This window comes from Chiloscyllium plagiosum, unplaced genomic scaffold, assembly GCF_037043375.1.
Source record: "Chiloscyllium plagiosum isolate Xiang-an unplaced genomic scaffold, Cpla_swu_hap1 HiC_scaffold_37, whole genome shotgun sequence".
Lineage (NCBI taxonomy): Eukaryota > Metazoa > Chordata > Chondrichthyes > Orectolobiformes > Hemiscylliidae > Chiloscyllium > Chiloscyllium plagiosum.
Genome location: NW_028270175.1, coordinates 70,137,474 through 70,209,562, shown reverse-complemented (window position 1 = coordinate 70,209,562; position 72,089 = coordinate 70,137,474). Strand labels below are relative to the sequence as shown.

General features: G+C 44.7%; 1 long non-coding RNA gene across 4 annotated transcripts; it reads right to left on the bottom strand.

The window, feature by feature from the left end:
• Positions 1-29,442: 29,442 nt before the first annotated feature.
• Positions 29,443-56,998, bottom strand: LOC148139839 (uncharacterized). 4 transcript variants are annotated; one of them, XR_015753387.1, is made up of 5 exons: positions 56,891-56,998; positions 51,879-51,985; positions 44,080-44,188; positions 38,694-38,800; positions 29,443-29,547 (listed from the first exon to the last, which is right to left on the bottom strand). It is a non-coding gene; the product is annotated as an uncharacterized LOC148139839 (long non-coding RNA). The 4 variants fall into 4 exon arrangements; XR_015753389.1 differs by lacking the exon at positions 51,879-51,985; XR_015753388.1 differs by lacking the exons at positions 51,879-51,985; positions 56,891-56,998 and adding an exon at positions 47,284-47,392.
• Between the last annotated feature and the right edge of the window lie 15,091 nt (positions 56,999-72,089).

Below are 72,089 nucleotides of genomic sequence, written 5' to 3'. Positions count from 1 at the left end.
CCTCACACAAGGAAGTAACCAGTGCTGCTGACGGTCATATAATCCCAGTTCCAACTCCCGGGATCAGAGATACTCAGTGTCCTGCATATCGATATGAGGAACAGCTGTCCGTGGCATTTACGGGCTAGATGAACTTTATGAATGCAGCTTGCACGTTGTCAGCCTATTTCTCCTATATATTGTTTCTTGCAGTCCCTTGGTGGAATCTCGTCAAATACTTTGTCCTGCACTTGATGTGTATCGGGTCTTGTGTTCTCAAACCCCAACAATCGGAAGCGGAAACTATTGATTGAAACTAATTCAATTCATAACACTCACAGGACCACAGCGTTTCACAGGAGCTTCAGCAGCGCTGAGAATGTCATCGACAAAGGGAAGGAAAAGGCTGGAAACCTTCTTCACAGCTCCGCTGAAAATTCCTACAACAACTCCGAGGACCGGAGCTTTACATCTTTCTGCTCAAAAACTCTATGGTTTTCTGCCGCAGAGAATTGCACCCTCAACTCCCGCGTGCAAGGTGAGGATACCAAACCCTACACTATCAAGGATGGTAGTTAGAGCGAGGGCAACACCGGTCACTGTCATATGGACAGCCACAAACACACACTTTTCATATGGAAGTCTCGGCAGCCGCAGTTAAGGGGACCCAAGCAGCCTGTGCTGGGTGCTCATATTCCAGACTATTTGTGTTGTACACCGTTTTGTATGAAGGTGAATGGAGATCGTTTTTTCACCGCGATTGTGAAGCCAGATGCTGCGTTGAATCTGCTCGCTGTTTTTTGTTGCTGTGGCGAAACGGTGGGCGATCGCCTTCCTCAGCAACGGCTCTTCCCGTGTGAAAGGAGCAAACAATCCAGTCTAGTTTGTAAACAGCTTCAGAAAATAGGAAGTTTGCTCCTGTTCGTGGAAAGGTTTTTAATCCAAACTTCTGTCTTGGAAATTACAAATGGTAAAAGTTGTAGGCAGGAAAAACAAAGAAAGTATTGATTTGGAGGACTGTGTCTCGACAGGCAGACTGGGTGTCCGACATTCTAGTCAGAAATGATTGCGTGCTCTTCGGTAATTTTCTGATTGATTTGTCATCTGCGAGAGTGACGGAATCACATCTCCGACCTAAACATGAGGGTAAAAAAAAAATAATGTATCAATATTGAATAGTAAATACCGCTACAAGTGCTAAATAAATTGTAATTTTCTGAAGGAATAACAGTGAGAAGCGAAAGGTGTGAATGATGTTATGTGTGATTGGGAGAAATGAAGGAATCCTTGCAAATTGCATTGCCACGTGAATTATGCTCTGTATGAAATGGCAAACTAAGCCACTGTGACTCTGGGTTGGCTCCAGGGTCGCGGGGTCATGCCCCACGGTGGGCACTTTTCCTCGTTAATACAATCCTTGCTCTCAATTCCACTTGCAGTATGACAACAGAGTGCTATTTATGTTGCTACGTCGGTTCCCCTGTTTTTGATCACACTTCGCTTTCTGAGTGAAATCTATTACCAATTTACTGGAAGTACCAGAGATAAGTCTATCAGTGACCCTTTCCGAACATGATGTTCCACTCCAGCCGTACAACACCCAATGTGCTCAGAGAGCACTGAATGGGAATGGCCACTTGTTTGGGGGACTGACAGTGAGGGTTCCATGTCAGATGGTCCTGAACCAAAATTATCTCATTCAGGATGTTCTGATGGAAAGCAAAGGGAACTCTTCCTAGAATTTTCCCAATGCACACGGAAAATGGTTTTGTTGTGGTGCCAATGTGGGTTTGGGTAATGAACAGTTTATTGTCAGGAACGGGAGTTGTGGTGGGGCAGGATTGTGAGGTTTCACTGTGGGACAGAAGTGATCTGTTTGAACATGTAAGTCAAATATCCACAGAGCAGAGTGAGTGGATCAGTCCAGGATCACTCTCCCATCTTCTCTTTATGTACCAACAAAAGACATTGCTGTAAAATCTCAGCAGGTCTGGGAGTATATTGGAAAGCAAAACAGAGTTAAGACCTCGGGACCAGTGACACTCCTTGTTCGATGTCCATCTCCCTGTGCCGATCTGCACACTTCTTTTTATTGAATATTTCCTGACTTCCAACTTGTAATCAGCTTCTCTTTTGTTACTTCCTCTCCAAACATTTTCTATCATGCTAATAACCCCGGACAACGTCGATCTACTCGAAAGAGCAAGGTAGTGCATTGAGCGGCTGCCAGTTTCAGGCTGCCAATGTCAGCAGTGTGAGAATCAAAGCTCACACACTTCAATAATTGCAGTCTGAGACAAAATCTGAATCAGTAGTGTTCTTTATTTTACACTTGCAAGAGGGTGTGATGTCCAGTGTCTATATGGCAAGGGACATACACACCCCAAATTCAATTAATACACAACATTTATATAATTTGGTTTCTTTTGTTTTTCATTGCTCCTCCCCTGTTTACATCTTCCACTTCCCTAAGACCGGCACTCATTCCTCCTGTTTATCTCTTGCCTTATCCGGCCTTGTCTGTGACAAAATGCTTATATCTGGCCTCACAAGGCCGTTTGACCTCATCCCGTTGTAAGTCATTGTTTGGCATATTCTTTCTTCATCATTGTCTACTCCCTGCATCTGTACCTTCCCCTGATCCTTATGACCCTTTTAATTGGGGTTTGTTCCTGTGTTTCTGTAAAAGTGGGAAACAGATATTTATACCTACTGTTTGTACAGGCGTATCTAGCTTAACTTCCTCCCCTCACAGCATCTTACCTATTCGCCTGTAATATCTACCATTGTTTTTCAGTCACGTTTTATTCTGGCATACAATTTTAGCGAATACAAAAACAATTATGTATTTCCTCCACATAGTTTCCATTCTTATTGACTCAGCTCGTGGCTGAAACAATTACACACTGGTGTGAGTTCATTTACTTTGTATAAGTAAATGGAATTGCAGAAATAACACTATTTATGCGACATCCCGCAGTTCTGAGGGAGGGCCGCATGGTCAGGAGGTTTGTTCTGAGGGAGGGCCGCACTGTCAGGAGTTTAGTTCTGAGGGAGGGTCGCACTATCAGGAGTTTAGTTCTGAGGGACGGCCGCACTGTCAGGACTTCAGTACTGAGGGAGGGCCGCCCTGACAGGAGTTTAGTACTGAGGGAGGGCCGCACTGTCAGGAGTTTAGTTCTGATGGACGGCCGCACTGTCAGGAGTTGAGTACTGAGGCAGGGCCGCACTATCAGGAGTTTCGTTCTAAGGGAGGGCCGCACTGTCAGGAGTTTAGTTCTAAGGGAGGGCCGCACTGTCAGGTGTTCATTACTGAGGGAGGGCCGCCCTGTCAGGTGTTTAGTTCTGAGGGAGGGCCGCCCTGTCAGGAGTTTAGTACTGAGGGCGGGCCGCACTGTCAGGAGTTTAGTTCTGAGGGAGGGCCGCACTGTCAGGAGTTTAGTACTGAGGGAGGGCCGCACTGTCAGGAGTTTAGTTCTAAGGGAGGGCCGCACTGTCAGCTGTTTAGTTCTAAGGGAGGGCCGCACTGTCAGGAGTTTAGTTTTGTGGGAGGGCCGCATGGTCAGGAGTTTAGTTCTGAGGGAGGGCCGCACTATCAGGAGTTTAGTTTTGAGGGAGGGCCGCACGGTCAGGAGTTTAGTACTGAGGGAGGGTCGCACTGTCAGAAGTTTAGTTCTAAGGGAGGGCCGCACTGTCAGGAGTTTAGTTCTAAGGGAGGGCCGCACGGTCAGGAGTTTAGTTCTGAGGGAGGGCCGCACTGTCAGGTGTTTAGTTCTGATGGAGGGCCGCACTGTCAGGAGTTTGTTCTGAGGGAGGGCCACACTGTCAGGAGTTTAGCTCTGAGGGAGGGCCGCCCTGTCAGGAGTTTAGTTCTGAGGGAGGGCCGCACTGTCAAGAGTTTAGTTCTGAGGGAGGGCCGCACTGTCAGGAATTTAGTACTAAGGGAGGGCCGCACTGTCAGGAGTTTAGTTCTAAGGGAGGGCCGCACGGTCAGGAGTTTAGTTCTGAGGGAGGGCCGCACTGTCAGGTGTTTAGTTCTGATGGAGGGCCGCACTGTCAGGAGTTTGTTCTGAGGGAGGGCCACACTGTCAGGAGTTTAGCTCTGAGGGAGGGCCGCCCTGTCAGGAGTTTAGTTCTGAGGGAGGGCCGCACTGTCAGGAGTGTAGTTCTGAGGGAGGGCCGCACTGTCAGCTGTTTAGTTCTAAGGGAGGGCCGCACTGTCAGGAGTTTAGTTTTGTGGGAGGGCCGCATGGTCAGGAGTTTAGTTCAGAGGGAGGGCCGCACTATCAGGAGTTTAGTTTTGAGGGAGGGCCGCACGGTCAGGAGTTTAGTACTGAGGGAGGGCCGCACTGTCAACAGTTTAGTTCTGAGGGAGGGTCGCAATGTCAGGACTTTAGTTCTGAGGGAGGGCCGCGCTGTCAGGGGTTTAGTACTGAGGGAGGGCCGCACTGTCATAAGGACATGACTAGGGTAATACTGCACTATCTGAGGGTCAGTACTCAAGGTCTGCTGCACTATCAGCAGTTTATTCCTGATGGAGTTCCACACTGTCAGAGGATCAAGTTTGTCTGAGCTACGCACTGTCATTTGGTCAGTACTGAGGGAGTGCTGCACTATCAGAGGGTCAGTACTGAGGGAGGGACGCACTGTCAGAGGGTCAGTACTGAGGGATCACAGCACTGTCCGAGGGTCAGTACTGAGGGATCACTGCACTGTCAGAGGGTCAGTACTGACGGATCACTGCACTGTCAGAAGGTCAGTACTAACGGATCACTGCACTGTCAGTGGGTCGTACTGTGGTAGTGCTGCACAGTCAGTGGGTCAGTACTGAGGGAGTGCCACACTCTCAGAGAGTCAGTACTGAGGGAGTGCCACACTGTCAGTGGGACAGTACTGAGGGAGTGTCACACTGTCAGTGGGTCAGTAGTGAGGGAGTGCCACACTATCTGAGGATCAGTACTGAGGGAGTGCCACACTATCAGAGGGTCAGTACTAAGGGAGTACTGCACTGTCAGAGGGTCAGTACTGAGTGAGTGCTGCACAGTCAGTGGGTCAGTACTGAGGGAGTGCCGCACTGTCAGAGGGTAAGTAGTGAGGGCGTGCCACACTGTCAGAGGGTCAGTACTGAGGGAGTGCCACACTCTCAGAGGGTCAGTACTGAGGGAGTGCTGCACTGCAGAGGGTCAGTACTGAGGGAGTGCTGCACTGTCAGTTGGTCAGTACTGTGGGAATGCTGCACTGTCAGAGGGTCAGTACTGAGGGAATGCTGCACTGTCAGAGGGTCAGTACTGATGGAATGCTGCACTGTCAGAGGGTCAGTACTGTGTGAGTGCTGCACTGTCAGAGGGTCAGTACTGTGTGAGTGCTGCACAGTCAGTAGGTCAGTACTGAGGGAGTGCCACACTGTCAGTGGGTCAGTACTGAGGGAGTGCTGCACTGTCAGTGGGTCAGTACTGAGTGAGTGCTGCACAGTCAGTGGGTCAGCACTGAGTGAGACGGCACTGTCAGTGGGTCAGTGCTGAGGGAGTGCCACACTGTCAAAGGGTCAGTACTGAGGGAGTGCTGCACTGTCAGAGGGTCAGTACGGAGGGAGTGCTGCACTGTCAGTGGGTCAGTACTGTGGGAATGCTGCACTGTCAGAGGGTCAGTACTGAGGGAATGCTGCACTGTCAGAGGGTCAGTACTGAGGCAATGCTGCACTGTCAGAGGGTCAGTACTGAGGGAGTGCTGCATTGTCTGAGGCTCACAACTGAGGGAGGACTGCACTGTCAGAGGGTCAGTACTGATTCAGCACTACTGTTTGAATTAGTCAGTACTGCGAGAGTGTCAGTAATGAGGGAGTGTCTCACTGTTGGAGAGTCGGTACTGCTGGAGCGCTGCACTGTCAGAAGGTCCGGACTGAATGTGCGCTCCATTGTCAGAGGATCAGTATTGATGGAGCGCTGCACTGTCAGAGGTTAGGACTGACAGAGTGCACCAATGCCAGAAGGTCAGTACTGAGGGAACGCAGCAATGTCAGACAGTCAGTACTGAGGGAGTGCTGTGGTCGAAGAGGATTATCTAGAATTTCAGAACATAGAAAAGTACAGCACAGAAAGGCCCTTCAGCTTATGATGTTGTGCCAAGGATTAGAACACAGAACATTACAGTGCAGTACATGCCCTTCGGCCCACGATGTTGCGCCGACCTGTCATACCAATCTGAAGCCCATCTCACCGACACTATTCCATGAACGTCCATATGCTTGTCCAATGACGACTTAAATGTACTTAAAGTTGGCGAATCTACTACCGTTGCAGGCAAAGCATTCCATACCCTTACTGCTCTCTGAGTAAAGGAACTACCTCTGACATCTGTCCTGTATCTATCACCCCTCAATTTAAAGCTATGCCCCCCTCGTGCTTGCCGTCACCATACTTGGAAAAAGGCTCTCTAACCCTCTGATTATCTTATATGTCTTTATTAAGTCACCTCTCAACGTTCTTCTCTCTAACGAAAACAGCCTCAAGTCCCTCAGACGTTCCTCGTAAGACCTTCCCTCCATACCAGGCAACATCCTAGTAAATCTCCTCTGCACCCTTTCTAAAGCTTCCACATCCTTCTTATAATTCGGTGACCAGAACTGTACACAATACAGTACACAAATGTGGCCGCACCAGAATTTTGTACAGCTGTAGCATAACCTCATGGTTCCATGATCCCTCTATTAATAAAACCTAAAACACTGTTTGCCTTCTTAACAACACTGTCAACCTGGGTGGCAACATTCAAGGATCTGTGTACCTGGACACCGAGATCTCTCTGCTCATCTACACCACCACGAATCTTACCATTAACCCAGCACTTTGCATTCCGGTTACTCTGACCAAAGTGAATCACCTCACACTTGTCCGCATTAAACTCCATTGTAACACCTCAGCCCAGCTTTGCAGCTTATTTATGTAACTCTGTAACCTACAACATCCTTCCTCACTATCCACAACTCCACCGACCTTGGTGTCGTCTGCAAATTTACTAACCCACCCTTCTACACTCTCATCCAGGTCGTTTATAAAACTGATGAACAGCAGTGGGCCCAACACCGACCCTGGCGGTACACCAGTACGAACTGGACTCCAGGATGAACAGTTCCCATCAACCACCACCCTCTGTCTTCTTTCAGCAAGTCAATTACTGATCCAAACTGCCATATCTCCCACAATCCCATTCCTCCGCATTTTGTACAATAGCCTACTGTGGGGAACCTTATCAAACGCCTTGCTGAAATCCATATACACCACATCAACTGGTTTACTCTCATCTACCAGTTTGGTCACCTTCTCAAAGAACTCAATAAGGTTTGTGAGGCACGGCCTACCCTTCACAAAACCGTGCTGACTATCCCTAATCAAATTATTCTTTTCTAGATGATTATAAATGCTATCTCTTCTAACCTTTTCCAACACTTTACCAACAACTGAAGTAAGCCTCACTGGTCTATAATTACCAGGATTGTCTCTACTTCCCTTCTTGAAAACGGGAACCACATTTCCCATCCTGCACTCTTCGGGTACTATTCCTGTAGACAATGATGATTTAAAGATCAATGCCAAAGGCTCGGAAATCTCCTCCCTGGCTTCCCAGAGGATCCTCAGATAAATCCCAGCCGACACAGTGGACTTATCTATTTTGACACTGTGCAGGATTTCTAATACCTCCACCTTGTGAACCTCAATCACACCCAGTCTAGTAGCCTGTATCTCAGTAATCTCCTCGACAACTAAATATTCATTTAGTGCTTACCCTATCTCCTCTGACTCCACACACAATTTCCCACTACTATCCTTGATTGTCCCTAATCTTACTCTCGTCATTCTTTTATTCCTTAAATACCTATAGAAAGCCTTAGGTTTTACCCTGATCCTATCCGCCAACAACTTCTCATGTCTCCTCCTGGCTCTTCTGAGCTCTCTCTTTAGGTCTTTCCTGGCTGCCTTGTCACCCTCAAGTGCCCTAACTGAGCCTTCACATCTCATCCGAACATAAGCCTTCTTCTTCCGCTTGACCAGAGATACCATTTCCTTCATAAACCACGGCTCCCGCGCTCTACAGCTTCCTCCCTGCCTGACAGGTACATATTTATCTAGGACACACAGGAGCTTTTCCTTGAATAAGCTCCACATTTCTACTGTGCCCATCCCCTGCAGTTTTCTTCCCCAACCTAATCTTCCTAAATCTTACCTAATCGCATCGAAATTGCCTTTCCCACAGCTATAACTCTTACCCAGTGGTATACACCTATCCCTTTCTATCACTAAAGTAAACATAACAGAATTGTGATCGCTATCACCAAAGTGCTTACCTCCTTCCAAGTCTAACACCTGGCCAGGTTCGTTACCCAGTACCAAATCTAATGTGGCTTCGCCCCTTATTGGCCTGTCTACATACTGTGTCAGGATGCCCTCCTGCACACACTGGACAAAAAATGACCCATCTATAGTAGTCGTACCATAGTGTTCCCAGTTAATATTTGGAAAGTTGAAGTCCCCCATGACAACTACCCTGCCTCTCTCACTCCTATCGAGAATCATCTTTGCTATCCTTTCCTCTACATCTCTGGAACTATTCGGAGGGATGGGCTATCAATGCTGGCCAAGCCCGTGACACTCACATCACACAAAATGAATATTATAAAAAAGAATGCCTGCAAGATTAAAACGGCTCCACACTGTCCGAACTGCCATCTTTCCCTCTTCTTATCGAGGAAGACAAAAGAATCTCACCTTACCTTTCTCATGTTCACCTTTCTCACCAAAGCCCAGTATTCACCCCGGCCCTTACTTATACCAACCAGCAGCACTGCCAGCACCAACACAGCAGCCCCTCTCAAAATCTCTTGAAAGTATTATTTTATTAGCTGGTTACTTCAATTACAATGCAACCTCTACAATCAGACTAAGTGTCATTTAGGCGACAACCAATTTTCTAACAGATTTTCTCGATTTGTCTCCTTTTTTGGTTCGAGTGAGGGAGGGAGGTGGAAACATAACATAACATTTCAACCCCACTCACACCTGGCGTGACAGAAAATAAATGCAAATCGGTTAGACAGATTGGGTTTGTTTCAGCTGGAGTTTGGGAGAGTGAGGCGTGACATCACTGAAGTGTCGAAGATCCTGAATGATTTGATGAGGAGGATGGGGAAAGGGAGTTTCCTCTTATGGGCCATTCCTGAACGAGAGGGAACTGCTTTAAAATTGTGTTCACCCTTTCAGGACAGATATGAGGAGATTTGATTCCAATCAGAGGGCAGTGCAACTTTGGAACTCTCTGCCCCAGAAGGTGGGCTCACTGAGTATTTTAAGACACAGATTGATAGATTCTTGTTAAGGGACTTTAGCGGGAGATGGAACACAATCACAAACAGATCAGGCCTGGTCTTATTGAATGGTGGAGCCGAATGGTTACCTTCTGCTTCTTTCTCACATGATCCCAGGACTGAGGGCTTTGTTTAAAATTCATTCACTGGATGTAGGTGCCACTGGCTATGGCCAAAATTATTACCCAGAGGGCAGGTAAGAGCCAACCACATTGCTGTGGGTCAGGAGACACATGTAGACCAGATTAGGTCAAGATGGCAGCTTCCTTCCCTAAAGGACATCAGTGACCCAGATGGGGTTTTCTTGACAATCCAGAATAATTTTATCAATAGACTCATAATTCTAGATGAGTCTCTGGATTAACAGTTCAGCAATGGTGCCATGAGGCTGTTACCGAACTACAAAGGGAGAGTTTTAAAGGTGTAAACCAAATTCTTGATCAAACAGGTAGAAATTAAGGAGAGCCGATAGAATGGAGGAGAGTTGAAGGGAATGGGGTAAGAGAATTACCAAGTTTAGGTTCAAGGCAGCTGAATCTAAAGCCACAAACAGAGGGGAGAATAAAATAAGAAACTGTCATGCAGCTAGAATTGGATAAGTGCAGATACCCCAGGGAGGTGTGGAATTACGCAGGGAGGACAGGGTGAAGGCACGGGTAGGTTTAAAAGCAGTGAACCAAATTTTAAAATGATATTGATCAGGTTAAGGCTGAGGTCGATGTCTTATGGGACTTGCTGCAAGGACACAGACAGTAGAATCTGAGGTGATCATGAGTATATGGAGGTAGAATGTGGGAGACAAGCTGGGACTGCATTGGAGTAGTCATGGTGAGAGGGAACAAATGCTGGACGGACGGTTTCAGAAGCTGACGGCCTGACACTGAGGTGAGCCATCGGAAACTGAGCAAGTGACCACCATCTAATAGGACAGAGAAACTGATCCATCAGCCTGAAACTGACTGACGACGTGGCTGTCAGTGACTCCAACACAAGTTAATGGAAACATTGCCCAGAGCCTGCTTCTGTAACATTCAACACAACCGGGAAATGGAAAGTGAATAATGAGCTGAAAACAAGGCCATTGCTCGGTTAGAGTCAAAATCATTTAACATTAAGTTAGTGAAGATTATTGATTTTCAGAGTATTGGAATCTGCAGAAAGCAATCTCCCAGAATCACAGTAAAAGGGGAAAGTAAATAACATTCTTGGCAAAGACATAATGAACCAACTGCTTGTATAAAAACAGCTCAGAACAAAGGGGCTGAATCCTCCACAAACTGACAAACACAGATACCATCAGATTTGTAGACAGAGATTGGAACTGTGTAGAAAAACCCTTCCCTGCTGATGGTGTGTGCTTGCAACCATTTACAATGTGATCTCTGTTTCCACAAAGAAAAGCAGGTGTGTCCCTCATTGGCCGCCTGATTCACAGACAAAGGAAACCTGGTCGGGGTCTCTCAGATAAATTAGGTTACTAGCGATATTGCACATAACAAGAGCTTAGAACACAACAGGTTCTAGTGAAACCAACAATGCAATGAAAAAGGTGAATTAGTCTTTATAATCGTGCATACTCTCTCATTCAAATAATTCGGTCAACTGCTAAACATTTTTAAACTATTAATGCCAATGTATGAATATTAATTTCCTTTCCTAATTTCCTCCAAAAAATGTATCTGATTATTCACTTGAAAATATATTTTAAATGGTCAATTCATAATCACAGTTCACTTCAAACTATTCTTAGTGCAGAACATCTTGCAAACTAAAACATGTTTCCTATCAATGATGACACTATATATCAAACAGTTTCCAGTTCAACCATCTGTCCAGATCTTGCTTTCGTTCATTATTGCATGAAAACTCCAGTTTTTGTTTCAGATCTTTCCATTATTTTCTTCCCAATAACAATGGCCCTGGTGCAATAGGTGACAAGCATTAAAATAACGTTGAATCTTCAATGCAAGAAATGCTACAAATAATCACATATCATTCAGTTCATTCATTTTCATTGATTTCCAGAGTTATTTTCAGTGTATTATCAAGTTAAATTCACTTAAATAATCACAGTAGAATTTTCACCTCTATAGTTATGTGAAGTGAATGTTAAATTATTCTTATTTCAAGTAAAACCAAATTCACATTCTGTTCTGCTTTATTCCAGGAATGACGGAATGTGTTACATTATTATGGGAAACAGGAACAAGTGAAGGTGGTGCCTCTCAGACGTGAGGCCTTAAAGCCAAAGGGCCAGGTGGTAGTGACAGTGGGGGAAGTACCTAGTGCCCCGCTCTCCTCAGAAAGCAGTGAGGATGGTGACAGTGACTGGAACGGGTTAGATAGCGAAGCGCCCACTATGGACAGAGGGACGGCAATGGGTGAGATGACCCACTGCCCTGTAAGGCCCAGAAGGCCGTGTCTATGTCACCACTGGGCATCAAAGCTCAACTTGGACAGCCAATAGGGAGCAACAAAGGGAACTGACAGAAACTAAACCTGAACCGTTCACCCGCTGAACGGCAGATGTTGGTGATAAACACCCAGCCTGATAGAGAAATGGCAATAATGGGCCTTATTGGGTGAATATGGATGAATTAGTTGAGGTACTCAGTCTCACTGATGTTGATGTACATATCCTCCCACAGGCCAGGATGCCCTGATGTGTACAGCAGAACCTGTCCCTGCAATGAGAGGGTGGGGGTGTGAGCCGGTTCCCCCCAGTGCACAGCCGATCAGTGGCTCCAGGCATTTACAGATATTACAGGGACCCACTGGGGAGGGGACAGACTGAATGGGCTAAAATAACCTTGGTGACTCAGGGACCAAATGGTAGTATCGCGGATCATACAGAGAGGAAGCCTGAGGTGTGTAACGACCCCAGGGGATTACCAAACCCCAACCTGTGATGATGAAATCGGTTTGATGTATTTAAAAGATGACATCGGACCCTATTTAACTGTAATTATAAACATGGGACTCCCAGTGGGAAATAATTCTAACCACATTCTGAATTGGGCCATGTGAGCTCACGCAAACTCAGAAACACAGGGGAATAGCTGCAGTACAGGGAAGATAATCAGACCCACGATGTTACAAGGGAAGCAGGAAAGGGCACATAGACAAGGAACGTCGGCAGAGAGAGGGAGATAGGTGTTCACACTGTGCGTCGCCTGTGTTCAAGTAGGTATATGCATAGCCCATGAATATTTATTGACGCGCTGTTCAGGGGCCAACACTGCATGATGCTAACACCGGAGCATCTTTGTCAGTTACTGATAAGATTGACCCCTCACCCCTTCAATTACTAAAATGAGAGCAGTCGGAGAGGGAACCTAGGAAGTTGGATGAAGCAAACCTGTCCCGATGAAGACCGGGAGTATGACCAAATATATTCAGATCTGGAGGTGTGAAACTCAAGACGGGACCATTCTCGTATTTATTCTAAAACTATTGATGTCAACACCCGAATTTAAACATGGGTATGCTCCGAGGAGAAAGTGAGGACTGCAGATGCTGGAGATCAGAGCTGAAACTGTGTTGCTGGAAAAGCACAGCAGGTCAGGCAGCATCCAAGGAGCAGGAGAATCGACGTTTCGGGGCCTGACCTGCTGTGCTTTTCCAGCAACACATTTTCAGCTTGATATTCTCCGGCCAGGACTGGGACAGAAAGAAAAGGAGAGGCAACCTCTCCGGAGTAGCTACATTGTAGGGAGACTGGGACAGTCAGAGAAGGTTTTTATCTATCGACCCTGTATCGATTGAGGGCCCTCTCATTCCCCACACAAACAGGATCTCATCAAAGCTGGGGCTGAGGAGGCAGTAATTGTGAGAGTGACAGATTGACAGAAGCTGGAAATAGTCTGGGTCCATACCTGTGGACATTGAATGGCAGAAGAAAGTGGTGTTTACTGACTGAGGAGAACAGGCCACCAGGATACTATTACCTCAGGGATCCCGCAATATTCAAGTGTATCCCACTGATGTGTGTTTGATGCATTTAGTCACATTGATCTTACCAACACCTCATCACCACAGTCGGTGAGAAAGAACATATCCAGATATTAAACAGAGTATTGGGTCAGGTTAGCCAGGCCAGGCTTAAAATTAACGCACAGAGAGTGCAACTGGGAAGGTAGGGAGAGATGGAACTGGGACATCATATTGGGGAGATCAAATCAGGAAGGGAGAGGGGACAGTCCCAGCGGGATCAAAAACTATGATTATAAAACCATCCACCGTAAAGGCGTCAGACAAACTTTAGGATTGTTTAATTATTGTGGGAATTTTGTGGGGAATTATCCAGAAATAGAGAACCATCACGAGCACTGACAGAAGCGCGGATATTAGCCAGGGGTCAGGGAGGCAAAATGTACACAGACCGTCAGCATGCCTTTGGTATAGTTCATGACTGGGCTTGGTGAAGGTACATCACCCTGTCTGGGGGCCACATAGAACATGACGAACAGATCAGAGAGTTAGTGGATGCAGCTAACTTTCCCAGTGAAGCAGCAATAAAGAAGATTAGAGCTCACAGGAAAGTCGAAACCCACACCAAAGGGGCAGTGTGTATGTAGGTAAGGCAGATAAAATACTGACTGAAACAGTGCAGACATTTGGGGAAGTGACAGTGCAGTAGCTGCAGAAGCGAGAAAGGAAAGTTTTAAGACCTTCCCAGTTGCAGCCCCACAACAGGAGAGACAGGAATGGGAAAAAGGGTGGGCAGTAATAGGACACGACATAGTCTGGGTGATCCAGCAGTGCCACTACACTGTATAAGGCAAACACTATTAAAAATATATCATGGGTCAGCCCATATTGGGCAGGATACAATGCAATATCAGATGACCCACTACAGGGGTGGCCTGGAACAGGGAGAGATACAGCAAGGTTTTGTTGAAGGTGTGTAGTCTGTACACAATGTGAGCCAGGTAATGCGATCAGGATAAAATGGAGGCAGCAGCAGAGGATCAGGGGCCCATGGGAAGAATTAAGGATGGATTTTACACACACCCCCATCCCAATCCCAGGGAAGGAAGTCCTGCTGGGTCTTAATAAACAGGTTTACTCAGTGAGTGGAAGCAATCCCCTGACAATTCTGACAAAAGGACATATATTCCATGGAACATAGTTAAACAGCTATGTGCCCTGTTTGGTACTGAACAGAAATCCCATTCCCCATACCATCCCCAGAGCTCAGGGACAGTTGAAGGAATGAAGCAGACATTGAAAGCTAGTCTGACTAAGGCTGTGACAGAGACAGGCAGGGACGGGTTGGCGTAATCCCCTCCATCCGAATGAACCTGAGGTCAACCCCAGCAAAGGGGACGGGGCTGTCCCTTTGAATCAGTGACTGGATGGACTATGCAACTGCAGAGGGTGTGGTAGTGGGAGGGCTGGAGATGTGAAATGGCAAGGATAAGGTTAACCAATTTGTGATAGAAATGGCAAAGCAACAGCATGAGCTGAGAGGGGAAGTTGCAGAAGGATAGAGAATCAGAAACTGAAAGACGGAGCACAGAAACTTCCCAGCTGACATCCCGAACCCAGGAGATCGGGTCAGGGGGGATATATTACTGGAACGTTTGCAGGAAACACATCAAAATGCTGTACTTGTCTGGAGGAGCCACAGAATTCCAGAGAGGAACCTCTCCCATCATGCACTAGTAAGGAGCTCTGAATAAACATTATTTGGAGATGCCGGTGTTGGACTGGAGTGCGCAAAGTTAAAAAATTACACAACACCAGGTTATAGTCCAACAGGTTTAATTGGAAGCACACTAGCTTTCGGAGCGGCGCTCCTTCATCAGGTGATAGCTAGACAATATGTTGAAGGTGTTGGCCCCCTGTGTTCTCTGTATATGACCTGAGGTTTAGATTGATTCTATTCTAAAAAAAACGAGATAACAGAGTTTTACATAAATTCATGCAGTTTCTGAGCTCAGAGTTCGACATGAACACCATTGTTAACAGCTAACCCGAGAATGTAACTTTTTTAAAAAGGGTTTTGTGATTTACACATGAAAGAAGCGAAACTATCACTGTTATCCAACAGATGAGAGGCTTTACAGACAATCAATTTTTCAATGTATAATTTCAGTTACATCGCACTGCAAATGTTTGCTATAAATTCTGTCTTACGATCGAGCCCTGCACAATCACCTGATGAAGGAGCGTCGCTCCGAAAGCTAGTGTGCTTCCAATTAAACCTGTTGGACTTTCACCTGGTGTTGTGTGATTTTTAACTGAATAAACGTTGGTCGTGCTCTAAACACAGAACTCAAGGCTCCTCTTTGATATTTCTCCCAGCAACAGTTGTGCAGGGGCAAGTTGCTGGCTGGAGGTCTGTGGCCAGTGCTGTTCCACACGAGTCAGAACTGGGACATATGTTGCTTGTAATACAAATAAATGATTAGCTTGAAAATGTAAATGTTTTAATTAGCAATTTGTAGATTGTACAAACTCACGAAGTTGTGAATCATGAAGAATGTTGTCAAAGGATACAGCAAGGAAGAGGGCAGTTAGAAAGTTATGCGGAGAAATTGCAGATAGATTTTAATTCAGACAAGTGTGAGGTGATGCGTTTTGGGAGGCTCATAGTAAGAGGAATGTATACACTAAACAGAAGGGCCCTTAGCAGCTTTGATATACAGAGGGATCTTCAGGTGCAACGTCACAGCTCCCTGAATGTGGTGAAGGAGCTGGATGGCAGGCTTGCCTTCTTCTGTCTGGGGAGTGAATATAAAACTGTAATTAGACCACCTTTGGAGTATTTTGTGCTGTTTAGATCACCACATTATAAGGAGGATGTGGAGGCTTTGGAGAGGATGGAAACATGTTTACTAGGATGTTGCCTGGATTGGGAGAGGTTGGAAAACCTTGAATTGTTGTCTTTGGAAAGTCAGTGGCTGCGGAGAGATTCGAGAGGCACAAACAGAGTGAATAATCTGAATCTTTTTCCAAGGTAGAAATGACAAATTCTAGAGGCCGTAGATTAAAGGGGAGAGGGGACAAATTTAAAGGAAATGAAGACCGAAAGAACAGCAGATGCTGTAAACTAGAAATAAAAACAGAAGTTTCTGGAAAAGCTCAGCAGTTCTAGCAGCATCTGTGAAGAGAAATTAGTTAACGTTTCTGAGGAAGGGGGACTGGACCCGAAACATTAACTGATTATTCTTCACAGATGCTGCATGACCTGCTGAGCATTTCCAACAACATCTGTGCAAGTTTAAAGGAAGTTGTGTCAGGCAAGTTTCTTATGCAGAAGGTGGTCAGTGAGTAAATTGTACTTGCCTGATAGATGGCAAAAGCAGAAAAATTCACAATATTTAAGAGATATTTGGAAAGACAGGTAAGCAGGCATGGATTGGCAGGGATATGGATCATATACAGGCAGATGTAATTAGTTTGGAATGGCATCATGATCCTCACAGACATGGTGGGCCGATTATTCCGGTGCTGTACTGTTCTGTTTTCCAGCGCGTAGAATGTGTGGAGTGAGAGATAATATTTTGAGTATAATATGTCTCTTTTTTAGAACACAGAGTAAGTTGATGCATTTTGAGAGAAGCAATGTAGAAAGCGAATGTATATTTGAATGGCACAGACACAGGGAGCAGGACAGCAGGAATGCGGGACAATGTGTACAAATCCTTAAAGGAGAGAGAACATAAAGTGTTTTGAGTAAATGTATAGGATGCTGGGCTTCATTAATAGTGGGAATGATAACATACTCATGGAAAAGATGCTGACCGTTGACAAAGCTCAAGTTAGGTCACAGTCAATCATTGCATCCAATTGTGGTCAACAGATTCGTGGTCAGGATGAGGAAGTTAAAATACCACAGAGGGGCCAATTCCATACTTTGCTTCTCTTTCACGATGCATTGGCGACTCAAGACTTAAATATTCTCCTGCCAAAGGTCTTACTGCCGTATTGTAAGTGTACAAGACCTGCACTCTTCCAATACAGACAGAACACCTTAGGAGGAGTGAGGCGGACTATATCTTCGAAATAGAACCTCTTGGACCCACACATGTGGATTCCACGATAACCCCAGACAGATGAATTTGCCCTTTCCAGACAAGACTGAGAGCCCTGGGCACAACCCTGTTAAACTGCCTCCTGCTCCCATTGTCTTACTTCCCCTCCATATTAGCATGGGTAAGTGAATCCCCATTTGCTGAAGGAATAACCTTTCTACTTTAATCTCTTTCCATCAACACATAATCATGAACAATACGATAATCAGTTTCTGTAATCCATCACACGTTATCACAGGACATCGTCATTCATCAAGCTTTGTAAGGTCATAATTACCCTGCTTTAAACTACGTAATGACAGTCGCCCATGTGACTGATATGCCTTTGTCTAATTCTTATTAAATATACTATCTCTGTGGGTAAGGCACAGATTTGTGAAGAAGAGTCTGTACAAGTAGACACTCAGCTACTTTAGAGATGCTTTGAAACTCTCGCCGGCTGTCCGATAATAAAGCTACTGCTGTTGTACAGAAAACTTGCGTCGTCTGGATTTGTGGAACAAAATAGACATCAACGAGGAAGGATATGAGTGATTTTCAGAGTGTGGGGTATAGACTTACTGGAGTGGTTCACTGATGAAGAACCTGCAGTCACTGGATTGATTTGAAGAAATTGCCATTTTCTTTGAAGTAAACAAGTTAAATATATTTTTGATAGAGCTGTATAAGATTATAACACACCTAGATATAGCAGACAAAAAATATATGTATTCGATAGGTGATGGCACAAGAATTAAGATCAGATGTAAGGTTTTGAGACAGTGGGAGATGAGCAAGTGTTTGTGCTGACTGTATTGGCTGGGAATATGCAGAGCATGCTGCCTATTATGGTGGTGTAGGCAGAGAAGATGAATGATTGATAAAAACAATTATATCAGATCTGAGGGAAATAAACTTGCAGAGTTTGGGGGACGGATGGGGAATGAAAATGTGGGATTCTGCTACAGAGAACCAGCTTGGATTTCATGGGCCTCTTTCTGTGGTACAATGCATTTTATTCAGACTTGCTTAACTTGCTCTGGTCACTTGCCTTCAGGGGTTAAATTATCATTGAGGTAAATCTGCTCAATTTTCATACTCAGACCAATACAGACTGTCCTTCCACAGCAGGAGGTAATGTTTACTGCTTTATACTGGGTCCTGGGGGTGCTAACACTGTGTGTAACAGTCTGCCAGCATTTATCTGAAATTGGTAAACACCAGTGCAGCCACATTAGGGACTGACTCTGGAAATGTGGGAATGCAGAAGGGAATTATTTACCCATTCCACCTGGAATCTGGCCAAACCAGTCACTGGAGAGGAGCTGTTGTGTGTGTGTGTGTGTGTGTGTGAGTGTGTGTTTGGGGGGGGGGGGGGGGGGTGGTGGTGGGGTGAAGGGCTTCACTCAGGCATCCATCCTGCTGAGACACCAGTGAATTTACTCATAACCACAGTTGAAGGATTTTTTTTCTCTCTCTTGTTCACACCAAATAATGTACAATGGTTTTGGCAGTTCATAAGGTTTTGCATATAGAGAACTTCGTTTTGGAAATGTTCACAACATTATTGAACATGTACAGATTCACATTGTGTAGAGACTTTTATTTTCCTTTGTTCATTCACAGGATGAGGGTGTCGCTGGCCCGGCAGCATTTACTGCCCATCCCTAATTGCCCAGGGGGCAGGTAAGAGTCGACCACATTGCTGTGGGTCTGAAGTCACAGTGTAGGCCAGACCAGGTAAGGATGGCAGCTTCCTTCCTGAAAGGGCATTACTGAACTAGATGGGTTTTTCTGACAATCGATCAATGGTCATCATTAGATTCTTAAATTCCAGAGTTTTTCTTTAATTGAATTCACATTCCCCCATCTGCTGCAGCAGGCTTTGAACCCAGGTCTCCAGAACGTTATCTGGGGCTTTGGACTAACTGTCTAGTGACAATACCACTCGGCCAATACCTCCCCACATCACTGTCCATCTGCACAGCGTCAACAGTGATTTTCTGGGTCACCAAGACGTTTGCTGAATGATTGCAGGAGTTGGATGTTGATTGGCTATTGACATCCATCTCGGAAACATGTATTCTGGGGTTTGTTTCTGGTGATGATTGGAAACACCATCAGTCTTGTTATCTTTTGGGGATAAAAACAATTTCAGTTAGCTTTCTGTTAAATGCATGGCAATCGAGTCGATCTCATAACTCTCAGGCAGATTAGTTTCTGTAGAAGTACTCTCTATCTCCCCAACCTCCTCCATCCTCACTCCAACAGTACAATAATCTCACTGTCTCATTCATAGTGGCAAAGAGACTCAATCTGATCAGCTGCTTCTTTCCCTACTCCTATGTCAATTTGGCTCTTAATCTCCCCTTGCTGCAGTTATGATCCTGCATCATTGTACAGTGTTGCTCGCATTTCCTGTCTTGGTCTATCAGTGTTCATAATACTGCATGTAGCTTCTTGTATATGGGGCCGACAGTGTAAGGGTTTAGCTCTTTCCTTCCGACAAAAGCAATAGAATTGTACTCCAACAAAACTTACAGAATCACTGCCCAGCATATTCCTCAACTTACCTCTTACCATCAAACCAGAGGATCAATCCTTGTTCAACTGAGAGAATTCAGGAGGGTATGCCAGTAACAGCAGCATGAATACCTAAAAATGAGGTGTTAACTTGATGAAGTTACCAAAGACGACGAATTGTATGCCAAACAGCATAAGCAGCAAGTGATAGACAGAGAAAATCAATCTGGGAAAAAACAGAGCAGACCTAAGATCTGCAGTCCAGCCACATCATGAGATAGCTTTGGCAAACAGAATTAAGGAGAATTCAATGGGTTTTTACAAATATATTAAGGACAAAAGGGTAATTAGGGAGAGAATAGGGATCCTGAAGAAGGGCTTATGCCCGAAACGTCGATTCTCCTGTTCCTTGAATGCTGTCTGACTTGCTGCGCTTTTCCAGCAAACATTTTCAGCCCCTCAAAGATTAGCAAGGCGGCCTTTGTCTGGAGCCACAGAAAATGGGGGAGATACTAAATGAATATTTTGCATCTGTATTTACTGTGGAAAAGGATATTAAAGATATAGACTATAGGGAAATAGATGATGACATCTTGCAAAATGTACAGATTACAGAGGAGGAAGTACTGGATTTCTTGAATTGGTTAAAGGTAGATAAATCCCCAGGATCTGATCAGGTGCACCCGAGTACTCTGTGGGAAGCTGGAGAAGTCTTTGCTGTGCCTCTTGCTGAGGTATTTGTATCATCGATAGTCCCAGGTGTGGTGCCTGAAGACTGGAGGTTGGCAAACGTGGTGCCACTGTTTAAGAAGGGCGGAAAAGACAAGCCAGGGAACTATAGACCGGTGAGCCTGACCTTGGCGGTGGGTAAGTTGTTGGAGGGAATCCTGAGGGACAGGATGTACATGTATTTGGAAAGGCAAGGGCTGATTAGGGATAGTCAGTGTGGCTTTGTGTGTGGGATATCATGTCTCACAAACTTGATTGAGTTTTTTTGAAGAAGTAACAAAGAAGATTGATGAGGGCAGAGCAGGAGATGTGATCCATATCGACTCCAGTAAGGCGTTCGACAAGGTTTCACATGGGAGACTGATTAGCAAGGTTAGATCTCATGGAATACAGGATGAACTAGCCATTTGGATACAGAACTGACTCAAAGGTAAAAGACAGATGGTATTGGTGGAGGGTTGTGATCAGTGGAGTGCCACAAGGATCGGTGCTGGGCCCTCTACTTTTTTGTCATTTACATAAATTATTTGGATATGAGCATAAGAGGTACAGTTAGTAAGTTTTCAGATGACACCAAAGGTGTAGTTGACAGCGAAGAGGATTACCTCAGATTACAACAGGATCTTGACCAGATGGGCCAATGGGCTGAGAAGTGGCAAATGGAAGTTTAATTCAGATCAATGTGAGATGCTGCATTTTGTGAAAACAAATCTGAGCAGGACTTATATACTAAATGGTAAGGTCCCAGGGAGTGTTGCTGAACAAAGAGACCTTGGAGTGCAAGGTCCTTGAAAGTTAGTCGCAGGTCGATAGGATAGTGAAGAAGGTGTTTGATATGCTTTCCTTTATTGGTCAGAGTATTGAGTACAGGGTTGGGAGGTCATATTGTGGCAGTACAGGACATTGGTTAGGCCACTGCTGGAATATTGCGTGCGATTCTGGTCTCCCTCCTATCGGAAAGATGTTGTGAAACTTGAAAGGGTTCAGGAAAGATTTACAAGGATGTTGCCAGAGTTGGAGGATCTGAGCTACAGGGAGAGGTTGAACAGGCTGGGGCTGTTTTCACTGGAGCGTCAGAGGTTGAGGGGTGACCTTCTCGAGGTTTACAAAATTATGAGGGGTATGAATAGGATAAATAGACAAAGTCTTTTTCCCTGGGGTTGGGGAGTCCAGAACTAGAGGGCATAGGTTTAGGGTGAGAGGGGAAAGATATAAAAGGGGCAACGCTTTCACACAGAGGGTGGTACGTGTATGGAATGAGCTGCCAGAGAATGTAGCGGAGGCTGGTACAATTGCAACATTTAAGAGGCATTTTGATGGGTTTATGAATAGGAAGGGTTTGGAGCGATATGGGCCGGGTGTTGGCAGGTGGGACTAGACTAGGTTGGGATATATTTCCGACGCCCCTCCCCCAAGTCCCTCCTCCCTATCTTTTACCTTAGCCTGCTATACCAACTTTCCTCATTCCTGAAGAAGGGCTAATGCCCGAAACGTCGATTCTCCTGTTCCCTAGATGCTGCCTGACCTGCTGAGCTTTTCCAGCAACACATTTCCATCTCTAGGTTGGGATATCTGGTCGGCATGGACAGGTTGGACCGAAGGGTCTGTTTCCATGCAGCACATCTCTATGACATTCAGTTGTGAATGAAGTCAGAGCACAGCTGGAGTTCTGAGGATTGTTCTCTTCAAGATATTAATCAACAAGAGTGTCAGATTGGATTAATTATCATAAAACACAAGTCCATTTGGTATTCAACTAGGAGAAAGTGAGGACTGCAGATGCTGGAGATTAGATCTGAAAATGTGTTGCTGGAGAAGCGCAGCAGGTCAGGCTGCATCCAAGGAGTAGGAGAATCGACCTTTCGGGACTGAAGAAGGGCTCATGCCCAAAACGTCGATTCTCCTGCCCCTTGGATGCTGCCTGACCTGCTGCGCTTTTCCAGCAACATAATTTCAGCTCCATTTGGTATTCATATATTTACAATCAGTGTTCAATTCACCAGATGTAGCTGAAGGTAAAGATAATCTTCAAGTGTTTGTAACAGTGAAGACATCTGAATACTTGTTCAGCAAATTAAAGCCTGTTGTGTTTAGATAGTAATAAATTTAAAGAGATTTTAAAAAGTAAGTTGACTTGAGTATAATGGAAGAAATTGATTGGTGGGTAGCTGATAATCTTGTTTTAATCTGAAGTTAATTTAGGATTGGTTACCAAATAAACACATGATAGGGAATCCCAGCCCCATGGAGTGCACATCCAGTTCCATGTGGGAAAACCAGGACACTTCTTGTGTCAGCGACAACCACAAGAACACGGAGGTGACATTGCATCGGTCTGGAACACGAGTCTGACCACGGCTCAAGTCCTGAACTCACTCCTCGTCCCCACATTCCAGGATTGATGTGTTCTCACCAGAGAGGGTACAGAGGAGATTGATCAGAATGTTTCTCCGATTGGAGAATTTCTGCTCTGACGAAAGGCTGGATAGGCTGGGGATGATTTCCGAGGAGGATGAGCTGAGATTTAATTGAAGTGATAAAATGCTGCGGAGTCCAGATCGAGTGGATAGAAAGGAGCTAATCGTTAACAGAGAGGTCAGTAACTGGAGAATTTAGACTGAAACTAATTCTCAGAGAGATGGAGAGGGGAGAATTCATTTCACTCAGAGATGTTGGCGAGCAGAAACTCACTGACGGGGTGGTAGATGCAGTAACCAGTATCACATTAAAATAAAAGGACGTGGATGTAACTGAAATGCTGGAACATGTCGGGCGATGGACTAAAGTCTGCAGAATGGGATTAATGTGATTTATTTGACATTTCTCCAGAATATTAAACTCCAGACCAATTTGAGAAGTTAAACATCATTAGACTTGAGCTCCAAATTCAGAATAAAATTATCAGAATGTTACAGCACAGCTCGAAGCCACTTGGCCTATCCTGTATGTGTTGGCTGTGATGGAACGAACCGGCTTTATACCGTTCTGTACTCACCAATGAGATCAACAATTTCAGACTGTGAACTCTGCCCTCTATGTTGTTATAATCTATTTTCTCAAAGTATTTCTTTGGCAGCTGCACACCTTCTTTCTTTGTTCCTTTCCCAGCCCTAACTCCATTCCCTGTGGTCTTGAGGGACTATCATTTCTGTTGTTTAATCTCTCCTGCCTTCACCCATGTGACAGACTGTCTTTATGTCCTTGTCTCCCCCCCCCCCCCCCTTACATTCAACCTGTTACATTTCTGATGGTTCCCAGGCTGCTGTAAGTTTCACTGCGCCCCCCTGGGTCAATGGCACGAGTTTTAAATTCTCTTCCTCCAGAGATAATTGGAAATCTTTCTGGCTGCAGTTTCCCCCAGATTTTATTTTGGAAACAGAGAATTTGTGTCAGTCAAGTATTTGTGAGCCTTCATCCACATTTCCGAGCATTTGGATAATCTGTGACCCTCTGACAGATGTACAGGTTTGCTCTCTTGGCCGTGTGAGCATGCCCTGTCGTGTGCAGGTTAGGAGGGTTGAGTTAGCCATGGTAAATGTGGGGTTATGGGGGTAGGGTGGAAGAGCAGGTAATTGCAGAATTGGATGGCTGAATAGCCTCTTTCTGCACCTGCGGGCTTCTGTGATTATAAATGGTTGAGATTGTCGCCACATTTTCCTAATGCCCGGTTCGTTCAGCTCAGGTCCTCATGCTGCCTGTGTGTTTCTGTGGGTTCTCACACTCTCCTTTCCTTCTGTTTTACAGCAATTTCACACCATATGTGAGGGTGGGAATGAATTTGTAAATATAAATATTCCAACTGAAATTCCTCACAGGTCAGGACCTGTTTCCGCTGCTGGCATCACAAATAAGGAACAGGAAAATAATAAAGGTTTAATGACAAATCATACAGGAAAATAGAGGTTATAATTACAAGGAAAGGCTGAAGAGCTCAAAACGTTTTTCTCAAGAAAGGAGGAGGCTGGGAGACAGCCTGGTACAAATAGGAAGCTGTGTGTCTGTGTTTTCAGAGATTTGAGGTTGAAATCATCAGGTCGGAAGCATGTTTCATTGCCCCAGGTCATCAAAGGTGCTACTTAAATGTGCATCTTTCTTTCTGTCTATCTGTCTGAGTTAACAATCAGATGGGCAGGGCAGTGTCTGAGTGTTTTCCCAAATCCCCAATTGAATCTTCCTCCCCCACAATCTCAGGTGCCTCACCACTCACTGGGTCATGGAGAAACTCTGCCGTTACAATGAGAACTGTCTTTGCTGTCGCCTCTCCTCGTGTTTCCGCGGGTACGTTGAAGAACATGACGGAGAATGGATTGAAACCGAGAGGTCAATAGCCAGAATGAAAGAGGAAGAATGAAATTAACGGGGTTTATGGATCCCAGGGGACTCCTTTGTGGGCATTCCCGCAGTAATAGGAGACAGCGTTCCATGATGAGAGTTAAACCCGGGTGGCAGGAGCGGGAGCCACTGAAATTTAGCAGGTTTAGTTCAAACACAGGAGGTTTGTTTAGTCAGTAACACTGTGTTAGACATGGAGGTGAAGTGAACAGTCAGTGGAAATGTTGCCACGAGCTGCAGATGGACAACTTTAATTGGAACAGGAAGAGGCCATTCAGCCCCTCAATCCTGCTCTGCCATTCAATAGATCATGGCTGATTTGTGGCCTAACTTGTAATTTTCAAAGCTCTCCAAACTCATCAATAATCTCCTCTGCAACAGACAAGATCAATATTGAAAAACTAAACATCTGCAAATGCTGCGAAATCAGGAACAAAAACAGACATTGCTGGAAAAATGCAGCAGATCTGCCAGCATCTGTGGAGAGTGAACCTTTGGGTCCAGTGACCAGTCAGGTGACCAGCTGCAGCTGACCATTCTGCCTTTTCTGTAACACTCTCTGGAACAGGTTCTAGTACGATGGGAATGAGATTGTCAAAAACAACTGAGAAAACAGGACGGACTCAATCAGAATAAACCCCATTTTGGCCTTTCAGTTTTAAATCAACAGCAAACATTATTCATTATGTTTTCAGAAATAAGATAATAGGCCAGAAATCAACTCTTCATGTCATTTGGTCTGGGAAACTGTATTAATTCTGACCTGGTCCAGCCTACATGTGAATCCAGACACTGAATAATGGGGTTGACTGTGAACCATCTCCTGGGCAGTTAGAATGGATGACAAATGCTGCCCCAGCAAGTGATGCCGTGATCCCATAAACAAACAAAACAAATCCAATCGCTGTGGTTACTTGTGAACTCGCCGGTGTTATTGGAAGAGGACGAATGGGAAGGTTTATGGGGTAAAGGGAAAAGAATGGCATTCGGTGAGGTGATCCTTTGGAGAGCTGATCAGCCAATCAGCTTCCTTTCGTGCAGTAACAATTCTGTGAATGTTTCATTCTGAGCCCTCTAAGGAAATATCAGTCCAGGATTTGTAAAGAGGTCAGATTGAATGAATGTCTCGGTGAACACAAGTGAGACACAGGTACAGAGAGGTTTTGGGATGGATTAAATTAAATTTTATACACTTGCATAGTCATCAACTTTACAGCAGTTAAAAGTGGGAGTGATCAAGAGAGTATAATTGTCGCAGCAAATAAATCTTAAACATTTATGCAGCTAAAGGGGATGCTGGGTAAAGGTACCGTAGTTAGTGCTGATTTCATTCCAGATACACCAGCCAGGGAGCACATCCTTCCTCTATCTGTCCTCTCGAGCTCTTGAAGAGTTTTGTTCATTTGAAGTGTTTCATGTTTAGATACTCCAGAGAAGACAGCTTCAAGCTCCTCAATCTCTCCTGCCAGGGCAATGCTGCTGTTAGAATTCAATTCACTGATGCATGTTACTGGCTGCTTCATGGACTGGAACTGGCAATTGAAACTGAAAGGTTACTGTATAAAATACCTTCAATGGTATTGCCAGACGTGAGTGGTTTTAGGAAAATGATTTTGACTTACCGGCATTGAGTGTCAGAGCACTTTCTGTTGTGGGGCATCCTGTTTAGATTCAATCTATTGATAACTATTAGAACTGACTAGCACTGGCTCCGTCAAAGTGGTCAGAGCATTATGGCTGTCATCGAAGCTGGTAACAAACTTCCCATGGCCTAAAAATCGTAAATGATAGAGTACGTACGAGGTCTGATGGCACTATTGGAGTATTTATGTTGTTGTTAGTCACATTAACTCGGCTGGAGTTGACTGAATTTATATTGTCACTTTCTGAATCTCAGGATGTCTCTCTGGATAATAAGTCTCCAATAAACAGCAATGTGACAGTGAGCAGGGATCATCTGTTTTGATTTAAATTGGGATTATAGCACTGCTGCTTCACAGCACCAGGTACAAGGTTGGAGTCCAGCCTTGGTCAACAGCCTGTGTGGTGTTTGCACATTCCCCTATGATTGTGTGGGCCCCCTCCAGGTGCTCCGGTTTCCTCCCACAATTCAAAGATTTGTGGGTTAGGTGGATCAGTTGTGCGAAATTGTCCACAGTGTCCAGGATTGTGCAGACTCGGTGGATCAGCCATGGGGAAATGCAGTGTCACAGGGATGGAGTGCTCCAGGTGGGATGCTCTTTAGATGGTTGGTGGGGTTTGATGGGCCAATTCTCTCATGCCACACTATTGGGATTCTATTCTATGATTGAGGATAACGGCTATTCTATGATTAAGGATAAAGCAGGGTGCCCTTTGAGAAGGAGCATGTGGTATGTATCAATGCTCTCGATGCCTTTAGATAGACGTGGGCATCGCAGGGGATACAGTGCTTTATCTCCACTGCTGCCCCCTCACCCCTAACCCTACTTTGATTTGATTAGATTAGATTACTTCCAGTGTGGAAACAGGCCCTTCGGCCCAACAAGTCCACACCGCCCCGCCGAAGCGCAACCCACCCATACATTTACCCCTTACCTAACACTACGGGCAATTTAGCATGGCCAATTCACCTGACCTGCACATCTTTGGACTGTGGGAGGAAACCGGAGCACCCGGAGGAAACCCACGCAGACACGGGGAGAACGTGCAAACTCCACACAGTCAATCGCCTGAGGCGGGAATTGAACCCGGGTCTCTGGCGCTGTGAGGCAGCAGTGCTAACCACTGTGCCACCGTGCCGCCCACAAATTTGGTCCATTCCCACTCTGTCATTTGTAATGGGTTGCTTTGCCCGTAATGGGCTTTGTTTGTAAATATTCAATTGGTTACACGGGTGGATTACTGTTGGTAATTATATATTAACAAAACCCAAAATGGTGTAATGATGAACGTGGGTATGTTGCTCAGCTGTGTGAGATAACACTTCTGGGTAGGAGAAATGGGGGGAAAAAGAACACTTCACAGCTCACAGAAGGAGAACTGAAAAGCAGTTAAATCAAACCAAAGTTTCAGATGGGGAGGGAATACTTCCCTGGAGTTTAAGTAACTGGAAAGTGATGGTGCCCGTGAATAGACAGGATTTTGTTTTACAGTGCGTTTGAAATTTTTACAAACTGTTATATTCAGATAGTTTCATTTCCTTTCTTTTAGTTTTATTTATTTTGGAATAAATAGCTACAATATTTTAAAACCAAATTCACAAATCTTGTGTTAAAGACAAATGTTAAATAAAATCCATCAAACCATCCCTCACTGAAAACTGATGTGGAGGTGCAATCTCCTGGAGAATCCCTGCCCTGCCGACTTCTTTCTACCCGGACTCCTTAGCTTTATACCTACCTGGGAGATAGCAGCAGGAGGCCATTCAGCCTTTCAATCCTGCTCCACCATTCAAAGGGAAACAGCTAGCCATGAAGCTCAGTCTCCTGATCCTGCTGTGTTCCAATCTCCTTTCATAACTTTAACTCGAAGAACTATATCTAAGTCCTTCTTTGGCTTCACTGCCTTTTGTTCCAGTGGCGTTGTTGTGTTACTGTGTGGGTGTAGGCAGGGGTAATGTGATGGTGCTGCCTCCTGGAGGATGCACTCAGCGTCCCTCTTCATCCTGCAGTAACATCAATTGGGTTTCAGCAACTAGAGATAGAAACCGTTTCCAGGATATGGGCATTACTGGCTCAGCCAGCATTTATTCCCCATCTCTCGTTATCCTTGAGAAGATGGTTGTGAGCTGCTGTCTTGTACCATTCACAGTCCATTTGGCGCAGATAGACCGACAATGCCGTGAGGAGAGTGTTGCAGGATTTTGGCCGAGTGATTCTCCATCTTTGGTTCTTCAAATTCTGGTTAACTTTATCACGATCTGCACATGATTTTGAGATTTCAGTCTGCAAATCTTCACTATCTAACACCCTGTATAAAGGAATATGTACAGATTAGAAATTCAGAGCAGACAATTCTAGTTTCTCTGGAATATCTTTTTCCACTTTCTACGCCAAAAGCTGTAACCCTCCAGCCCACTTACTCTCTCCCACCATTCTGACTCTACTATCCCCTAATGTACACCCTCCCCATTCTCATGGAGTTGTTGGTAAACAGGTCTATGCCACCACTTCCCTTCCTGGTTAGACTCTGCACCCTTTCTGGGTTCACTTCCTTTCCCTCAGTTGGTGCAAGTCAATAATGTAACAGCAGAATGAAACAAAAGGAAACAGAAAGGGAGATGGCAGATCTTGGACAGAACAGGAACCTGCAGTCTGGGAGAATGGTTCACATCCTTTGCTTCTCATTGGTTGATTCCAGTGTTATGACAAGTTGGGAATGTAACTTGGTCCCATGTAGGTGTGGTGACACTTTGATCCTCCAACAGATCAATACTACAAGCAAATACGTTCCTCCTCCAGACAATCACAGTGTGAAATACTTTCCACTAGTTACCCCAAAGCACATGCTCCAAAACTCACCCACATTCTGTACGTGTGCAGTGCCAGGTTTCCCCACAGACGTGTGGTCCCTGCCTCGGAATTTGGGAGTTGCAGTCCTCATGCAGGCACTGGAGCCCTGTCTCTGGAACATGAATGAAAAGTGTGGGATGGAGGATGTTGTGCATCGGATTCCCATTCAGACACATGGGACATGTGGACTGTCACTTGGATTTACTGTGACATCCGCTTAGACAACCTGATTTCTGACGTAAGGAACATAGATTCAGCCAATTGGGGGATAGGGAGGTTATTAAGGTGCAGTAGGCTTTCAGAAGAGGTGGCTCAGTGGCTAGCACTGCTGCCTCACAGCGTCAGGAACCTTAGGCGACTGTGTGGAGTTTACACATTCTCCCCATGTTTGCATGGTTTCGTGCAATTCTCCAGTTTCCTCACACAGTCCAAGGATACGCAGGTTAGGTGGATTTCCCATGCTAAATTGCTCACAGTGTCCATGCACGTGCCAGTTAGAGAATTAGCCATGGGAAATGCAATGTTACAGGGAACGAGTGGGTCTGAATGCGATTTTCATCATAGGGTTGGTGTGGACTCGATGATTACTCTGTTTCTGCACTATACAGACTCTATTCCTGCACTATAGAGACTCTATTCCTGCACTATAGAGACTCTATTCTATTCCTATGAGGAAGAATGTACTTGTCTCGATGTGTTGCGAATCTGTGGAATTCCCTATTCAAAATGCAGTGAATGCCAGGAAAATGGGCCAATTTAATGAAGAGATACAGATGTTGAATTTGCAATGAGATGAAGGGTGAGAGAGAGCAGGCGGGAAAATCCAGCTGAGACCGATGTGAGCTCAATCATCACCATATTAAATAGTGGGGCTGGTTCTCCTGTGCCCAGTGCTTATCTTCTTACAGTAATAACTGGAATGCTGAATCCAAAAATCACCACCTTCACCAAAGGAGATTTTCGGAAAATGACAGATAGTCAGGTGGATTAGCATTCCAAGCTTAGATAGTGAGGAATTTTAAACTGAGGGAAGACAGTGATTTATGGTTTTAGATTGCGTTGTACATTGGCAGCGTCCAGAGTACGCTGTTGTGAATATATATCCTGTACTTTATTACAAAGCCAAGGTCACTGACAATGAAAACCAAAACACCCAGGAAACATCGCCTCCCCTCGTAATCTGATAAAAGACTTCAGATAAGTCTGATTGAACTTAGAACACAGATGGAAAGCTGGAAGAATAGATTCACTCCCAAGATCCAGTGCTTAAACTACAATAAGACTACAATAGGATGAGGCAGGAGTTGGCTAATGGAGACTGGAAACAAAGACTTTACGGTGGGAAAGTTGACGGACTGTGGGGTAATATCAAAGCAATTTTTTGAAGTGCTCAGCAAAAGTATATATCAGGGAAAAAGAAGGACTGTAGGAAAAGGAATAATCTGCCATAGGTGGCTCAGGAAATAAGAGAAGCTTCAGCAAAATCGATTCCTGATGAAGGGCTTTTGCCCGAAACGTCGATTTTGCTGAAGCTCCTCGATGCTGCCTGAATTGCTTTGCTCTTCCAGCACGATTGATCCAAAATTTGGTTTCCAGCATCTGCAGTCATTGGTTTTACCCAGGAAATAAGAGAGTCTATCAAACTGAAATAAAATGCATACAAATTGCCAAAGACCAAGGAGATTAGAAAAACTTTAAAGATCAACAGAAAGCGAGATGGGATTGGGGGAGAAAAGTGATTAATACCTATCCCCAGGGCCAGAATAGCAGTTTACACTGCTAGAGGGGAACCTATTGTGTGGGGAACATATGGCCTCTGTAATTGTTGAAGCACTTAACTGTTACCATAGAGATAATCCTGATCAAGTTACAAATCACAGCACACCCCAAAAGCTTGTTCTTCCAAATAAACCTGTTGGATTATAACCTGGTATTGTGTGATTTATAAGTTTGTTCACCGCACCCCAACACCGGCTCCTCCACATCAGAATCCTGATAGATACCCCACTGAAACTGAAGCACCTGTCAGATACTTGAGGGAGCCACGGGGGCGTGGGGGAGGGGTGTGTGGTTTAACCACAAAGTGCTGAACTGAACTAGACTTTCTAACTGCCGTTGCCATGGAGAGAATACTGAGAGACAGCGTCCATTCAAAACCACAAACCACAAAGGTATAAGAATGGGAGCGGCACATCGGACAGGCGTGGAGTTACCTGATGCTGCCTGGAGGTGTTCTGCATGTACACTATCCAGGTAACTGCCATGTCTCATCAATAAAGACTCAAAGAAGACCAATCAGAGTTCTGTGCCTAGTTATTCCTATCCAGCAGGGTTCAGGAATATGAGAACACAGCAGTCAGTCTTCACAGTGGAGGATACGAAGAACATGCCAGTAATTGATAAGGAGACTGAGGAAGGTGAGGACCTAGATAATAACCATTATCGTGAAAGAGTTAGAGCTGGGCAAGCTAATGGAGCTAAAGGTAGACAAGTCTCGATGCCCAAATGGAATACATCCCAGGAAACCAACAGAGTTAATGGGAGAAATAGCAAATGCACTTAGAGTCACAGAAGCCTACAGCAGAGACAGGCCCTTTCGCCCAAACTGGCCCATGCCGACCAGACTGTCCTTCCACACTAACCCCATTTCCTGGCACTTGGCCCATTTGCTTCTAAGAGAAAATGAGGTCTGCAGATGCTGGAGTCAGAGATGGAAATGTGTTGCTGAGCTTCTCCAGCAACACATTTCCACCATTTGCTTCTAACCCTTTGCTATCCATGTATTTCTCCAAATGTCTTTTACCTGTTGTGAGTGTTCCTGCCTGAACCACTTCCACTGGCAGCTCATTCCGTATACATACCACCCTCTGTGTAAAACAGTTGCCCCTCAGCTTCCCTTTTATTCTTTCTCCTCTAACCTTAAACTGATCCAATCAAGCCGTCCAATCCTTGAGTTCCTGGGAAAAAGACTGAGTGCATTCACCTTATCCATGCCTCTCATGGTCTTATACACTTCTAGAAAAGAGCCCCCTCAGTTTCCTCTGCTCTAAACATAAAATCCTCACTTGTCCAACCTCTCCCTATAACTCAGACCCCTGAGCCCTGGCAACATCCTTGTAAATTGTTCTGCAATTTTTACAGTTTAATAACTGAAACCTACATTACATTCATCATATTTCAAGTATTTCCCCACGGCACTGGAAACGACGTGACAACGCCAATGGATTACAATCCATGATCGAGAATGAACTCCTTTACAACAATCCCGTTTTCATAGTGTTTCCCATGGTGCAGGTAGCCTTGTCTCTTTCTGGTTGCATGGTTAATCCTTCTACAAAGCAAAGTTGTGTCTTAATTGTTCCTGGGAAATGTGCCATGATTTTTCAGACTTTCAAAAACAAATGAAATCTCTCTCCACACTCACCATGCTGACATGGACTTGGCTGTGTCTCAGTACTTTTGCAGTCACACTGAGATTTGAAATATTCGCCCACGGACAGAATACACACCTCTCCTTCCAGATGAAAAGGCCAATGATATTCAGATCGGCACGGCTCAAGTAACGATCAGATCTGAACATGAAGTTCAATTTGTATTTCTCATCCGCAAATCCACCCTTTCAGTACCATACAACAGAGCACCCAAGTTACCACTGTTAATACAGGATGGAAATTCATAAGACAATTGTAGATTAAACTGTAGTTTCCTTGTTCCCCCAAAGCTTTAAACCTCAGTCTCACAATTTCTCTCTTCTATGAACTGAAATCCAAACCAATTCCCCCACTCCTTTCCTCCACACCCAGTTCTCACACACTCTCTCTTCGAATTTAGTTTCCTAACTCCTGATGAGAACCATCCTGCAGACACTGCTTCCTGCACACTCTGGCCAAGACCCATCTTACTAAAATGAGCCAAATTAGAATTCTAATTGCAGACCCATCCTTGTCCCTTTCCATAACAACCCTGAATCTTCACAAAAGAGTTCTGATAACTTTCTGCAAAACGCTGCACCACTGATAGTCTGATCACATGTCAGGGTAGCAAGAAAAGGACCATTCCTCTGGGTCCTGCTCCCAGAGGGATGAAGCTGCTAATGATAGATTAATCCCTCACACCCACAGCCTCCTTCCCAGGCACTGACCTATACTGCGCATGCTCCCACAGTTGCCAGCACTGCACCCATGCAAAGGTCTGCCCTCCTACAGCACGTGATCCCGATCATACAGGAGTCCGGGTGATTGACAGCAGCTGCTGCCCAATATATCAGAATCCCTACAGTATGGAAACAGGTCCTTCGGCCAAACAAGTCCAGACCGACCCATTCCCCCTAACTAATGTAACTAATACTATGGGCAATTTAGAATGGCCAATTCACCTGACTTGGGCATCTTTGGATTGTGGGAGGAAACCGGAGCACCCGAAGGAAACCCGCTCAGACACGGGGAGAATGCGCAAACTCCACACAGTCACCGTGGCTGGAATCGAACCCGGGTACCTGCTGTGAGGCAGCAGTGCTAACCACGGAGCCGTCTCTATCGACGGGAAGGGGGCGGGGCTGGAGGACTGGGTCAATGGGATTGTTAACAATGAATGAATGCGGAGGACACTGAGGGATGGACAGGTCAGTGAGGGACAGGATCAGTGCAGCAGCAGGAGGGGATACTGGACAAATTAAGCAATGGGAGAGTCTGACAGGAGAGAAACTACAGGAAGGTTCTGTTTGGAGGCTCAGGCAGGGACAGGTGGGAGATAGAATGGCCTGGTGGCTTGGGCAGGTTTACTAATCAGCCTCTTCAAAGATGCTGTTACTCAACTCTGAGCCTGATCCTCGTAGTCCAGAAGTAACGACACTTACATTATTTCCAGGTGGACAAGGGATACAGGCACTGCCTTTCAAAAGGAACTCACCTGTATTGGTGACATTAACAAGACTCAATACAGAGTCACTGACAAAATGCTGGTGTACTTGAATTTCATCAAGAATATTAACACCTATAACTGGGCAACGCAGACCCCAATGTACAGAGTTAAATCCTGGATACTAATAACAGCTTTGTGCATGGGAAATCATATCTCATGAATTTGACTCAGTTTTTTTGAAGGAGTAACAAAGAGGATTGCTGAGGTCAGAGCATGGATATGGTCTACGTAGACTTCAGTAACGTGTTTGACAAGGTTCCCCATGGGAGACTGGTCAGCAAGGTTAGATCGCATGGAGTACAGAACTGGCCCGAAGGTAGAAGGCAGAGGGTGCTTTTCAGGCTGGAGGCCTGTGACCAGTGGAGTGTCACAAGGATCGGTGCTGGATCCACAAAATTTCGCCATTTATATCCATGATTTGGATGTGAACATAAGAGGTATTGTAAGTACGTTTGCAGGTGACACCAAAATGGGAGGTGTAGTAGACAGTGAAAAGATTACCTCAGAGTACAAGAGGATCTGGATCAGATGGGTGAATGGACTGAGGAGTTCAGTTTAGAAAAATGCGAGCTGCTGCATTTTGGAAAAGCAAACTTTAGCAGGATTTATACAGTTAATAGCAAGTTCCTGGGGAGTGCTGCTAAATAAAGAGTGCAGGTTCATAGTTCATTGACAGTAGAGTAGCAAGTAGATAGGATAGTGAAGACGGCAGTTGGTCTGCTTGTCTTTCTTGGTCAGAGCATTGAGTATAGGGGTTGGAAGGTCATATTGCGGCTGTACAGGACATTACAAAAGTTGCTGAATCAATATTCCATATCATTCTGTTCTCCTTCCTATCAGATGGATGTTCTTAAACTTTAAAGAGATCAGAAAAGAATTATAGCATGTTGCCAGGGTTGGATAGGTTGTTTTCCCTGGAGCGTCAGAGGCTGAATGGTGACCTGAAAGAGATTTATAAAATCAGGCTGGGCATGGATACGGTAAATAGACAAGATATTTGCCCTGCAGTGGGGGGAGTACAGAACTAGGGGACTGGGAGGGAGGGTAGGCAGACAGGGGGTGTGTGGATCGAGAGGGGTGAGACAGAAATGGCTGGGGAGAGGGGTGAGACAGAAATGGCTGGGGAGAGGGGTGAGACAGAAATGGCTGGGGAAAGAGGGGGGTGACAGGGAGGGCGGCACAGAGACGGGAGGGGACATAAAGTGGGATTAGAGAGGAGGGGAACAGACAGGGGGAACGGGGGGAGGCTGACAGAAAGGGGGAACAGGCCGACGGGGGGGGGGTGGTAAAACAGGCAGACAGAGGGGAGGGATGGGCAGAGTGGGGGGAGACGGAGGGGGGGAGCAGACAGAGCGGGAGAGACGGGGGGAACAGAGGGGGAAGGTGGAGAGTTATTTTATAGATCTAAAACTCAACCCTGTTCCTGTTTTCTCCTCCTCACCTTAATTCCCTCTGGAGGGCTCAGAACAACTGTATAGTTCTTGGAAAGTAGAGTTTCAGGGAGATCAGGTGCTGAAAGTGGCATTTGGGACACTAACATTGAATGGAATGTGCTGGTTCGATTCGAGTCCACTCTCTGTGTGGTGTTTGCACATTCTCCCTGTGTGTCTGCGTGGGCTTCCTCTGGGTGCTCTTAATTTCCGCCCACAAATCCAAAGACATGCAGGTTAGCTGGATTAGCTTTGGGTAATGGTAGGTTACAGAGTTAGGGTGGAATGCTGTTCCGATCGCTGGTATGGTCTCATGGGCCGAAAGGCCTGCTTCCACACTGTAGGGATCCTGTCACTGAGTATAGGGATTAGGAGGTCATGTTGTGGCTGAGTAGGGCATTGGTGAGGCCAGTTTTAGAATACTGCATTCAATTGTGCTCTCCCTGATTTCAGAAAGATGTTACAAGAATAGGACTCAACCTCTTAATGACAAGTTCCTGGGAAGTGTTGACAGACAAACAGACCATACAGTGTGGGTTGATAGTTCCTTGAAAGTGTGGTTGAAGGTAGACAGGTCAGTGAAGGTGGTGTGCGGTATGCTAGCTGTTATTGGGCAGTGTATTGAGGATAGGAGTTGGGAGATCATGTTTCGGTTGTATAGTTTATTGGCTCGGCCACTTTTGGAGTCCCATACTGCTTTCAATTCCAGTCTGCCTGCTATAGGAAAGATGTTGGGAAACTTGCAAGAGTTCAGAAAAGTTTTACTAGGGTGTTGCCAGTATTGGAACATCTGAACTATAGGGAGAGGCTGAATAGGCTGAGCCTATTTCCCTGCAGCACTGGACACTTTAGGTGGTTTTATCGATCTTTATAAAATTATGAGGAGCAATGATAGGGTGACTAGTCATGGTTTCGTTTTTCCCAGGTAGGGGAGACCAAACATATATGAATCTTTTTTCCAAGGTGGAAATGACAAATTCTAGAGGAGAGATGGTAAGTTTAAAGGATATGAAAACCGAAACAACTGAAGATGCTGTAAACCAGGAAGAGAAACAGAAGTTTCTGGAAAAGCTCAGCAGGTCTAGCAGCATCTGTGAAAAGAAATTAGAGTTAATGTATCTGAGGAAGGGTGACCAGACCCGAAACTTTAACTGATTTTTCTTCACAGATGTTGCATGACCTGCTGAGCATTTCCAACAACATCTTTGCAAGTTTAAACGGAGTTGTTTGGAGTATATACCTGAGAGTAACTTTATAAAGTGCGAGTGAGACCACATCTGGAGTAATGACAGAAGTTTTGGTCCCTTTATTTAAGGAAATGTGTCATTTCATCAGAGGCATTTCACAGAAAATTGACTGGGATAAACCCTGGATTGCAGGGATTATCTTTTAAGAAAAGGCTGAAGAAATTGGGTCTCTACTTACTGGATTTGGGAAGAATGAGAGGTGGTCGCATTGTAACATGTAGGATTCTTAAGGAGTTTGACAGGGTAAATACTGAGCGGATGTTTCCCATCATGAGGGAGTCTGGAACCAGATTCTGGGACACTCACGGAATCACGGGTTATGTTTTGGATTCGTCAAGTTTAAGGCAACACTGACACAGGTCAGGGGTTTCAGTAGCAATGGAGCTGGGGTGAGGTAGAGATAAGCAACATTTTGAGAGATTGAAATTCCTGGTGTTTGTGATTGTGTAGATGTCTGATCAGAAGGTCATCTTGGGATCAGATATGAGAGCAATATTGTGAAGGGTGCGGTTCTGTCTCAGATAGTTCCCAGTGGGAGGGAGGGGCTCAGCAATAAGGGAAAGTAATTTGTAATAGCAACTGAAGACAATGGCTTTAACCATTGCAACGTTCCGTTGCAGGAAATTGCAGCCAATCGCGTAGTGGGAGCGTGATGAGCAGTTTGATAACTGAGTAATGGAGAGCGATGATGGTGAGGGAGAGCTGGGCAGTGTCAAAGTACATGTGAAACCTAACACGGTGCTTTTGGGCGATATCACCTCCTGGCAGTGTGTAGATGAGAAACAGGAGGGACCGAGGAGAGATCCTTAAGGGACACCAAATACAAGGAATTAAGAAAGGAAAGGGAGAGTTGGGATGGAGCAGGTCTTTCCAACAACGGTGGGGTCAAATATTAGTTTGCAGCAGAATGGGAGAGAAGGACATAACCAGAAAAGACAGACAGATAGAACAAGGAACAATATCTGTGAATTGGCGAGGGGGAGTGATGAAGAGGAGGAGCAGCCAAACTCCAAAAGCACTATTCCTACATTAGTGACATCACCCAACTCCACCCTAGTCTCAGCTCATTTACTGAAATACTCGTCTATCCCTGTGTTATCTCCAGACTTCATTATCCAAACACACTCCTGGCCAATCTCCCACATTCAACTTACATGTAATCTCAAGAGTATCTAAAACCCTACTGCCCAAGTGCTCACTTGTACCAAAACTTGTTGATCCATCAAAAGGCTCCTATTAACAAGCAACAATTTAAAATTCTCACCTTTGATGTAAATTCTGGCTGTGAACATCCCTGTCTCCCTGCACCACACAACCTGTGAGACCTCGACAACTCATTTTCTTTCAGACTCCCAACGATGTGTTTATTCATTGCTTCAACTGTCCAGCTGTTTCTACTGTTACCAAGATAACACGGTCTGGAATTCCCATCCTAACCCTCTCAGACCAGCTTTCCCCCTTTAAGGTATTCCTGAAAACCTGTTTATTTGGCAATTCTTTTGATCACCTGACCTAATATTCCCATCTGTGGCCTTATGTCAGAAGTTCTCAATAGTATTTCTGTGGAATTATAAACATGATAAAAAAAAACTGTTGATGATTTGCACATACATTGTAAACTCTTCACTGTCGCTGAGTGAATAATCTAAAACAGCTCTTACCCAAACACATTGTGGGAGCACCTTCACCACACGAACTGCAGCTGTACAAGGAAGTCAAACATCACCTTCTCCACAGGCAATGGGGCTTTGGCACTGATCATTGGTATCTGTGGAGGGAGAAACACACAGTTGATATTTCAGGGAGTGCAAAATGCATTATAGGGAGGGAAAATGGTGCAGAATTTGGGATTTTCAAATGTGCGTTTTAGAATGTGCACTAAGTTCTGTAAAACCTCTCATCCCATACCATGAAAATTTCCTTCTCTTCCTGGTCAATATGTCTTTCCTTTCCCCTGCCCTTCACCTTCACATTGCCAATGCCTTGGCCACAACAACACTGTGCTGTCAGTGAAGTTTATCACGTGGTTGAGTATAGTCCCGCCCCTCATTCACTCCGATTGGTTGAAGGCCCAACTAGCACCTCTCGCCCCCGTTCGCCCACTCTTATTGGTCCTGCGCTGACATCAATAATCCGAGGCCCATTGTGCGCTGGAGCATGCTCAGTGCTTCCTGCTTTTGCTGCTGTTCATCAGGTGTGAGAAAGAGAGGGCTCATCCATGTTTCTCCTGATGTCAGACAATAACAACAACTACCTGCATTGTATGGAGCCTTTCACACTGATAAATCTCCAACAATGCTTCATGAATGATGGAAACATTGATTAAAGAGAACGATTTTTAGATACATCTTTAAGGCGGACAGAGGGGGTTCGGGAGGATATTCCAAAGGTTTGTGTCCTTGGCAGCTTCAATCATGGAGTGATATCGGTGGGCAACAGCTTACAATGGAGACAGTGGCTAACCATAGGTTAACAACGTCATGTCGTAGCCCCCTACCCCACACACCAGGCCTTGTTCTCACAGCCTGCCATTACACACTGCCTATGGTTAGCCACTAACAGTCTCCATGAACAGCTAGTCACCCTCCCCCAGCCAGATGGTTATCCTTTTTCCAACTGTTCTTCTCACTCTATCCCCACCTATCCTTTACTCCTTTTATCCTCCCCCCCACACTATTTTCTGCACATAAACTGACATTTATTCTCAGTAACATCTGTTCTGTGGAAGGGACACCGGATCTTAAACTTTAACTCTGATTTCTCTTCACAGATACTGCCAGACCTGCTGAGCTTTTCCAGAACCGCCTGGTTGTTGTTTCTGATTTACACCATCCGCAGTTCTTTTGGTTTTAATTTACTGGGAGTTTGTATTTCAGGTCCAACAGCCTCTGTCACAGTCTCTGCTGTCTCCCCCAACCCCAAACAGTGACACTGCACCTGCACAGCTCATGGACAGTTGTTGTCTTGCTGGCCACACCCTTCATTCAATCCCATCGGCTGCAGGACCACACAGACTCTCCTCCCATTGGTCTAGAGCTGCCGTCAATCAGCCGGGCCCCATTGTGATGAGAGTGGAGGGCTAATCCCTCTCTCTGCCCTGGGATGAGCTTCATAATTCACAGTGAATGGGGCAGTATCACAGAGCACAGGGCCTGGGGGCTATTCAGCCCATTGGGGCTGTACTCTCTCCCTCTGTAGATGCTGCAAGTCTGTCCCAAGTCCCCTCCCATGTGCCCACAGCCCCCCAAATCTTTCCTTACAAAGTAAATTCCAAGTCTGTTTCAGAATACCTGCTGAATCTGTGTCGTTCAGACTGTCCCAGATGCTCAGAACTTACTGAGTAAAATAGTGTTCACATTTTCACCTTGTATTATTTGCCAATTACTTGCAAGTAGTTACTAAAAATTGTGACAGTGTTAACAATTCCTCTCTCTCTGCAAATTCAAGACCTTGGAACCAAATCTGCAACAGATCGAAATCACTGCTTCACCTTCTCAGCTCCAAGGATAATTATCTGTGCTTCAGCTAGCTCTGCACAAAATAGAGAAATGCATCTTAATTTATTAAGATCAAAGAAACAGACCTTCGGTCCAAGTCGTCCGTGCCAACAAGGAATCCTAAACTAATGGATTCCCATTTACCATCTATTGGCCTGTATCCATCGAAACCCTTCTTATTCATGTACCCAATTGGAAGCCTTTTAAATGTTGTGATTTTGTCAGCCTCCACTACTTCATCTGGTAGCCCCTCCCATACACACACCACACTCAGCTTGAAAACGTTGCCACTTAGATCCCTTTTCAATCTTTGCCCTCTCAACTTCAACCCATGTGCTCTCGTTTTGGACGCACCTAACCTGAGGGAAAAGGACGCCAGATGCTCACCTTATCCATGGCCCTCGTGATTTTATAAATCTCCATGAAGTCACCTCTCAGTCTTTGACTCTCCAGATAAAATAGCCCCAGCCTATTCAGCCTCTCCTTGTAGGCCAAATCCTCCAATCCTGGCAACGTTTTTGTAAACCTTATCCAAACCTTTTCAGGTTTCATAACATCCTTCCCAGAACGGGGAAATTCAAACTGAAAACGGAATTCCAGAAGTGGCTTAATCAACGTCCTGTCCAGCCACAGTATGACGTCCCAGCTTCTGTATTCAATGCTTTGACCAATAACGGAGAGTGTTAATGGAGTCCCATTTGCCAGCGGTTCACACTTATCCCTCTAAAACCTTCCTCTTCATATACCCAATCAAATGCCTTTTAAATGCTGCAATTGTACTAGCTTCCACACTTCCTCTGGCAGTTCATTCCATACTTGCAATGCCCTCAACATGAATAAGATGCCCCTTAGATCCCTTTTAAATCTTTTCCATCTTACCTTAAGCCTGTACCATCTAGTTCTGGACCCAACGAACTTGGGAAAAAGTCCCTGACTGCTCACCTTATCCATGCCCTTCATGATTTTATAAGATCACCTCTTAGCCTCCAACTCTCCAGGGAAAATAGTCCCAGTCTATTAAACCTTTTCCAATAGCTCAAACCGTCCAACCCTGGCAAAATCCTTGCAAATATTTTCTGAACCCTTTCAAGTTTCTCAACATTATTCCAAGAACGGGGAGATTGGAACTGAAAACAGAATTCCAGAAGAGCCTTAATCAGTGCCCTGTCCAGCCACAATATGACATCACAACAGCTGCATTCAATGCATTGACCAATAACGGGGGAGGGGGGGGGGGGGGGGGGGTACCAAATGCTGTATTCACTACCCCGCCTACCTGTGACTCTACTTTCAAGGAACTATGAACCTGCACTCCAAGGTCTCTTTGTACAGCAATGTTCCCCAGGACTTTACCATTAAGTGTATAAATCCTGCCCTGATTTGCCTTTCCAAAATACAACAACTCACATTTATCTAAATTGAACTCCGTCTGCCATTCCTCGCCCCAGTGGCCTATCTGATCAAGATCCTGTTGCATTCTGAACTAACCTTCTTCACTGTCCACGACACCTCCAATTTTGGTGTCTTCTGTAAACCTACTGACCATACCTCATATAATCACATCCAAGTCATTTATTTAAGGGCCCAATATCCATCCTTGCAGCACATTGCTCCTCACAGGCCTCCAGTCCGCAAAGCAACCCTCCATCATCATCCTCTGTCTCCTTCCTTCAAGGCAGTTTTGTAATGGCTTGCTCTCCCTGCATGCCATGTTATCTAACCCTGCTAACCAGTCTGCTTTGTGGAACCTTGTTGAATGTCCATATAAACAACATTCACCGCCTGGCTTAATCAATTTTCTTTGTCACTTCAAAACATTCAGTCAAGTTAGTGAGACACAATTGTGCATGTACAAAACCACATTGACTCTCCCTGTCATTCCTTATCTTTTCAAAATAGATTGATATCCTGTCCCTCAGAATCCCTTCCAACAACTTGCCTGCCACTGACTTCAGGCTCACTGTTCTCTTGTTCCATGGCCTCTCCTTACCACCTTTTTAAAATAATGGCACCTCACCTGTCGCTATCAACGATACAAATACCTCAGGAGAGCTGAAAATGTTTTGCTGGAAAAGCGCAGCAGGTCAGGCAGCATCCAGGGAACAGGAGAATCAACGTTTCGGGCATAAGCCCTTTTTCATGAAGGGCTTATGCCCGAAACGTCGATTCTCCTGTTCCCTGGATGCTGCCTGACCTGCTGCGCTTTTCCAGCAAAACATTTTCAGCTCTGATCTCCAGCATCTGCAGACCTCACTTTTACCTCAGGAGAGGCCCAACAATCACTTCACTAGATTTCCAGAAAGTTACAGAATACACCTGATCATTTTCCAGGGCTTTATCCACCTTGATGCGATTTAAGACATCCAGTACCACCTCCTCTGTAACATGGACACTTTTCAAGTTATCACTGTTTATTTCTCCAAACTCTCGAGCTTCCGTACACTTCTCCAGTAAAAATGACGTGAAATATTTGCATATCTTTCGCACTCCCTGTGGTTCCATAGACAGCCTTGTTGACCTTTAAGGGGTCCTATTCTCTGGTCCAGCTAATCTTTTGTCTGTGATATATTTGTTTAATCTCTTTGGATTCTATTCCAGGACATCCCAGAAAGGCCTACTTCAAGGACCGTAAATTTCCTCTGACTTGATCAACACATACCCTCCACTTCCCGCACCTGCGCCTTTACCCCACCCCTCCAGCCACAATAAAGAATATATCCCTGCGGTCTTCACCTTCCACCCCACTAATCTCCAGATACAGCACATTAACCTCTCATTTCTGCTACCTAAACTCAGACCCCACCACCAGAGACATATTTCCCTCCCCACCTTTATCTGCGTTCCGCAGAGACCATTCCCGCTGCGCCGTCCTTGTTCGGTCCACACCCTCCCACCAACCCACGCTCCACATCCTTGACCCTCCCTTGCCGCCATGGGAGATATAAAACATGCGGCCACACCTCCCTCTGACATCTGTCCAAGTTCCCAAAAGGATCTTTTCACATCAGGCAGAGATTTGCCTGCACATCCCAAAACCTCATATACTGCATCTGGACACTATGGGAAGAAGGGCTTATGCCAGAAACGTCGATTCTCCTGTTCCTTGGATGCTGCCTGACCTGCTGCGCTTTTCCAGCAACACATTTTCAGCACTGGGGAGAATGTGCCAACTCCAACAAAGACAGTTGCCCGAGGGTGGAATCAAACCCAAGTCCCTGGTGCTGAGGAAGCAGTGCGAACCACTGAGCCACAATACTGTGGGATCTTTAGTGCTGATGCGCTGCCCCACTGATACCTCGGTCACTCACCCTGCCACATTTCCTAAGAGGCAGTGATGACGGAGTGAAATTATCGCTAGACAGTTAATCCAGAGACCCAGATAAGGTTCTGGGGACCCGGGTTTGAATCCCATCACGGCAGATTTTGGAACGTGAATTGAATAAATATCTGGAAAAAATAATCTAGTGACAACAAGGATTCCACTGTCAATTGTTGGAAAAACCAATGTGGTTCACTAATGACCTTTAGGGAAGGAAAATGCCATCCTTACCTGGCCTGGTCTGCATGGGACTCCAGACCTATAGCAACGTGGTTGACTCTTAACTGCCCTCTGGGTAAACGCAGCAATAAATGCTGGCCGAGCCAGTGACAGCCTCATCCTGTGAATGAATAAAGAAACAGGTCAGGTTTTGTTCCTTCTCTAGTAGGTACATCCTACAAACTGAATCTGAAATGTTTTCGTTCACACTGAACAAATACCTTTCCATCCAAGCCCTTAACACTACAGCACTCCCAGGCCATGTTGGTAAAGTTAAGACGCCTTATCATTGCATCCATATTATTCTTACAGATAACTGAGGTCTCCTGGCAAAATTGTGTCTCAATTCCCCGCTGACTATTGGGAGAGAGTCTATAATACAATCCCAGTAAGATGGTCATCCCTTTCTTATTTCTCAGTACCAACCAAATAACTTGCCTGGAGGTAATCCCAGGAATATCCTCCCGAAGCCCAAGCATAATGTTGTCCTAATCAAAAACACCTCTCTCCCTGCTCTGTTGCCCCCTTTCTATACTTGCTATAGCATCTATACCCTGGAACATTAAGCAGCTAGTCCTATCCATCCCTGAGTGATGCCTCTGTAATTGCTGTAATATCCCAGTCACATGTTCAAAACCATACCCTGAGCCCACCTGCCTGACCTGTCAGGTCTCTTGCACTGAAATAAATGCAGTGCAACTGGTCCGTCGCACCTCATTCTGTGACTTGCTCTTGTCTGCCTTGACAGTCTGACTGGTGAACAGTACCAGCCTCAGACTCACCTCTTTTCTCACTATCTCTTTAGGATTACCCCGACTCCCTCACTGGTTTAATGCCTCCCGAATGGCACTAGCAAATCTCCCTGCTCGTCAGGGCCCCATGGTTTCCCCTTCCTATGCCATTGGTACCAATATACAATGTCCTCCCACTGGTTATTTTCCCTTTTGAGAATATTCTGCTCCCTCAGAGACATCCTTGACACTGGCACCAGGGCAGCACCACCCCATTCTGATGTTTCACTGTCAGCTGCAGAAATGGCAGACTGTGCTCCTGACTGGAGAGTCCCCTATCACCATCGATCATGTGGAACTGGATATACCTCACATTATGTTAGAAGCCAGTCTCAGTACCAGTAACTTGGCTGTCAGTGCTACATTCCCCTGAAAGTCTATTACCACCTACATTTTCCAAAACAAAACACTTGCCTGAGATGGGGATAGCCACAGGAGACTCCTGCAGTACCGACCTATCTCCCCTAGCTTTCCTGGCGGTAACCCATCTACCTGACTGTATCTGCAGTATCCTGCATTTCTGAGACTGCCACCTATCACAGCCCCCAGCTCCTGTCAATTCCTCACTGCCTTTAATCACTCCTCCACCAATCCATGCGTTCCAATAGGATTTGCAATCACACTTGCTGCAGTCATAATCATCAGGATCATTGAAACTTTCCCTAATCTCCCACATCCGACAGGAACAGCACGCCACTCGACAACAGGCCATCTCTCCGCCTTAACAATCTACAGACCAAGACAAAGGCACAGTCTTACTGCTCGAAAAATACTGCCCGAGAATAACTTAATGCTTTCGGTTCATATCTTAAATATTTAATCAAGGGACCGTAAGACATTAAAAAGAAATCCTCACCTTACTCACGATTGTAGATTGAATAAAATAAAACCGACGAAGATTGATATTTGAAGAGACTGAAACTCACTGAGCTGATCCCCGGCTCGGAGTACTTCCAAGGGTGAGGTCTCTCTGAGGGCAGCTGTGAAACGTCTCTGTTTCTCTTCTCTGCCCATTCCATTTCCAGAGAGGTTTTTAAATTCACAGCAAGTCAGCTCAGAGAGGTCACTGCTTGGTTTTATTCACTGGGGGTTGCCTTTGCTGCCCAGACCAGTATTTCTTGGCCACCTTTACTTTCTTGGAGAAAGTGGTGTTTAACCGCCTCCCTGAAATGCTGCAGTCCATGTACACCACAGTGATGTTTGGACAACAATCCCCCTGTGGCCCCACATCCCTCCCTGTCTCTGTAATCCCCCTCCGGCTTCAGAAATTACATGTCTGTGGCATAAGATTTTTATTTGGATTCATTTTTGTTTAATAACCCCCCCCTCCCCCCCCAAAAAAAGTGAAATATTTCGCTCCCAAACAAATTTCTGTTGATTGACCTTTCGGAGAGGCTGACACACGGACGTTGCAGTATTTTATCTCACATTGTACACCTAGAATGATGGAACTTTCTTTTAAACATTGCTAAAAGGGAGGCAATGGCTTAATGGTATTCCTGCCAGATGAGTGACATGTGCAATGTTCCGAGGATTAGGGATAGAATCCCAACATGGCTGATGGTGGCATCGGAATTCAATACAATCTAGAATGAAAAGGCGAATGATGACCATGAAACTATTGTCAATTGTTAGAAACCCAGCTGGTTCACTAATGTCCTGTCGGGAAGGAAACGGTCATCCTCACCTGGTCTGGCCAACATGTGACTCCAGACCCACGCAATGTGGTTAACTCTCAACTGCCCTCAGGAAAAATACTTTTAAAACTGTTAACAAATAATCCGCAGGTATCACTTAAAAACTGGCTGTTCACATTGGGACCATGTGAATTTCTGAACGGCCTGAACTAAAACTGAGTTTCAGCCTCACCTTCTCCCCGTCTCACATCAGTCTGTTTACACCCAACTCCAGAACACTCTCATTGAGCCAAGCAACCCTCACAGTGCAGCCCTGTCATTTTCATTGTCTGCTCATACCTACACTGCCCTCAGCCTCCTGTACTGTTCGAATGCATCTCAATGGGAGCTCAGTGAAGCACCTCATCTTTCAATTCAGCCCTTTGTAACCCCAGAGTCATCCAGCAGTTTCTGGATGTACAGACAGTTGTCAGAAGCTGGGACATTCCACCTGAAAAGGTACTGGAATTTGAGTCCAAAAGGATTTTTAATGGGAAGTTTGCAGGTAATTGAAGTTTACAGGTTAACATCATGAAGTGGGTGATTGGGTCTAAATCTGAGAGTACGTACAAAGAGACGAGGTGTAATTTGGATAAATCTGTGCTCCCTCGCAGGCCAATATCTCCTTCCTCAGCTGCAGGGCCCAGAACAGAGCACACACCCAAAGGGTGATCCAACCACGAATTTGTACATCATTCTGCTTAACAAAAATATTGGAGATATCTTCCCACAAACAGAACAGACAAAACCTTTCTCCTTCCACAGTTAACTGCCAATGATATTCAGATCCCGATGACTCCATTGACTGTAAAAACTGCTTTTGAGATCCCAGCCTCAATTATTCTGATTTAATATCCGATTAAATGAATTCACGAAACAAAACTCACAGTCAGTACAGGAAGAATATAAAGACATACTTTTTTCCTGGTATGTGCTTGATGTGTAAATGCCTCTCTTCAAATCGCACACCGCCACCTCCACCCCCCCCCCCCCCCCAAATCCTCGGAAAGGGACATGCACATGCGCCTCACTGTACCTTACCCCCAGTTCAACTAACCTGCAGATCTTTGTACTGCAGGAGATAGGGGTTAAAGAGGAAATCATCGGCAGGGACAGAACCCAAAGACAGACCGGAACATTTGGAAAGACAAAGGAGTGGATTACGATCTGGCTGGGAGGGTGCGTAGCTGTTAATGGAGGGACAGGAACCTGTGTCTGGCAGCATCTCCGTGGAGGTGGTGGAAATGGCGACTGATGATCTACATTCTGCTGCAAAAACAGACCCCGAGCTTCCAGCTGCCTGCCACTTTAACACACAAGCCTGTTCCGTAGCCAACATCTCTGTCTCATGCTTACTGCAGTGTTCCAGTGAGGCCAGAACATACAAAATGGCCCCGTATTTCAAGGACTGCAATTTCCACTCCCATGTGTCACTACCATCCACCACATCTCCTCCACTTCCCTCACCTCTGCCTTTGAAACCCACACCTCCAACTGCATCAAGGATAGAACCCCCCCACCCCCCATGTCCTTACCTTCCACCCAGATACAACATATCATCCTCTGCCATTTCCACCAGCTACAATCAGACCGGACCACCAGCTTCTTAAGGGGTTTGACAGAATAAATACTGATGTGTCTGAGTGTAAATACTGTGGGGGGAAATTGAAACCAGATTCTGAGTCAGTCACAGAATCAAGGGTTCTGTTTCGGATTCGTCAAGTTTAAGGCAACACTGACACGGGTAAGGGGTTTCAGTAGCAATGGAGCTGGGGTGAGGAGGAGACAATCAATGTTTAAGAGATTGGAATTCCTGGTGTTTGGGATGTGTCGATGTCTGATCAGAAGGTCAGCTTCGCGTCAAATATAACTGCAATACTGTGAAGAGTGTAGTTCTGCTGCATAGTTCCCAGTGAGAGAGAGAGGCTCAGCAGTAAGGGAAAGGAATTTGTCAAGCAACGGGTTTAACCACTACAATGTTTCATTGGAGGAAACTGCACCTAATCGAGTAGTGGGAAAGTGGTAAGCAGTTTGATAACTGAGTAACAGTAGAGTAATGGAGAGGGATGATGCGGAGGGAGATCTGGGCATTATCAGTGTACATGTGAAACCCAACATGGTGCTTTTACACAATGTCACCTCCTGGCAGTATGTAGGTGAGATACAGGAGAGAGTAAGGATAGATCCATGAGGGACACCAAATGCAAGGAATTCAGAAAGGAAAGGGAGAGTGGAGATGGAGCAGGATTTTCCAAAAAAAATGAGGTCAAATGTCAGTTTTTCACAGAATGGGAGAGAAGCACATAACCAGAAAAGACAGAACAAGGAACAATGTCTGTGAATCGGTGAGGGGGACTGATGAAGAGGAGGAGAAAAGAGAATTAGAAAGTCTATGGTTTAGTAAGATTAGGGTAAAGGGTCAAGATGAGCTCTGATAAGGCTTGACATGAGATGAGATTGGAGAAAGATGTAGGTTTGGACAAAAACCGGGAACACCACGTGAGGCAGTTTGGCTCAGTGGGCTAGTGGGAGGGAGGGAGGGAGGGGGGGAGGGGGAGGGGGGAGTGGGGAAAGCAGCAGATCGGATTATCTCAGTCTTAGTGACAGAGAAACTCCATGTACTCCAAACTCTTGTTGGAGCGAAGGATGGAGGAGACAGGATAATGAACAGTGTTTCACAATATTACTCACTATATTAATCACTGCAAAGTCTCAACAAAGGAATGAAACTGGATGGACCACTCGGCATCTAAGAAGGCACCATTTAATACAACCACAGAATCAGCCCTTTCGATGGTGCAACGTCCTCCAGACTAACATCTGGATTTTGGTGCCAAAATGTGCAGAGCTCTCTCACAGACCAATCAAGGAACAGCTTTACATAGTCATACTCATGAAATCAATCCTTACAGACAATGACCAGACACCACCATCACCATCCCAAGATATTGAGATTGTGGTGATGGAAAAGCACAACAGGTCAGGCAGCACCTGAGGAGCAGGAGAATCGACGTTTCGAGCCTAAGCCCTTCATCAGGCTGACCTGCTGTGCTTTTCCAGCACCAGACTCTTGACTCTGATCTCCAGCATCTGCAGTCTTCACTTTCTCCTGAAACCTCTGGATATGTCCTGCCCCACCAGCAGGACAGACCAGGCAGAGGTCGTGGCACAGACAGGGAGGATTTGCCCTTGGAGTACTCAGCATTGGCTCCGGAGACCAGGAAATCTCATGGCTCCTGTTGATTATCACGTCGTGTCCTCCCTTGGCTGACGGATCAGTTCTCCTTCATGTTGAACAACATTTGGAGGAAGCACTGAGGCAATAAAATGGTGTCAAACGTACTCTGGGTACAGGATTTCAATGTCCACAATCGAGACTAGCTCTGCAACAGATTTACTGACAGCTGGCCAGGTCCTGATGGACATAGCTGCTCAACTGAGTCTGCAGCGGGTGGTGAGGGAACCAAGAGGGAAAAACATACTTGATCTCATTGTTATGAATTGACCAACTGCAGATACATCTGTCCATGACAGTATCAGTACGAGCCACCATCACACATTCCTTTTGGAGACAAAGTCTTGCCTTAAAGTTGAGAAAAACCTCCATTGTGTTGAGTGACACTATCACCGTTCTAAATGGGACAGACTTTGAAGAGATGTGGGATCTCAAACTGGGTATCTCTGAGGCACTGTGGGACATCAACAGCAGCAGGGCTGTACTCCAACACAATCTGTAATCTCATGGGTTTGTAAATCCCGCACTCACCCATCACAATGGACAGGAAAGGAGGGCATGCCATGAGCAGCACCAGGCAGACCTAAAAATGAAGTGCCAAATTGGTGAAGCTATCAAACAGAACTACCTGCATATCAAACAGCATCAGCAGCAAGCAGAGCTAAATGATCCAACATCCAATGGAACAGATCGGAGCTCTGCAGTTCTGCCACACAAAGTTGTGAACGGTGATGGACAATTAAACAACTCACTGGAGGAAGCATCACAGATATCCCCACCCTTACTGATGGAGGGGTCTCACACACTCATGCACCAGATAAGATGACAGCATTTGCAGAAATATGCAGCCGGAAGTGCAAAGTGGGATGATCCACCTCAGCCTTCTCTACTGGTTTCTAACATCACAGATGTGAGTTTTAAGCCAGTTCGGTTCAGTTTGAATAACATCAAGAAATGGTTAAGTAGTGCAAAGGCTACGGGCCCTGCCAACATTCTGGCAATAATACTGATGGCTTGTGCTCCAGAACTTGCCACCCATCAAGCCACGTACCGCTCCAGCACTGGCATCTACCGACAATGTGGAACATTGCCCAGGGATGTTCAACACAACAACACAGGGCAATCCAACCCAGGTAATTTCCCTCTGTCAGTCCACACTCGATCAGCAGTAAATTGATGGAAAATGTCATCTATAGGGCTACCAAGCAGTAGCTGCTCCGCAACAGCCAGCTCAGCGACACTCACTTTAGGCTCCACCAGGGCCACTCAGCTCCCGATGGTGTTACCTCGCTGATTCACAATCTGGCAACCAGCTGAATCCCAGAGGTGAGGTGAGAGCGACAGCCCAGTCCCACTCCAAGATCACTATTTCTAGCTGATTCTACCCTTGTATCAGCTCATATACTCTCATCCACCTTGTGTTATCTACAAACTTCATTATCCAAACACACTCCTGGCCAGCTGCCCACATTCAACCCCCCTGTAATCTCAAGAAACACTATATCTCTGCTGTCCAAGTACACCCTCGTACCAAAATTTGTCGATCCATCAAAAGGCTCCTATTCATAATCAACAACATAGAGCCACAGAGATGTACAGCATGGAAACAGACCCTTCAATCCAACCCATCCATGCCGACCAGATATCCCAATCCAATCTAGTCTCACCTGCCAGCATCCGGCCCACATCCCTCAATTTAAAATTCTCACCCTTGATTCAATTCCTGGTTGTGATCATCCCGAGCTCGCTGCAACACACACCCTTTGAGACCTCAACAACCCATTCTGTTCGAGACCCCCAATGATCTGTTAATTCATTACCTCACCTGTGTGGCTGCTTTTACAGTTGCCAAAGCAAAAAGGTCTGAAATTCACAGCTAAAACCTCACAGATCTGCTTTCCTCCTTTAGACAGTCCTCAAAACCTGCTTATTTGGCAATGCTTTTGGTCACCTGACCTAATATCATCCTTCTCTGGCATTATGTCTAAAGTTCCCAATAATATTTTTGTGAAATTATAAGCAGGATAACAAAACTACAAACTGTTCTTTAATTGGACATTATCTTCAAATCATCACTGTTGCTGTAATGAATACTCTAATGTCTCTTACCCAACCACACTGTGAGAGCACCTTCACCACACAAACTGCAGCTGTACAAGAAAGTCAAACATCACCCTCTCCCCAGGCAACAGGGATTTGGCATTAATCACTGGTATCTGTGGAAGGAGAAACACAGTTGATGTTTCAGGGAGTGCAAAACGGATTACAGGGAATGAAAATGGTGCAGAATTTGATAGTTAGAAATGGAAGGAAAATGCACTTGCTTATTGGAAGAAAGAATTCTTGGCTGTCAAAGATTTTCCAGAAAAAAATTAATAAGCAGCAGATGGTCAGGGGCTGGGCCGCAGTGAAAAATCAACTTACAAAAATGTCTGTAAAAGTAATAGTAAAATATTAAACAGACCAAATATACACGCTTTTTTTGAGACTAAGGAAGCTAGATATTGACAGAGTGGTCACGAGGGAGCCCAGAGATGAAGCAGAACAGTGTAAGCTGTTATGATCCCACAGTCATAAAGATGTATAGCACCAACACAGACCCTACAGTCTAACTCATCCATGCCAACCAGGAATCCAAGTCGAATCTATTCCCATTTGCCTGCACTTGGCCCATATCCCTGTAAATGCTTCCTAATCATATCATGTGTCTATTTAGATGCCTTTAACGTGTTTTAATTGTACTAGCCTCCACCACTTCCTCTGGCATTCATTCCACCCACTGCATGAAAGAGTTGTCTTTTAGGCCCCTTTGAAATTTTCTCCGTTCACCCTAAATGCCCTCTACATCTGGACACCACCACTCCAGGGAAAACACCTTGTTCATTTACTCTATTCATGCCCCTCATGATTGTATAAACCTCCATCACATCACCACTCAGCCTATGGCACTCCAGGGAAAACAGCCCAAGCCTTTTATGCCTCACCCTACAGCTCAAATCCTCCAACCCGGACAACATCCTTGTAATTCTTTTTTGAAACCTTTCAAGTTTCACAGCACCCTTCTGATAGGAGGCAGGCCAGGACTGCACACAATATTCCAAAAGTGGCCTAACGAATGTCCTGTACCGCAACATGACCTCCCACATCCTATACTCAATGCTCGAACCAATAAAGGAAAATATACTGAACACCTTCTTAATCATCCTATCTACCTGCAATTTGACTTGCAAGGACTATGAACCTGCAATCCAAGGTCTCTTTGTTCCGCAAACGTCTCCAGGGCCTTGCCATTCAGTGTACAAGTCCTGCCCTGATTTGCTTTTCCAAACTGCAGCACCTCATATTTATCTAAATTAAACCCCATCTGATCAATATCTCATTGTAATCTGACGTAACCTTCTTCATTATCCACAATACCTCCAATTCTGTATGACCTGCAAACTCATTTACGATACCAAATCATTTAAATGAATGGCGAAACAAATCCAGAAATAAACATCCATTTCTCTGAGTTTGAATGTGCTCTGTGTAAATCCTGCCCAATGACTCTGTACCAGAGAAAGGCTGAACACGCGCCTGGCTGCACCTTGCCCCCTACAAAGCTGGCGGCTCCGCACGTGTCCATTGAATTCTTGCCCCGAATAAAAATGGTGGCGCGCACTCATGCCTGCAGCCACACTGAGGCAATTCCCCGTTTACTGAAAACACGAGACTGGGACGTACGAATTTGTGTTTTCTGACGTGCATTTTTTTTTTGTAAAACCTCTCCGCTCATACAGAATCGCTCTCACCTCCTGCGGTTCCACAGACAGCCTTGATGACTTTTGCGGGTACCTATTCTCTGCCTGGTTACTCGTTTGTCCTTAGTGTATTTGTACAATCACTTTGGATTCTCCTTAAACCTATTTCCTAAAGCTATCTCATGTCCCCTTTTTGCCCTCCTGGTTTACCTCGAGTATACTCTTACTGCCGCTACACTCCTCTAGGGATTCACACAAACACAGCTTTCTGTCCCTGCCATATCCCTCCTTCATTTTTGCAACCAGGCCCTCAATTTCTTTCGTCAGGCAGCACTCTTTACACCTACCAGCCTTGGCCTTAACAGGAACATACTGTCTATATACTCTCATTGTCGCAGGCCGAGGGAGGCAATGGCAGATGAGGATACAGAAGCAATCATTCTCAGTAAAGAGGTAATGGGCCTCCTGACTCTGATGGAATGCATCCCAGGGACTAAAAGAAATGTTGAGGAGGGGTGGGGGGGGGAGAGAATAACAAATAGACCTCGTGATAATTCACTAAAATTTGTTGGATGTCTGGTTTTGACAGACTGGAAGCTGCAAATGTGGTGCCACTATTTTTCAAAAAGGATCCGATGGCTTAACTTCTGTAGTGGAGGAAATGCTTGAACCTGTCAAGGAAGTAGTGGTGAGATATCTGGGTAGAAATTGGCTCATTGAGCAGACACAGCATGGATTCATGAACGGCAGGTCACGTTTAACGCGTTTACTGGAATTACTTGAGGATACGACGAGTGCGTTGGACAAGGGGGATTCGGTGGATGTGGTGTACCTGGATTTCCAGAAGGCATTCGATAAGTTGCCACATAAAAGGCTGCTGAATAAGGTAAAGATGCATGGAATTATGGGTAATTATCATTGATACAGGATCGGTTAACCAACAAAATGTAAAGAATGGGGATAAATGGGTGTTTGGATTTGTGTTGGCACTACAACTGTTTGCAATTTACACAAATGTTTTGGAGTTGAGGACCAAGTGTACGGTGTCAGAGTTCACATTTGATACAAAGATGAGGTAGAGCAATGTGTGCAGAGGCCACTGTAAGTCTGCACAGGGATACAGATCAGTTATGTGAGTGGGTAAGGATCTGGCAGATGGAGTTCAATGTTGGGATATGTGAGGTCATCCATTTTGGTCGGACTAACAACAAACTGGATTATGAAATGGTGAAAACGTGCAGCAGGCTGCTGTACAGAGGGAGCTGGGTGTCCTTGTGCATGAATCACAGGAAGTTGGTTTGCAGGTGCAGCAGGTAATTAAGGCAGTGAAGGGAATATTGTCCTTCCTTGCTAGAGGGATGGTTATGCTGCAGCTGTACAGGGTGCTGGGGAGGCCACACCTGGAGTACTGTGTACAGGTTTGGTCTCCTTACTTCAGGAAGATGTACTGGCACTGGAGGGAGTACAGAGGAGGTTCACTAGTTTGGGTTAGGAGTTGAGGATTGGTGCATGTGGAGAGATTGAGAAAACTGGTTCTTTAGTCATTGTAATTTAGAAGAATGGGAGGTTGGATAGGAAACAATAAAATTATGAAGGGAGTAGATAAGACAGATGCAGGGAGGCTATTTCCACTGGGGGTGGGTCAAACTACAGAGCATTACCTCAAAATAAGGGGGAGCAGATTTAGGACTGAGTTCAGGAGGAGCTTCTTCAGCTAAAGGGTTGTGAATCTGTGGAATTCCCTGCCGAGTGCAGCATTTAACGTTATCAACTTGAATGCCTTTAAGGCAAAATGTAGATTTGTGAATAGGAAAAGAATTAAGGGTGATGGTGAGAGATCAGGAAAGTGGAGCGGAGGCCATGAGAAGATCAGCCCTGATCTTAGTGAATGCTTAGAGCAGGCTTGAGGGGCCAGATGAAAGTTCTTGCCTTGTGCTATCAAAATTGGCCTTTGTCCAATTCAGAACCTTAACTCTTAGATCTGGTATATTATTTTCTGTAACTATTTTAAAACGAGTAGAATTATCAGAGACTCCCAACAGTGTGGAAGCAAGTCATTCAGCCCATCATACTAATACTGACCTGGAAAGCCTCCTAACCTCCTCCTATAATATTGCACTTCTCAGGGCCAGCCAACCTACACATCCCTGAACATTATGGGCAATTCAGCCTGGACAATCCACCCAACCTGCACATCTTTGGTCTGTGGGAGGAAACCAGAGCACCCGGACGAAACCATGCAGAAAACCCCAATAAGGTGATTATCCCTTTCTTATTTCCCAGTTCCACCTAAATAACTTCACTGGGCGTACTCCCAGGAATATCCTCCCTAAGCAAAAACATAATGCTATCCCGAATCAAAAATGCCACTCCCCCTCCTCTCTTGTCCCTCTTTCTATTCTTCCTATAGCATCTATACCCTGGAACATTAAGCTGCCAGTCCTATCCATCCCTGAGTGATGCCTCTGTAATTGCTATAATATCCCAGTGCCATGTTCAAAACCATACCCTGAGCTCCTCTGCCTTCCCTGTCAGGCCTCTTCTATTGAAGTAAATGCAGTGCAACTGCTCAGTCTGACTTCATTCTGTGCCTTACCCTTGCCTGCCTTGACTATTTGACTTCTGAACTGTACCAGCCTCAGACATATCTCTTTACTCACTATCTTCTTGGGTTTACACCCACTCTCTCACTGGTTTAATGCCTCCCGAGTATCACCAGAAAGTCTCCCTGCCTAGACATTAGACACCTTCCAATGCAGGTACAATCCATCCTTCTTACGCAGGTCAACTCTACTCCAGAGGAGATCACAACGATCCAAAAAACGTGAATCCTTTTCCCCTGCACCAGCTCCTTAGCCACTCAATGAGCACCTCCTCCTCCTCTGTAATATGGACATTTTCCAAGATGTCACCATTTATTTCCCCACATTCTATAGCTCCCATGTACTTCTTCACAGTAAACACTGATGCAAAATACTTGTATCCTATTTCGCCCATCGTCTGCAGCTCCACACAATGGCTGCCTTGCTGATCTTTGAGGGTCTCTATTTTCTCCCTAGTTAGCCTTTTGCTCCTCATGTATTTACAAAAGCCCTTTGGATTATCCTTAACCCTATTCGCCAAAGCTATCTCATGTCCCTTTTTTTTGCCTCCTGATTTTCCTCTTAATTATACTCCTACTGCCTTTATACTCAAAATTTTTTTGGATTGGAATAAATGCAAAATATAATATCCTGACAATACAAACGAGGGTAGGACTTACACTCAATAAAAGGAGGGCCTTGAGTAGTGATATGGGAATAAAGAAACCGAGGGCTTCACGTCTTTGAAGTTTGTGTTACATGTAGACAGGGTGGTTAAGAAGGTGCTTAGCACACTTACCTTCATTGTTCAGACCTTTGAGTACAGGAGTTGGGACGTTATGTTGATGATGTACAGAACGTTGGGGAGGCCTCTTCTGGAATACTCTGTCCAGTTCTGGTTGTGCTGTTATAGGAAGGATATTATTAAATTGGAGCAGGTTCAGGAGAGATTTACCTGCATGTTGCCATGAATGGAGGGATTGTGTTCTAAGGAGAGGCTGGATCGGCTGGGAGTTTTTTCACTGGAGTGCAGGAGGTTGAGGGGTGACCTTATTAGAGGTTTATAAAATCAGAAAGAGTGTAGATAAGGTGAATGGACGAGAGAGAGGGGAATTCAAAACTCGGATGCATTCATTTTGAGATGAAATGAGAAAGATTTGAGAAAAGACATTATGGTTTTAAAAAAAAATATATGTGTCAAATGAACTTCCAGAGGAAGTGGTAGCTGTGAATATAATTACAATATTTAAAAGACATTCAGATAAGTGCATAAATAGGAAACATTTGGATGGATATGGACTAAGCGGAGGCAGGTACAATTAGTTCAGTTTGCAATTATGGTTGGCATGGACTGGTTGGACCACAGGGCCTGTTTCCTTGCTGTATAACATTATGACTCTAATCCTCACTAATCTAAATTCCTCCATCCTCAACTCTCCCGTTCACTGCCACCTCATCCAGCCTCACAACTCTTCCTTATTTATATAATTCCTCACCAGCCACAGAACGCTCCCTATCTCATGTCCTCCAGTTTCTCAAATCTCTGCGATATGTGCCTTTCTTTAGTTCCAGCCTTGAGGATGCCCTCATTCACTCCGATTGGTTGGAAGACAAACTGGTACGACCTGGCCCTCCAGTACGGCCCTCTGCCCCCTATTGGCCTGCGCTGACATCAATCATCGGGGCCCATTGTGAGGTGAGTGGTGGGATCCTCCCTCTCTCTGCCCTGGGATGAGCTACAACATTCACACTCAATGGGGCAGTATCACAGAGCACAGGGGTTGGGGCTATTCAGCCCATTTGGGATGTACACTCTCCCTCTGGAGATGCTGCAAATCTGTCCAAATTCCCTTCCCATGTGCCCATAGCCCCCCATATCTTCCCTTAAAAAGTAAAATTCCAAATCTGTTTATGAATAACTGCTGAGTCTGTGTCCAGCTGCCATTCAGACTGTTCCAGATACTCAGAACTTACTGAATAAAATAATGTTCACATTATTTGCCAATTACCTGAAAATAGTTTCTAAAATTGTGACATTGTTAACATTTCCACTCTCTCTGCAGATTAGATATCCTAGAAACAAATTTGCACCTGGTCAAAATCACTGCTTAACCTTCTCAGCTCCAAGGACAATTATCTGTGCTTCCGCTAGCTCTCCACAAAAGAGGAACACATCTTATTTTAATTTATTACAGTCATAGAGATGTACAGCACAGAAACAGACCTTTGGTCCAATTTGTCCACGCCAAATAGGAATCCTCATCAAATGGAGCCCCATTTGCCAGCTATCGGTCCGTATCATTGGAAACTCTTCCTATTCATGTACCCAATCGGATGCCTTTCAAATGTTGTAATTGTATCAGCTTCCACTGTTTCATCTGGCAGCTCATTCCATACATACACCACACACAGCTTGAAAACTTTGCCCCTTAGATCTATTATTAATCTTTGCTCTCTCAACCTAAGCCCATGGGATCTTATTTTGATCCCACCTAACTGGGGGGAAAGGATCCTGGCTGTTCACCTTATCCATGCCCTTCATGATTTTATAAATCTCCATGAAGTCACCTCCCAGTCTTTGACTCTCCAGGGAAATTAACTCTGGCCTAGTCAGCCTCTCCCTGTAGTCCAAATTCTCCAACCCTAGCAAAGTCTTTGTAAATCTTGTCTGAACTCTTTCAAGATTCACAACATCCTTTCCAGAACAGGGAATTTCGAACTTAAAGCATAATTCCTGAAATGGCTTAATCCATGTCCTGTCCTACCACAATTTGACGTCCCAGCTTCTGTACTCAATTCATTGACCAATAAATATAAGCATACCAAACCCCACCTTCACTAATCTGCCTACCTGCGACTCTACTTTCAAGGAACAATGAACCTGCACTCCATGGTCTCTATGTTCAGCAACATTCCCAAGGACTTTACCATTAAATGTACAAGTCCTGCTCTGATTTGCCTTTCCAAAATCCAACAGCTTACATTTATCTAAATTGAACCCAGTCTGCCATTCCTCGCTCCAATGGCTCATGTGGTCAAGATACTGTTGCATTCTGAACTTGTCCACTTCTTCTTTGTCCACTACACCTCCAATTTTGGTGTCTTCTGTAAACCCACTGACCATATCTCATATTCACATCCAAGTCATTTATTTGAGGACCCAATATCCATTCCTGCAGGACAATGCTGCTCACAGGCCTCCAGTCCACAAAGCAACCCTCCATCACCACTCTCTGCCTCCTACTTCAAGCCAGTTTTGTATCCAAATGGCTCGTTCTCCCGCCATTTCATGTTGTTATCTAACCTTGCTAACCAGTCTGCTTTGTGGAACATTGTTCAGTGTCCATATGGACAACGTCCACAGTCTGCCTTCATCAATCATCTTTGTCACATCTTCAAAAAAACTCAATCAAGTTAGAGAGAGAGAATTTCCCACACACAAAGCCATGTTAACTATCCCGAATCAATCCTCGTCTTTCCAAATACATGTAAATCCTGTTCCTCAGAATCCCTTCCAACAACTTACCTACCACTGACGTTAGATGGACTGTTCTCTTGTTCCCTGGCCTTTCCTTACCACCTTTTTAAAATAATGACACCCATCTTCCAGCACCTCACCTGTCACAAACAATGATATAAATACCTCAGGGAGGGGCACTGCCATCACCTTCCGAGCTTTCCACAAATTTCTGGGATACACCTGATCAGGTCCCAGGGATTTATCAACCTTGCTACTGTTTAAGACATCCACTACTTCCTCCTCTGTAATCTAGACACTTTTCAAGTTATCACTATTTATTTCTCCAAACTCTCTAGAATAGAATAGCATAGTATTTCTCCCACCTCCTGTTGCTCCATAGGTGGCCTTGTTGATCTTTAAGAATTCCTATTCTCCATCTGGTTATTATTTTATCCTTAATGTATTTTTAGAATCTCTCTGGATTCTCCTTAAAAACTATTTCATAGAGATATTTCAAGTCCCCTTTTTGCTCTCATGATTACCATCGAGTATATTCCTGTAAAAACGTGATCCTGTACTCCCAATTCCTCTGCCTCTGCCATATCTGCTCCCAGCAGAAGCAATTCCACTCCAGGACATCCCAGAAAGGTTTCCTCTTTCAAGGACCGGATTTCCCTCCCATTTGATCAACAATGCACTCCAACGCATATCCTCCACTTCCTGTACCTCCGCCTTCCCCTCACCCCTCCAACCACAATAAGAATATAATCCCCCGGTCCTCACCTGCCATCCACTAATCGCCATTAATCTCTGCTATGTCCGCTACCTACAGTCAGACCCCACCACCAGGGATATATCTCCCTCCCCAGCCCTTTCTATCTTCCGCAGAGACCATGGGATATTTGGTGCTGATGTGCTGCCCTACGGATACCTCAGTCACTCACCCTGCCAAATGGCCTCGTGAGATTATCACTAGATGGATAATCCAGACACCCAGATAACGTTCTGGGGACCAGGGTTTGGATCCCGTCACGGCAGAGAGTGGAATATGAATTCAATAAAAATTTGGAATTAAGAATCTATTAAAGACCATGAAACCATTGTTGATTATTGAGAAAAAAAAAACCTCATCAGATTCGCTAATATCCTTCAGGGAAGAAATCTGTCATCCTTACCTGGTCTGGCCTACATGTGACTCCAGACCCACAGCAATGTGGCTGACTCTTTACTGCCCTTTGGGCCCAGCCAGTGACACCCTCATCCTGTGAATGAATAACAAAGAAGGTCAGTCTTGTACACAACCATACTATTCTTACAGAGAAGTGATCTCTTAGTAAATTTGCTTCTCAACTCCCTGCTGACTATTGGGGAAGGGGGGGGGGGGGTCAATAGTACCATCCCAATAAGGAGATCATCCCTTTCTTATTTCTCAGTTCCACCTGTATAACCTGCCTGGATGTACTCCCAGGAATACCCTCTTGAAGCCCGGCTGTAATGTTATCCCTAATCAAAAATACCACGCCCCCTTTCTGTTGCCCCCTTCCTATCTTTGCTATAGCATCTATACACTGGAACATTAAGCTGCTGGTCCTATCCATCATTAAGTCATGTCTCTGTAATTGCTATAATATCCCAGTGCGATGTTCAAAACCATACCTAGAGCTCCTCTGCCCGACCTATCGGGCCTCCTGCATTGAAATAAATGCAGTGTAACTGCTCATTCTGTGCCTTGCCCTTGTCTGCCTTGACTGTTTGATGTCTGAACTGTACCAGCGTCAGACTTAGCTCTTCCTCACTCTCTCTCTGGGTTTACCCACATTCCTTCACTGGTTTAATGCCTCCTGAATAGCACTAGCAACTGTTCCCTTCCAGTGCAGGTACAATCCATCCTTCTGATGGAGGTCAATTCTACCCCACAAGAGACTCCAATGATCCAACAATGTGAACTCTTCTATTCCTATGTCATTGATACAAATAAACAACAGCCTCCCCTGAAAATGGTTATTCTCCCCTTTAAGAATATTCTGCTCCCTCTCTGAGACAGCCTTATACAAAAATTACATATTCGAACAATAAACCTTACACTCATCAGGTCATCATAAAAGGATTACATGATACATTGAAGGTTTGGGGAGACCTTTTGAGAGAATGCGATGATTCAAAGGAGAGTTTTTAAGCAGCAAATGGGATTGATCTGGAACACAATACTCACACACACAACGCGAATATCCAGGTCCTGATATACTGAGTAATTCAATCAGAGTTTGGCAGAACATTTACTGAGATTACCATCTGAATGTCCACCTGTAATATCCTGTAATACAAGTTTATAAAATCCATCACTATCAGTTCAAGTTAGAAACCTACACCATCCCCTCCTCGTGGCCCAGGATTACTGTACATATTACCCTTGAGGACAACAGCAGTCAACTCAGGGGGAAATCTGCGGGTTTCTAGGAGATTCCAACTGGAGATCTCATGTGACTGAACACAGCAGTTCTTTGACACATTGGAGAAAATGATCCAAGCGTCAGTGAGATATGGGGAACAAGAATTATTTTCTTTTCTTTCATTCCATGCTGCCGCTCTTCCTCATCAATAAGACATGGGTGTGAAAGGCTAACGATGGGCAAGTTGTCTCCATCCGGACCAATGGAGAGGAAGATCCTTTCAATAACTCCAAAGCGTATCCCTAAAAAGATAGCAACTCTGCCTGCTTCCCACTGCCCAGTGCTCCCAGTAAATGTTTGGAAGAATGGGAAGGGGGGGATATCTGCTAGAAAAGGCATAACTGTAAAGGTCTAAGAGGATTATGAAAAGAGAGAGATGCTCAGGAGAAGGGGGCAACAAGTTGCCAGATGGGATGTAACTTGGGAAAACGGGAAGTCGCTCATTTTGGAGGAGATAATAAAAGAACAAAGTATTATTTAAATGGTGGAAACTATAGAAAGCTGCACAACAAAGGGACCAGGGTTAATTGTTCAGGAAACACAGAAAGCTACCACACAGTTACAACAGGGAATCAGGAAGGGGAATCGAATGTTTTGTTTCAAAGGTTCTCAGTACTAGAGTTTGGAGTATATACCTGAGAGTAACGTGTGGAAGTGCTGGTGAGACCACCATATCTGCAGTAATGAGAGCAGTTTTGGTCCCTTTATATAAGGAAATGTTTCACTTTATTGGAGGCATTTCAGGGAAGATTCAATGAGATGATCCCTGGTTTGGAGGGATTATCCTTTAAATAAAGGCTGAAAAGGTTGGGACTCTACTCACTGGATTTTGGAGAAAGAGAGGCGATCTCATTGAGACAGATGGGATTCTTAAGGGGTTTGACAGGATAAATAGAGAGAGGCTGTGTCTGAGGGTTAATATTGAGAGGGGAGTCTGAAACCAGATTCTGAGTCACGGAATCAAGGGTTCTGTTTTGGATTCAAGTTTAAGGCGACACAGACGCGGGTAAGGGATTTCAGTAGCAATGGAGCTGGGGTGAGGTGGAAAAAAGAAATGTTTGAGATTGGAATTCCTGGTGTTGTGATTGTGTAGAGGTCACCTTGGGGTCAGATATAACAGCAATATTGTGAAGACGGTCGTTCTGCCTCAGAGTTCCCAGTGGGAGGGAGGGGCTCAGCAGAAAGGTAAAGGTAAGGCAATGGATTTAACCGTGACAATGTTTCATTGGAGGAAATTGCAGCTAATCGAGTAGTGGGAATGTGATAAGCAGTTTGATAACTGAGTAACAGGTGAGTAATGGATGATGGGGAGGGAGAGCTGGGCATCGTCAGTGTACATGTCAAACCTAACAGTGTTTTTGGACGATATCACCTCCTGGCACTATGTACATGAAATACAGGAGAGACCAAGGATAGATCGTTGAGGGACACCAAATGCAAGGAATTCAGAAAGGAAAGGGAGAGTGGAGATGGAGCAGGATTTTCCAACAACGGTGAGGTCAAATGTTAGTTTTTCACAGAATGGGAGAGAAGGACAGAACCAGAAAAGACCAACAGACAGAACAAGGAACAAAATCTATGAATTGGCGAGGGGGAGTGATGAGGCGGCAGCGGAGGAAAGAGAGTTGGAAAGTGAGTTTAGTGAGATTAGAGTAAAGGGTCAAGGTGAGCTCTGATAAGGCTTTACAAGAGACTGGAGAAAGATGTAGGTTTAGGATAAAAACCAGGAATACCACGTGATGCAGTTTGGCTCAGTGGTCTAGTGGGAGGGAGGGAAGGAGTAGATCGGATTATCTCAGTCTTAGTGTCAGAGAAACTCCATGTGCTGCTCACTCGTTGTTAGAGGGGAGGATGGAGGATGATGGACAGTGTTTTACAAAGAAACAAAACCAGTGATATTTTAAATGAGTGAACAAACCTGATGTATTTAGCTTTTATCCAGAATATTAAAACAAACGACTGAAGTCCTGGTTCGAATCCCATCTAGGCAGATGGTGGAATCTGAATTCAAGAAAAAAAAAAACAACGTATTAGGAATCTCCTGATCTCCATGAAACCATTGTCAATGGCGAAAAAAATCCTGCCAACCTGACAGCGGCCCAGCCAGCTGCTCACTGTATTAATCACTCCAAAGTATCAACAAAGGAATGAAACTGGATGGACCAGCTGGCAACTAACAAGGCACCAGAAATTACAACCACAGAATCAGCCCTCTCAATGCTGCAACATCCTCCTCACAAACATGGTTTTTGGTGCCAAAATGTGGAGAGCTGTCTCACAGATCAATCAAGGAAGAGCCTGACATACTCATACTCACAGAATCATCCCTTACAAACAATGACCAGACACCACCATCACCATCCCAAGATATCGAGAGTGTGGTGCTGGAAAAGCACAACAGTCAGGCAGCATCTGAGGAGCAGGAGAATCAACGTTTCGAGACTAAGCCCTTTATCAGCCTGACCTGCTGTGCTTTTCCAGCACCAGACTCTTGACTCTGATCTCCAGCATCTGCAGTCTTCACTTTCTCCTGAAATCTCTGGATATGTCCTGTCCCACTGGCAGGACAGACCAGGCAGAGGTGGTGGCACAGTGGCGTACAGACAGGGAGGATTTGCCCTGGGAGTATACAGCATTGGCTCCGGAGACCAGAAAGTCTCATGGCTCCTGCTGATTACCACGTACCGTGCTCCCACAGCTGATGGATCAGTTCTCCTTCAGGATGAGCAACATTTGGAGGAAGCACTGAGGAAGTAAAATGGTGTCAAACGTACTCTGGGTAAAGGATTTCAATGTCCACAATCGAGACGAGCTCTGCAACAGAATTACTGACTGAGCTGGCCAGGTCCTAAAAGACATAGCTGCTCAACTGAGTCTGCAGCAGGTGGCGAGGGAACCAACAAGAGTGTAAAACATACTTGATCTCATTGTTATGAATTGAACAGCGGAGATACATCTGTCCATGACAGTATCCGTACGAGCGACCATCACACATTCCTTTCGGAGACAAAGTCTTGCCTTAAAGTTGAGAAAAACCTCCATCGTGTTGAGTGACATTATCACAGTTCAAAATGGGACAGACTTCGAAGAGATGTAGGATCTCAAACTGGGTATCTCTGAGGCACTGTGGGACATCAACAGCAGCAGAACTGTACTCCAGCACAATCTGTAATTTCATGGGTTTGTAAATCCTGCTCTCACCCATCACAATGGACAGTAAAGGAGGGCATGCCATGAGCAGCACCAGGCAGACCTAAAAATGAAGTGCCAACCTGGTGAAGCTATCAAACAGAACTACCTGCATCAAACAGCATCAGCAGCAAGCAACAGAGCTAAGTGATCCTACATCCAATGGAACAGATTGGAGCTCTGCAGTTCTGCCACACCCAGTTGTGAACGGTGGTGGACAATTAAACAACTCACTGGAGGAAGCATCACAGAAATCCCCACCCTTACTGATGGAGGGGCCTCACACATCCATGCACCAGATAAGATGACAGCATTTGCAGCAATCTTCAGCCAGAAGTGCAAAGTGGGATGATCCATCTCAGCCTTCTCCACTGGTTTCTTACATCACAGATGTGAGTTTTAAGCCAGTTCGGTTCAGTTTGAATAACATCAAGAAATGGTTAAGTAGTGCAAAGGCTACGGGCCCTGCCAATATTCTGGCAATAATACTGATGGCTTGTGTTCCAGAACTTGCCACCCACCAAGCCACGTACCGCTCCAGCACTGGCATCGACCGACAATGTGGAACATTGCCCAGGGCTGTTCAACACAACAACACAGGGCAATCCAACCCAGGCAATTTCCCTCTGTCAGTCCACACTCGATCAGCAGTAAATTGATGGAAGGTGTCATCTACAGGGCTACCAAGCAGCAGCTGCTCAGCAACAGCCAGCTGAGCGACACTCACTTTAGGCTCCACCAAGGCCACTCAGCTCCCGATTGTGTTACCGCCCTGATTCACAATCTGGCAACCAGCTGAAACCCAGAGGTGAGGAGAGTGTGATAACTCAGTCCCACGCCAAGACCACTATTTCTAGCTGATTCCACCCTTGTCTCAGCTCATACTTTCATTTTCCAAACACACTCAGGGCCAGCTTCCCACATTCAACCTCCCTGTAATCTCAAAAAAGTCTAAATCTCTGCTTGTTGATCCATCAAAAGGCTCCTAACTAAAATGAACTGCATACAGCCATAGAGATGTACAGCAAGGAAACAGACCCTTCGGTCCAACCCATCCATGCCGACCAGATATCCGAACCCAATCTAGTCTCACCTGCCAGCACCTGGCCAATATCCCTCAATTTAAAAGTCTCACACTTGATTTAATTCCTGGCTGTGATAATCCCTAGCTCCCTGCACCCCACACACTGTGAGACCTCGACAACCCTTTTTCTTCGAGACTCCCAACCATTTGTTAATTCATTACTTCACCTGTGTGGCTGTTTCTACAGTTGCTGAAGCAGCATGGTCTTAAATTCGTAGCCAAAACCTCACAGGTCTGCTTTCCACCTTTAAAACATCCCTCAAAACCTGCTTTTTGGCAATGCTTTTGGTCACCTGACCTAATATCTCCATCTCTGGCCATATGTTTAAAGTTCTCAATCGTATTTTTGTGAAATTATAAGTATGATAATAAAAATACAAACTGTTGTTGATTTGACATTATTTTCAAATCATCACTGTTGCTGAATGAATAATCTATAATGCCACTTACCCAACCACATTGTGAGAGCACCTTCACCACACAAACTGCAGCTGTACAAGAAAGTCAAACATCACCCTCTCCACAGGCAACAGGGCTTTGGCATTAATCACTGGTATCTGTGGAAGGAGAAACACAGTTGATGTTTCAGGGAGTGCAAAACGGATTACAGGGAATGAAAATGATGTAGAATTTGATAGTCAGAAATGGAAGGAAAATACACTTGCTTGTTGGAAAAAAGAATTCTTGACTGTCAAAAATATTCAAGAAAAAAGTAATCTGATAATAGAGCAGCACATGGTCAGGGGCTGGGCCGCAGCGAAAAACTTGTGAGAAACAAAAGCTCACTCACTTTAATAATTTCAGTCCGAGACAAATATCTGAACAACAGCGTCGTTTTATTTATACACCTATAGGTGGGTGGTTTGTCTAATTACCAGGTAAGGCAATGACAAAATGCACAGTATATCCCAAAAAACCCTTGCAATTTATATTGTTTTTTCCCATATGTTTTCCTTATTCCATTGTCTGTTCCCTGCTTCGCTTACGTCACTCATTTCCTTAAGACTTATCCCACAACTTCTGTTTATCCTGTCTTGTCCGTGACAAACTCTTATCTCTGAATCCCATAAGGGTGTTTGACGTCAGTCTATTGTAGATTATTGATTAGGCATATCTTTTCTTCTATTAGCAGCTATTTCTATCCAGAGGCCACTTTGACCTCTTTGATTAGGGTTTGTTCCTGTGTCTCCGAGTAGGGGGAAACAGATGCTTTCCTGTTTGCCCATATATCCACCATTGTTCTGTATTCACGTCTCATGCTAACATATCCTTTCTTTTTGCTGAATATGTATTTTCTCATTCCTGTTCTGTATCAGAATTTATACTTGCAGAAATAACATTAATTCATTTATATCCCACAAACTCATTTACAAAGGGTCTAAAAAAGTAATAATACAGTAGTAAACAGACCAAAAATACACCCATGGTTCGAGACTGAGGAAGCTAGATATTGACAAAGTGGTGATGAGGGAGCCCAGAGGTGAATCAGAGCAGTATTGGCTGCTATGATCCCAAAGACTCTATACTCGAGAAAGGCTGCACATGCGCCTGGCTGCACCTTGCCCCCTACAAAGATGGCGGCCGCGCACGTGTCCCGAATAAAGATGGCGGCGCTCACTCAGGCCTGAAGCTATGCTGAGGCAATTCCCCATTTACTGCAAACACGGGACTGGGACGTTCAAATTTGTGTTTTCCGATGTGCACAATTTGTTTGTAAAACCTCTCCGCTCATAGCAACACAGTTTTTCTCCCATTTCCCTGTTTATTTCTTTCCTTACCGTATCATTTCTCTCCATAACTTCCCGAGCATTCATTACAGCGACTGTGCGCCGCGCGCGAGGGTGATCACATGGTTTAGTTTAGCTCCGCCCTTCATTCACGTTGATTGGTTGGAGGACCAACATCCCGCTAGGTCCTCCAGATCCGCCCGCCATCCATTCATTGGTCCGGTGCTGACATCAATCACCCGGAGTCCCTTTGTTGGCGAGAACATGCGCAATGCGTCCTGCTTTAGCTGAAATGTTGGGTAATGTGATGGGAGAGTTTGCTGAGGGCAAGAATTGCCTTTGTGTGAGCTCTGCAGTAGATTTTCTTTATTCATGGAGGGAATTGCCTTCCTACTCATGACTGTATAGCTATGATTGATGAATCAATGCCATCTGAATCAGTACATAAACACCATTTTTTCACAACATCTGAGATCTTTAGCACATTGTATCACGCTCTTCTTTGGAAACAAAAAAAAACATGAAACGGAGACTCAAGGAATCGGAGCAGGAGTAATGCATTCATTCCCTTCAGTTTGTTCACCCATTCTATCAGATCATGGCTGGGCCAACCCAGACCTCAACACCTCTTTTATGCTTGATCCGCATAGCCCTCAACTACTCAATATTTCAAAAATCTATCTGCCCTCTTTTAAAATAATTTGAGATAGAATAGCAGATTCCCTCTATGTGGAAACAGGCCCTTCAGCCCAACAAGCCAGAACAACGCTCTGAAGAGTAACCCAACCATTCCTCTCCCACATTTAACTTTCACAATTGTTTAGGTGAGAAAATTCTAGCCATTCACTGAGAGTAAAAAATTCTTTATGTTTTTTAAAATGAATGTTCCCTTAGTAATGTCCCCTGGTTTGAGACTTCATTGGTGCTAGAAGATCTAGTCAACATCTACTCTGTCAAGCTCATCAGAATCTTGTTTCCATAAGCTCACCCCTGCTTATCTATTCTTGATAGGTCAACCCTTTCATCCTTGAAGCACCTAAGTGAATCTTTTTTGAATGGTCTCCGATGTTGGTTTATCCTTCATTAAATATGGGAGCTAACATTGTATACAGCACTCCAAGTGAGGACTCAGCAACAGCCAGTGTGGTTAACCAATCCTCAGTCCATGCTAATACATTACCCCAATACCATGAGCTCCTAAATTGTGCAATTAACTTTTATGTAGCACCTTATCATTTACATTTTTAAAAACCAAATACAGAACATCATTGGATTGTCCTTTATCAGCCCTGCTTGTTATCTCCTCAATGAACTGTCGCAAATTTGTCAAATATAGTTTCTCTTTCACAAAACCCCGTCTACCATGTTTCATGACAAGCTTTTCTAAATGTCCTGCAATTTCTTTCTTTAATATTCGACTCTGTAGGTTCTTTCAGTAGATTTGCTAAGTATGATTCCCCTCTCTTAAATCCATGCAGACTTTGTCCAATCCTGTCACTGTTCAGTAAGAAACTTGACTGTACTCCAATATAGTTAGTAAATGTATCTGTATTTATTTTTCAAAAAATGATTACTTATAAATGCTGGACCCATGCAATAGCACTGAATTAGTGACTCTGAATTTGGGTTATAATTTTTTTTTTGTTAATTCCTTTGCGTACTGTGTCAGGTAGACAGCACCAAGTGATCACTCTTCATTGTGAGTAACATTGAAAATAATATATTTTAAAAATGACATCCCAAAATGCTGCCTCATTATTATGCAAGGAGGATTTTGCATTCAATAGTTTGCAGATAAAATTGAACAGATTTTTGCTGCAATTTGTCCAGACTGCAGGTTACACCAAAGTGATAACTCTGTTGTCAAATTCTTACTTGACACTGCCCAAGGCGATACTGATGGGACTTTACTTTGCCATTCTTGTTCACCAGCTTTATTTCCAGATTTAATCGTATAATCATTCTGGAGCTTGTAATTTTAGACAACTTCTCTTTTAGGTACATATGTAAATATCATATGAAATGTTGCATGAATGGTACCAAATCTGAAATTAGTCTCTAATCTGATAGTAACATGCTCTGACCCTTCTACATATGTATTGGTATAAGTCTATGTCAGTTATTTTTCTGAAGCCTGTGATTCCTGATGAAGGGCTTATGCCCGAAACATCAACTCTCCTGCTTCTCGGATGCTGCCTGACTTGCTGTGCCTTTCCAGCATGGCACTTTTCGACTCTGATGTCCAGCTTCTTTGGTCATCACTTTTTCCTTTGATCAACAAAAATTATTCTTGGTTTAATCGTCACGAAGTGCAACACAAACCAATTCATGAAATTCAGATATCTCACATTTGCCTTAACTGTGTGAAGGCGAAGGCATGACTAAATTATTGTCAGTAATTGAAACCGTACTGACAAACTTGTGCAGTATCAGTGCCTCACCTTTAGAATGTTCCCAGATATCGCGCAGCTGCAGTATTTTGTTTTGCACTCAGCTATATGTTGTTCTCACTTGTTTCTTAGTGAAAGATTACAAAATTAACTTGGATGAATGAACTTATAATTTCTTTAACCAATGTTGGGAGAAAAAAAAAGTCAGTATTTCAAGTGCTGATAAAGTAAAATAAATTGATAATCAGTAGAAAGGGTTTAAGATCGATATGGAACAAATGCTGACAAATGGGATTATATTAATTTAGGATATCTGGTCAGCATGAGCAAGTTGGACTGAAGGGTCTGATTTTGTGTTCTACAACTGCGACTTCATTCTCTCAGTTATTCAAGAAGTTGAATACTTCGAGGAGGAAAAGGAGAATTTATGCAGAGAATGCACTTGAAATGATGATTGAGGTGTATCAAAGTCACATTGTTTCATGACCTTTTCCTCTGGGTTCTTCAATGAACAAACTTGTTTTATTATCTGAATAACTATGTATCATGTGATTTGTTTCACAAAAATATTTCGTTAGTATCTAGTCAACTATTAAGAAGTGTTCATAATTTAAAATTTAGGCAGCTTGATTATTAAGCAAGAAAAGGTTGCTTTATAAAAGATAACAAGATCTTTATCTGTTCTGGGCACTGAAAATATGGAAGTCAATTCTGAAGGAAAAAATCTTCGTCAGTAATGTTCCCACATATGTGGAGTAATTGCTTCTGGTCACTCTTCAGGTTATAGAGGCTCGGAAAGAAAGGAGTTGGCCAAAGTTAGCAACATCATTTGGATGGACTATGCTCATTGGGGAAACTTGCAGGATCTGTAGAAGAAACATGTGTTTCAGAGTGTATGCAATAAACCTGAACATTGCTATAGTTTTCACAGAGCTTGGGACCCGACTGGAGTAGCAATGAAGCTCATATTGTTTTTTTTAAATTTCTGAGCTTGCCAAATTATTGTTGGTAAATGCGGTGACTTTATCAAAGCACATTTCACACTCCCCAGCCAGGATTTTGATCCCAATTCTGTCAGTCCCTCTATTCCTATAGATAAGAGGTATTTTAAATGTGAGCACTCCATTTAACTATTTGAATTGAATACTTCAGTGGTTACATCCTCTTGGATTCTTAATTTCAAATTACTCAATGTGATTTTTTGTCCCGCCTGAATTTGTCAAGCATGGGCAGTTCTGGAATATTCCAAATATTTACAATAGATGCATTCACACGATTGAAGGCAACCTGGTAGATTTGAATACCGTGCAGGTAGTCAACAACAATATATAAAGTAACTTTATGAATTGCTTACTGTACACCAACAACGCAAGCCAAGTACTATTTAAACCACAGATTGTCTCCCAATGATTCTCAAATCTAAAACGTGCATTCCAGATATGCTCACTATCACCATCTGGGAGCAATCTCCCAAAGTGCTCCCAGAATTTAGAAAGCGCATACACTGCCCTCCAAAGCTCAATTTGCTGTCACAGGCTTCACTCTTATTGTATACAATGACATTTATTGTCTAGTTCTTTAATGTGACAAATGATTTTACAAACAATTTATAAAATACTATGAATCCTGAAGAAATGTGATGTCAGCCCTTTGTAGAAGTGAATGGAAAGTGTGATGTTTGCTTGACTTTGGCTCTAT